At 43.1% G+C, this 71,632-nt stretch overlaps 2 protein-coding genes across 3 annotated transcripts in view; both read right to left on the bottom strand.

Moving 5' to 3' along the window:
* Positions 1-27,057, bottom strand: part of DGAT2L6 (diacylglycerol O-acyltransferase 2 like 6) — a 28,148-nt gene extending 1,091 nt beyond the window's left edge. Inside the window, exons 1-6 of the mRNA XM_003317506.5 lie at positions 26,859-27,057; positions 5,228-5,338; positions 4,727-4,797; positions 4,150-4,354; positions 2,544-2,718; positions 98-309 (exon numbers count right to left, since the gene is read on the bottom strand). Coding sequence (XP_003317554.2) covers positions 98-309; positions 2,544-2,718; positions 4,150-4,354; positions 4,727-4,797; positions 5,228-5,338; positions 26,859-26,943 — 859 coding nt within the window. The 5' untranslated portion in view covers positions 26,944-27,057. The remainder of the gene's footprint in view (positions 1-97; positions 310-2,543; positions 2,719-4,149; positions 4,355-4,726; positions 4,798-5,227; positions 5,339-26,858) is intronic.
* Positions 27,058-38,216: 11,159 nt separating this feature from the next.
* Positions 38,217-71,430, bottom strand: IGBP1 (immunoglobulin binding protein 1). 2 transcript variants are annotated; one of them, XR_001714076.4, is made up of 8 exons: positions 71,009-71,430; positions 70,414-70,826; positions 69,731-70,024; positions 57,725-57,920; positions 55,708-55,787; positions 54,222-54,334; positions 42,081-42,199; positions 38,217-38,708 (listed from the first exon to the last, which is right to left on the bottom strand). XR_001714076.4 is itself a non-coding variant. In XM_016943773.4 (7 exons), the coding sequence occupies exons 2-7, from the start codon at positions 70,599-70,601 to the stop codon at positions 38,560-38,562; spliced, it is 1,020 nt and encodes a 339-aa protein (XP_016799262.1). In that variant the 5' UTR covers positions 70,602-70,826; positions 71,009-71,430; the 3' UTR covers positions 38,217-38,559. The 2 variants fall into 2 exon arrangements, 1 of the variants encoding a protein (XP_016799262.1); XM_016943773.4 differs by lacking the exon at positions 42,081-42,199.
* Between the last annotated feature and the right edge of the window lie 202 nt (positions 71,431-71,632).

Here is a 71,632-nt window from a genome sequence, read left to right as displayed (position 1 = left end):
CAGATGTGAGTTGGGTCCCCCTGGACTTGATGGATGATTTAAAGTGGGTGGGAAGTGAATGAAGTAACAGGTCATCCGGAGATAAGGGAAAGCTCACCAACAGTGGTAATGGGCCGATTGAAAGGCAGGAAGCCCCAGGATCCGCGAGTGAAGCCCCGGCCATGGAAGGTACAGAAATTTAGTCCCAGGATTTTTTTGAATGTGTCCTGGAAGGTTTTTTGGAACAACCTTAACCACGTGCCCTCAGGGAAGGTCTCCTGATTGAAAACTTCGTTCTCACCAAAGGAATATGAAGGGACAAGGTATGCCCTGCAAAGAGAGGGGCAGGAGTGTGAGCTCTCTGAGGAAGATCCCCGGAAAAATCCTCTCCAAGTTGGGAAACCTCTCCAACCTCCCCATTATAGGACAAGAACCCAAGCACCCAAACATCTCCATCTTCATGTCCCATTCCTGCCATGCCTCACTCTCCCAACTGAACTCTCTGAAGGGAGCTGCTGCTCTGCCTTGTCCTGTTATAGGGAGAAACTAATCTCAAAAGCTCTGTCTTCATTGCATCCAGCATGCAGAGTGTTCTTCATAAACTGCATATCTGGACATGCCACTCCTCTCAAACTCTTCCAGAGCTCCTCAGTTTGCACCATGCTGCTTCCTTACGGCTTTTTGCTCTAGCCTTCCCTCCTTGGCTAGCTTTCCCTCTCCCCACTCTTTCCTTGCAATCTGCTTAGCCATATTAAGTGTGCCTCGTACTCTCTCATCTCTGTGTCTTTGTACATTCTGCTCCCTCTGTCGGAAGTGTCTTCCTTCTGTCTTTATGTGGCTCATTCAATTTTGCACTCAGTCCCAATCTCATCCCCTTAAAGCAACTTTGTTTGACCACTTCATTTCCCCCAATGCGGATTAGGTACCCCTCATCTAGTGCTTACCTCTCTTCTACACTAACGCTGCCCCAACCGTGTATTATAGTCATCTCCTTACTTGCCTGACTCCCCCAGTAGACAGCAAGCCAATCAAAGGCAAGAACTGGGTCATATTCATCTTTGAATCCCTAGGCCCTGGCATAGCACTTGACATGCCATAGGTCCTCACTGAATGCCTGAGTTCTTTCTCCCTTTTGGTCTGCCTGGCAACTCCTACCAATATTTCAATTCACAGTTCAGATGTTACCCACCTATGAAACCTCTATTCTGGGTCAAGATCTTTCCATAAATTGGTGCTCACGTGGCACTTTGTACACATTTCCATTGTAGTGTTCCATTTATTTAACAAATATTAAGCTCTTTCTATGTGCCAGCACTGTTTTAGGCCCTGGAGATGCACCAGTGAATACAATGGATTTTTAAAAATTCTGTGTTCATGGAGTTTACTTTTTCTGGGAGGAAGACAGACAATAAACATTGAAAATAGTTGGTAAACAAATAAATAAAATGGATGAGCTATAAGAAGACAAGTGTAACCGGCAAAAAATAGAGCAAGATGGTCAGATAACCGTATTGAGAAGAGACATTTGAGCAAAGACTTGAAGGAGATAAAGGAATGAGCCAAGCAGTCATTTGGAGGAATAGTGTTCCAAGGGAACAGCTAAAGCAAAGACCCTAAAGCAGGAGCGGGTGGCCTGCTTGAGGGACAGCAAAGAGGCCGGTATAGCTATGATGGAGTGAGAGAGTGGGAAGAGAAGTGAGTGATGAGGACAGAGAGGCAGCTATAGATCAGATTATTCCGTGTCTTGCAAGCCCCTATAAAGACTTTGGCTTTTACTCTGAGTGACATGGGAGCCATTGGATTATTTTGAGAAGTGACATGATCTGACTCATGTTTAACAGGATCATCCTGGCTGAAGCTGGGAATAGACTCTTGGGGTGGGGGAGGTGGGAATAGATACAGGAAGAGCAGTTAGAAGTGTTGTAATCAACCAAGGGGAGAGATGGTGGTAGTAAACCAAGGGGTGGTAGTCTAGGTAGTAAGTGGTTGGATTCTGCATGTATTTGGTAATTATATGTGCATGGGTCTGTCTTCTTCCGTATTGGACTGTGAGTTTGCAAGGACCAGGTCTTATTTACTTTTATATCCTAAATGCCTAGTACTATGCCTGATATACAGTGGGTGTTCCGTAACTGCTGAATGAATGAGGTCTATTTCTCAAACCAGATTGTATGCTCTTTGGGGTCATGTCTTATCTTTTTGATCCTCACGGTATCAAAGCTAGTGCCTCCCTTGCAGTTGGTAGATTCTTAGGGCCTCTCAGTTAACAGGTTGATATAGAGTGAAGCCCCACTTTCCCAGACCTCCAGCCTACCAGGCCAATGGGCAGAAAGTAAAAGGTTTTCTTCTGCTGTTCTTTCTCCAACTTCAAGTAAGAAAAGTGCCCACTGAAATGTATCTGGAGGCCCAAACATCCCTAAGGCACAATGTGAGGGGGTAGACAGAAGGAATTGGAGTGAAGATGGGGGCCCTCTAACAGGTGCCCAGGGAGGGCACCATTCTGGAGAGGGCTACAGAGGGCCTATGGCACCCTGACAACAGAGCACTAGAACCTTGGAACCCACCCTGTTTGCAGTGCCATCTTCACAAAACCTTTACGCTGCTTGAGGAAGAGAGTGGAGGCTCCTGGTCGGCACAAGAGAGCTTCAGCAGCTCCACCCACCACAATAACCACGGCATTGCCTGAGCCTTTCTGGGTCAGCAAGTACTTCAAGGCTGAGCTACTCACAGGGCACACACCTGTGAAACCAAAGAGTCAAGTGGTAGAAAAACTTCATTCCTGAGGATGGGGTAAGGGGTTTTCCCAGGCTCTTCCTTTTGGAGACAGTTCTTCTGTTTTCTGACTATTGCTGTTTCCACCTTTCTGTCTCTGACCTTCGTGTCCTGGGTTATGACTGCCCTAGCCTAAGATTGGTCCTTAGGGTCAGCTGTTTGCCTTGGGGGTCTGTGCTTCTGCAGTTGGGTCTATACTGAGCTCCTCTGCCTCCTACCATCCATAGCCTACTGCATTTCAAATCAATAGTATCTAAGCCCACCTCATCCCTCTCTACCCATGAAGCACAGCCATCTTCCACTCTGCCCAGGCTGACAACACTGGAGATCCTCCAGAGTTCTCTCCTCCAGGGGTAATCGAGACTAGCCACCACCAACCTGCTTCCTCCCTAAGAGTAACCTGCCAAAGGGAAGCCAATGGCTGGGGTTTCTGGAGAGTAGGCAGACCCTTGAGCCTGACCAAGCCAAACTGAAATGTAGATGAATAATGGAATGTGAATGACACCCTGTTGTTTAACAACAATCATCTAGCCTTTCTCACTTCTGTCTCCCATCTTTGCCCTGCGCTCACCTTCTATTGTCTACTGTGATGGCAGAAATTGCCTCCAGGCTCTAGCCATTGAGAAATATTCCTGCTCCAGGGCCATGCTAACCTCAGAGCAGAGTAGAAGCATCCTCTGGGACTCTAGTGGTCCCACCTGGCCCCTCCAGAGAAATGTATCTTACCTTTTGATGTTTGGCTTCAGTTGTTTTCTGGTGTCCAGAAGGATGACTATTTGTCCAGAGAGAGAGACATTTGTCACAGTGCCCTGACTTGAAGCTGAGCATGGGGAAGTTGTTCTGGATACTCTGATGAACTCCTATCCTTTATCCCTTAGTATTTTATGCAAGTGTGAAGGGGTTCCAGGGAGATAAAAGTCATGGACCAGGAGGGTTTTAGCTAGTATGATAGACTTCAAAATGTTTTTAAGACACCATGGTGTACAAATGACCGGCCCAAAGAGGCCAGCTGACATCCTAGAAGAGAGCCTGGTGAAGTTCGCCTGAGCTATCCCATTCACACCTGCTTTTCCCTGGATTTGTGTTTAATTCTTGGCTTTCATCCTCGATTTGCACTTTGGCATTGGTCCTGAATTCCAGCCTTCTGGTTCTCCCTCTGAAAAAAGTCCTGGTGACTCCTATGAATGCCTATAACTTCCCCTGCTGCCCAATCAAACCCTGCTCCCCAGATCTTGGACAGAAACTAATGCTTAGCCACATACTCCTGTTACGGGCCCAGGGTGTCCTGGACTTATTTTCTATCATGTACTCTTCAAGCAGGTAGTGATTGTCAGGACTTATTGGGGTTGCACCTTTGAAGTAGGTAAAAAAATAGAATTAATTATTTCTTATACTCACCCATTGACATCACATATTCTCGCACAATTGGGATCCAAAATATCCTTTCTAAGGTCCCTACAAAGGGAGTGATGGATGGGAAAATCCGAGCAATGCCAGTGGCCTCAGTGGCAAAGTTGATGAAGACACCAAAAGAGAGAATGCCATGGGGGTGATTGGCAATGATGTAGTTGTGTTTGGGAGAAAGATCATGAGTCTTCACCAGCTGTTAGAGGGAAATTGAGTCAGAGCATTGGCTACAAAGAAGGAAGAAACCACGTGTGGACTAAAATCCCAGCAGGTAGCCTATGTTTCCCTCTGGGAGCCCCAAATCCCTGTTCACTAGGTTGTCATCATTGTCATAGGATTGCCAGGGCTCACGATGGTCAGAGAGGCTGACCTGGGTTTGCCAGTGAAGGAAAGGCTGCCATCCACCTGTTTCCCCACGTGCCCATCCATCTTGGGCCCTTGCTTTGCATTATGACTCGGGGCCTTGACCTTCGCTGCTGACCACCAAAGCCTCTGAAAACATGGAGCTGAGTAGGGAGCAAGGGTCTGGGCAACAGGGACTGAGGGCACCCCGAGGAAGAGTGGTCACCTTTACTGGGAAGTAATTTCGGAAATACTTCCATAGGGTCCAGTTTCGTACCCAAGCTGAACGCCTGCCACCTGTGGGTACAGAAGGGAAGGGAAGAGTACACAGGGCATTGCAGTCCCTCTACCTCTCCCAGAGGAGGAGAGTTCTGCCTGCAGTCCTCAGGTCACATGAGGGGCCTCCTTCTGACACCTCAGAACTGTAAGTACTGTCCCTGAATCCAATCCCCAAGACATAGGAAGCCCCTGCTCCTCTAGAGCCGACCAGAAAGGTGACAGGAAAATAGTCTGAAGCTAGGGGCACCTGCCAAGAGACCTCAACCTCATAATTCTTCCTGAGCTACCTGGTAGAGACCTCTGTCCCTGCTGAGCTTTGCTCTCCCTTCTCCCTCCCCTTCCTTCCCCTCTCCCCTACCCTTGGTTCTCCCCCTCTCCCTCCACCTCCCTCTCCCTGTCCTTCCGTTCTTGGCCCAAACAGGACCACCATTGTGCCCCTGTCTCTTACCTTGACTGTGGGTGTTCCAATCATAGGCGAGCCAGGCTAAGGAGAGCACAGCCAAGGGCCAGAACTTACTGAATAACAGAAAGTAGGGTATAAGGAGAATGGGAATAGCTCCTGGGGAGACACAAAGGGTTCAAGCCTTTCAGTTCTCTTCAAGTTTTAGTATACTTCTCATAACCCCGGCCTCTGCTCTACACTACAGGAGCGGGGCTAGGCTGATGTGGGACTCTTCTCTCCTTCTCCCCTCTTCCCCAACCCCTCGCCCTCCATTTGTCTCTGCTGTGGTCTAGGCAGGCCTCTGAGCTCCTGGATCTGGGTCTCCTTGATGGCCAAACTCTCAATTGAAGAAAGAGCAGAACCATGAAGTTGGGGTCAAAGGACAGCACGGCTTGGTGAATGGGAAGAAGAGCACATTGGGCTGGTAGCTGAATCCCCATTCTGGGACCTCTGGAAATTCTTTCTAAAAGCTTGACCCTCTTTCCTGTGCTGAACTGATAAGTCTGCATATTCCAGCAGGGAGGTTACCCACAGTGTACAGGCTGTTTGATGCTGAAAAGTAAACACGGATTAAAAACCACTCCACTTTGGGAGGCCGAGGCAGGCAGATCACGAGGTCAGGAGATCGAGACCATCCTGGCTAACACGGTGAAACCCCATCTCTACTAAAGATACAAAAAATTAGCCGGGCATGGTGGCACATGATTGGAGTGCTACTCGGGAGGTGGAGGCAGGAGAATCGCTTGAACCCAGGAGGTGGAGGTTGCAGTGAGCTGAGATCGTGCCATTGCACTCCAGCTTGGGCAACAGAGCAAGACTCCGTCTTGAAAAAACAAAACAAAACAAAACAAACAACAACAACAACAAAACTGCCCTACTAGGCCAGGTGCGGTGGCTCACTCCTATAATCTTAGCAATTTGGGAGGCCAAAGCGAGAGGATAGCTTGAACCTAGGAGTTTGAGACCAGCCTGGGCAACAAAGCAAGACAGTATCTCTAAAAAACCAAAAAAACAAAAACCAAAACAACAACAACAAAAAACACTTTACTGTGTTCATTTTGTTCCATTCAAAAGTATCACAAAGGTTCAGAAGGAGAAGTCTGTGTTAGCAAATGGCCATAGCAGGCTGTAACTGCAAACACGATACATGTTACAGCAGTGCGAATGAATTCCATTAAAAAAATCTGCATTCATGCGAAAGAGGGGCTAAGTATACATATGGTGAATAAAAAAAGACTTAGCTAAGGGAATGACTTCTTTGACCAGGTACCATGTCATAGCAGATAAAAGTTTCAGGGAAGAAGAAACTCGGGAGTTACCTACCAGTTCTTTGTCTCTTGCATTTTGGACATAAATGAAAATAGCAGGAAAAAGGCTGAGTGGACAGTGCTTTAAAAAGACATGTTATGGAGTAGAAGAAACCTTTGTAATAGGCTGAATTGCCCTCATAAGCACTGGTCGAGATAGTTGTTGTAAGCATTCAAATTAGACAGGAAAGCGTGGTGGGAGGAGTTTTACGGGAAGCCTGCCATGGAGAAAAAGCCTTGCTATCTATGCCCTTCATCAAAGAGGAGAGTAAATTTGCCAGTTAAGCTTCAGAAGGAAATTCAGATAAAGTTAAATAAGAATAATCACTAATTAAAGTTAGCCTAAGTGTATCATTTCTTTTATATTTTGTTTCAAATACATTTTGTTTGTTTCCCCAGTATTTAGAAGAGAGCTTGGCACACAGTAGGTGTTCAACAAATATCTGTAGACCAATTGAAAACGAAATAAGAAAATGTTTTCTCTTTTCAGTAGTAAACTTGATAATTACTATTTAGTCAGCATGTATAGTGTTATTTAAATGTGATGTTATTTTAAAAGCATAGACGGATTAGTTGTGTGCCTTTTATCTGATTCATTCATCCACCAGTCCTAAAGGCGGTCTAAGAGCCCTTACCTGGGTAACACCATCCCCCTTGTGGAACCTATTGGAACTGCAGATATGACCCGGCAGGAGACCAGGAACGTTTTTTTCAGAGCAAGGCTTCCAGACCTAGCCCGAGTGTCATCAGTGTCGTGCACGGTAACAAAAGTGGAATTTAAAGATATAGGAGAAATAGAAGCCAAATGTGGAAGAGCTAAGTCTCATGTAAAAAGAGTTCCGTGACATAAAGCAAGGGTATCTGAAGAAGGAATGATGAAGAACAAGCATTTATGTATGTGTGACACTCCCTTAGGTATTATGGCCTTGACACCAGAAGATGGTTCCAATTTCTCTTGTCACGTTCAAGTGAGGCGTCTTGGAGAGGGTTATCAAAGAGGAAGTTCACATAGGTAGGCTCCTAATTTAGTTTGTAGTGAAGATGGCCAAGCCATTCTAATATATGTGCACTGGGGGAAAAGAAAAGAAAAAAAAAGAAGAAAAAAAAACTAATATATGCGCATTGGTAGCTCATCATAATTTTAACTTGCATTTCTCCAATAGCTAGTGATGCGTAACAGCTTTTCATGTGCTTGTCTGCTTTCTGTATATCCTCTTTGGTGAAGTGTCCATTCAAATCTTTTGCCCATTTTTCAATTGGGTTGTTTTCTTACTGTTGACTTTCGGTAGTTCTTTATGCATTTTGGATATAAGTTTTTTTGTCTGATATGTGATTTGCAAACATTTTCTCCTAATCTGTGTCTATCTTTTCATTCTTGTTAACAGGGTCCTTTTTACAGCAAAAGCTTTTAATATTGATGAAGCCCAACTTATTAATTTTTTTTCTTTTATAGATTGTGCTTTTGGTGTCAAACTGAAAGAACTCTTTGTCTAACCTCATGTCATGAAGATTTTTCCCCTATATTTTCTTTTCTTTTCTTTCTTTCTTTCTTTTTTCTTTCTTTTTTTTTTTTGAGACAGGATCTGGCTCTGTCACCCAGACTGGCGTTCCATGGCGTGATCTCGGCTCAACTCACTGCACCCTCCGTTTCCTGGGCTCAAGCGATCCCCCCACTTCAGCCTCCAGAGTGGCTGGGACTACAGGAGCATGCCACCACACCCAGCCAATTTATTTTGTATTTTTCTGTAGAGACAGGGTCTTGCTATGTTGCCCTGGCTAGTTTCAAACTCCAGGTCTCAAGTGGTCCTCCTGCCTTAGCCTCGCAAAGTGCTGGGATTACAGGTGTGAGCCACTGCCCCTGGCTTCCCCTGTGTTTTCTACTAAACATTTTACAGTTTTCTTTTTTTACATTTAGATCTACAATACACTTCAAGTTCATTTTTACCAGTTTTATGGAGGTATAATTTACAAATAAAAATGGTGTATATTCAATGTGCACAATGTGATGATTTGAGACAGGTATACATGGTGTGATGATTACAACAATCAAATTAATCAATACATTCACCACCATACATAGTTACCCTTTGTGTGTGTTTGTGGCTAGAGGTGAGGATACTTAAGATCCACTCAGCAAATTTCAAGCATATAATACAGTATTATTAATGCTGCTATACTTTAGATTCCCAGAAATTATTCTTTTTGTAACTGAAATTTTGTGCCCTTTGACAAATTTTTCCTTATTTTCCCTCTGCCCCAGCTCCTGGCAACCACCATTCTATTCTCTGCTTCTATGAATTTAATTTACATTTATTTACAAATATATATATTTAGAGACAGGTTCTCTCTGTGCTGCCCAAGCTGGTCTCAAATTCCTGAGCTGAAGTGTTGCTCCCACCTCAGCCTCCTGAGTAGCTAGGATTACAAACATGTGACACCACATCCAGCTCTAAGTGAGATCATATGGTATTTTTCTTTCTGTGTCTAGCTTATTTCACTTAGCATAGTATCCTCCTGGTTCATCCATGTTATTGCAAATGGCAGGATCTCCTTTTTATGGCTGAATAATATTCGTGTGTGTGTGTGTGTGTGTGACACTTTCTTTATTCATTCATCTGCCAGTGGACACTTAGGTCGATCCCACATCTTGGTTATTACGAATAATACTGCAGTGAACATGGGGGTGCAGATATTTCTTCAAGACACTAATTTCATTACTGTTGGAAACTCCCCACTATTTTCCATACTGGTTGTAACAATTTACATACCTACCAACAGTGTACAAAGATTCCCTTTTATCTATATCCTCACCAAAACTTATCATTTGTCTTTTTGATAATAGCTATCCTAACAGGTGTAAGGTGATATCTCACTGTGGTTTTGATTTGCAGCTCCCTGATGACTAATAATGTTGAGCCCCTTTTCATATACCCGTTGGCTATTTGTATGTTTTCTTTGGAAAAATGTCTATTCAAGTCCTTTGCCTATTAAAAAGTTTATGTTATTTTATTTTTTTCTATTGAGTGGTATGAGTTCTTTATATATTTTAGAGATTAACCCCTTATAAGATATATGGTTTGCAAATATTTTCTTCCATTCTGTGGGTTGCCTTTTCATTTTGTTGATTGTTTCCTTGGCTAGGCAGAAGATTTTTAGTTTGAGGTACTCCTGCTTGTTTATTTTTGCTTTTGTTGCCTGTGCTTTTGTTGTCATATCCAAAAAATCATTGTCAAGGCCAATGTCAAGGAGCTTTTTCCCTATATTTTCTTTTAGGAGTTTAATGATTTCAGGTCTTACATTTAAGTCTTTAATCCATTTCAAGTTAATGTTTGTGTATGTCATAAGGTAAGAGTCTAGTTTCATTATTTTGCATGAGGATGTCTAGTTCAACACCATTTATTGAAGAAACTATCCTTTTCCCATTGTGTATTCTTGGGACCCATTTCAAAGATTAGTTGACTATAAATGCATGGGATTATTTCTGGGCTATCTATCTTATTTCATTGGTTTCTGTGTCTGTTTTTATGTCAGTACCATAGTGTTTTGATTACTATGGCTTTGTAATATAGTTTGAAATCAGGAAGTGTGATGCCTCTAGCTTTGTTTTTCTTTCTCAAGAGTACTTTGGCTATTCAGGGTCTTTTGTTGTCTCATACAAATTTTAGGATTTTTTTATGTTTCTTTTAAAAATGTCATTGGAATTTTCATAGGGATTGTATTGGATCTATAGCTCACTTTGAGTAGTATAGACATGTTAATAATGTTAATTTTTCCAATCCATGAACACAGGATATCTTTCAACTTATTTGTGTCTTCTTCGATTTTTTTCAATGTCTTACAGTTTTTGGTATACAGATCTTTCACCTCCTAGGTTAAATTTATTCCTAAGTATTTTATTCCTTTTAGTGATATTGTAAATTGAGTTGTTTTCCTTCATTTCTTTTTTGGATAGTTTATTGTCAGTGTATAGAAATGCAACTGATTTTTGTATGTTCATTTTATATCCTGACACTTTACTGAATTCATCTATTAGTTCTAACAATTTTTTGGTGGAGTCTTTAGGGTTTTCTATATAAGATTATGTCATCTGCTAACAGAGACAATTTAACTTTTTTCTTTCCAATTTAGATGCCTTTTATTTCTTTTTCTTGTGTAATTGCTCTTGGTAGGACATCCAGTACTGTGTTGAATAGAAATGGCAGAATGAGCACCCTTGCCTTGTTTCTAATCTTAGAGGAAAAGCTTTCAGCTTTTCACCATTGTGTATGATGTTAGCTGTGGACTTTTCATATATGGCCTTTATTATGTTGAGATCCATTCCTTCTATGTCTAATTTGCTGAGAGTTTTTATCATGGAAAGATGTTAAATTTTGTCAAATGCTTTTTCTGCACCTATTGAGATGATCTTATGATTTTTATTCTTCTCTTAATGTGGTATATTACATTTATTGACATATGCATGTTGAACCACCCCTGCATCCCAGGGATAAATCCCACTTGATCGTGGTGTACGCTCCTTTTAATGTGCTGTTGAATTTGGTTTGCTAGTATTTTGTTGAGGATTTTTTGCATCTATGTTCATCAGGGATATGGGCCTGTAATGTTCTTTTCTGGGACTATCCTTGCCTAGCTTTGGTATCAGGGTAGTGCTTGCATTGTAAAAGGAGTTTGGAAGTGCTCCTGCCTTTTCAGTTTTCTGGAAGAGTTGGAGAAGGATTGACATTAATCCTTTTTTTTTTTTTTTCTTTTGACACACACTTTCACTCTGTTGCCCAGGCTGGAGTGCAATGGCGTGATCTCGGCTCACTGCTCCCTGGTTCAAGCAATTCTCGTGCCTCAGCCTCCCGAGTAGCTGGGACTACAGGAGCACGCCACCATGCCTGGCTAATTTTTGTATTTTCAGCATGTTGGCCAGGCTGGTCTCAAACTCACCATGTTGGCCGAGCTGGTCTTGAACTACTGACCACCTAGGAAGCTGTCTGGTCCTGGGCTTTTCTTTGTTAGGAGGTTTTTGATTATCGATTAAATTTCATTTGTCATTGATCTGTTTAGATTTTCTTCCTTCATAATTTATTCTTGGTAGGTTGTACGTGTCTAGAAACATATGCATTTCTTCTAGGTTATCCAATTTTTTGGCATATGATTGTTCATGGTAGTCTTTTATGACCTTTATATTTCTGTGTCATCAGGTGTAATGTCTCCTCTTTTATTTCTGATTTTATTTATTTGATATTGTGTCTCTTTTTTCCTTGGTTAGTTTAGCTAAGGGTTTGTTACTTTTGTTTATCTTAGGGTTATTTTATTCTTTTTTTTCTAGTTTCATGGGATGTAAAGTTAGGTTATTGATTTGTGACATTCCTTTTTTCTTTATGTAGGTATTTATCATGATAAACTTTCCCCTTAGAACTGTTTTTGCTGCATTCTATAAGTTTTGGTATGATGTGTTTCCATTTTCATTTGCCTCAAGATACTTTTTGATTTCCACTTTTAACTCTAACATAAGTGACAAAAGTACTAAAAATAACTACAGCTATAATAATTTGTTAATGGATACATGATATAAAAAGATATAAAGTTAAAAGTGATTTACACACTACCATTGCAGTATTCTGAGTATTTTGGATTTGATGATATATTTACCTTTACCAGTGAGTTTCATATTTTTATATGTTTTAATGTTGTTATTTAGTATCCTTTCATTTCAACTTAAACACCTTTCTTTAGCATTTCTTGTAAGGTAGGTCTAGTCGTGATGAAATCCTTTATCTTTTATTTGTCTGGAAATGTCTTTTTTTCTTGTTGTTAGAGATGGGGTCTCATTTTGTCACCTATGCTGAAGTGCAGTGGCATGCTCATAGCTCACTGAAGTTTGAACTCCTGGGCTCAAGCGATCTTCTTGCCTTAGCTTCCCAAGTAGCTGGAAGTCCAAGTAGCTGGACATCACCATGCCTGGGTAATTTTATTATTTTTATTTTTGTAGAGACAGAGTCTCACTATGTTGCCCCAGCTGTTCTCAAACTGGCCTCAAGCAATCCTCCCACCTCAGCCTCCCAACATGCTGGGATTACAGACATGAGCCACCATGCCTGGCTTTGAGAATGTCTTTATTGTTCCTTCATTTATGAATGACCACTTTGCTGGTTATAGTATTCTTCATGGGCAGTTTTTTCATCTTTTAGCACTTTGAATGTATCATCCCACTCCCTCCTGGCCTGCAAGATTTCTGCTGAGAAGTTTGCTGACGAGGTTCCCTTGTATGTGGTGAGACTCTTTTCTCTTAATGCTTTCAATATTCTCTTTTGTCTTTGACTTTTGACAATTTGATTATAATGTGCTTCAGGATATTCTTCTTTGAGTTGATCTTGCTTGGGATCCTCTGAGCTTCATGAATCTTGATGTCCATTTCTTTCCTAGGATTTGTGAAGTTTCCAACCATTATTTCTTGAAATAATCTTTCTGTTTCTTTCTCTCTCTCTCTTTTTCTTCTCCTAAATTATGGGACACCCATAATTAGTAGATTCATTTGCTTATTGTGTCCCATAGGTTCCTTATGCTTTCTTCACTCATTTTCATTTTTTTTTCTTTTTTTGTTTCTCTAATTGGCTAATTTCAAATTACCTATCTTTGTGTTACCCATTTCTTTCTTCTGCATGATCAAGTCTGCTATTGAAACTCTTTCTTTTAGTTTTCAGTTCTGTCATTGTATACATCAGCTCCAGGATTTCTGTTTGGGTCCTTTTTGTGGTTTTTATTTCTTTATTAAACTTCTCATCTCATTTATGTGTTGTTTTTCTGATTTTGTTCAGTTGTCTGTGTTCTCTTACAACTCACTGCACTTCAGGATGATTATCTTGAATTCTTCTTCAAGCCTTTAATAGATCTCCATTTATTTGGGCTGTTACTGGAATTATACTAGTTTTCTTCGATGACGTCATGTTTGCTGGATTATTTGTTATTTGTATAGCCTTTCATTGGTTTCTGTGCATTTGAAGGAGCAAATCAGTCTTTATAGAGTGATTTCAGCAGGTTTATGGGGGGGCTTCTGCTAGGTCACTGGGTGGGTCCCTGGGCAGGCAGGACAGGCCCGGGACTGTGGCTGAGAAGGGCTAGAACCAAGTCATAGAACTGCCTCAAGGTCTATAGCCAAGACTGAGGCCTGCAGGCCTGCCTCCATGGGCATGGACAGGTGTGCCTCCTGCCAGGTTCCTGGGTGGACAGGACTGCCCTGTACAGTTGAATGGAGCTGGACCCAAGTTACGGGGCTGTTTCAGGATCTGCTGTGATACCAAGGTTAGCAAGCTTGCTTCCTATGGCACAGACAGGCATGACTCCCAGCAAGCCCCTGGGAAGGCATAATTGCTCCCATACCACAGCAGAGTGTGACCAGAGCTGAGTTATAAGGCTGCTTCAGGGTATACTGCTGGGACCAAGATTGGCAGTCCTGTAACTTGAGGCACAGATGGTTGTGACTCCTTCTGGATGCCTTGGAAGATGATTTTGGTGGCAGAATCATGACCAAATGGCATTGTAGCTGAGTTTACAGGGGGATGAGGCTATTTCCAGGTCTGTAACCTTCACCACAGTCAACAAGCCTGGGTATGGGCCTGCCCTCTCAAAACAGCCTTCCTTGGTGTTGGACTCTACTAGAGTTTTGCAACATCCTACCTGGGTCCAAAATTCCCACAAAGGTACTTTGGTCCATGGATGGCTGCCAGATTCTTGTTGCTCTGGAGAGATGTGATGGACTTCCCATTCACCATCTTGTTGATGTCATACTTGAGTTAATTTTTATAGAGCCTGAAGTTTGGGTCAAGATTCATTTTGCCACATATGGACATCAAATTTTCCTACACCGTTCCTTGAAAAGACTTATTCATCCTCCATGGAATTGCTTTTTCATCTTTGTCAAAAATCAATTGACTATATTCATGTGTTTATTTCTTGACTCTTTTCTGTTCTGTGGATCAATATATCTATTCCTTCACAAATACATCACTGTCTTGATTGCTCTAGTCTTATGCTAAGTCTCAAAATCAGATGGTATAATTCCTTTAACTTTATTCGTTCTCAAAATTGTTTTAATTATTTGTAGTTTCTTTGTTTTTCTATATAAATTTTTGAATCAGCTTGTTTATTTCTACAAAAACTCTTGATGGAGGTTTTTTAATTAAACTTTTTATTTTGAAAAAACAAGATTATTTTAATAAAGTCTTGTTTAATCTTCATCTACATCTACCCATTGTCAACATTTTACATTTGATTTATCTTTAAATGTAAAAATGTAAGTATATACATATATGTTTGTATTTGAGAATACATCACAGAGATTACAACCTTTTGCTTCTAAATAGTTTTTAGCATGTATTTTGCAAGAAAAACTATATTCTCTTCCCTTATAGCACCCACAATGCTATTATCGAACTTGGGAAATTTAATATTTATTCAAAACTATTACCTAATATAGCCTGACTGTGATTTTTACTTGAATTGCATTATACTTATAGATCAATCTGGGGAGAATTGGCATCTTTACTGTGTTGAATCTTCCAATCTGTGAACATGGTATGTCTCTAATTATTTAGATCTTTTATTTTATTCATCAGCATTTTACAGTTTTTAGCCTATGAATCCTGTATGGTTTACTAGATTTATTCCCAAACATTTTATTTTTGAAGGTATTTAAATGTTTTTTTTTAAATTTCTATTTTCAATTCTTCTCTGCTAGTATATAGAAATGTGATTAATTTTTATGCATGATCTTGTATCCTGTGACTGGCTAATCTCATTTGTTAGTTCTTGGAGGTTTTTGTTTTATTTAAAGTAGAGTCCTTGGGATTTTCCATACATACTATCATGTCATCTACAAGTAAGGACAGTTTTATTTCTCTTTTTTTCCGATCTGTATGCATTTATTTCTTTTTTTCTTTTTGCCATATTGCATTTGCTAGGGCTTTTAGCATACCGTTGAATACAAGTGGTGAGAGTGGACATCCTTGCTTTGTTTCTAATCTTAGGGAGAAAGTATTTCATCTTTCATGATCAAGTGTGATGTTAACTGTAGGGTTTTTTTTTTTTTTTGTAGATGCCCTTTATCAGGTTGAGGAAGTTCCCTTCTATTCCTAGTTTGCTGAGAGATTTTATCATGATTACATGTTGAAGTTTGTCAATTGATATGATTACATGGGGTTTTTTCATGCTTAGATGGTTAGTATGGTAGTTTACATTGATTTATTTTCAAATATTTACACTTGCCTTCCTGGATAAAGGCCACTTGGTCATGGTGCATTACTCTTTGTAATGTATTGCTGGATTCAATTTGTTAATATTTTGTTGCTTTTTTCATTTATATATATGAGGGATCTTAGTCTGTAGTTTTCTTTTCCTTTTTTGTACTATCTTTGTCTGATTTTGGTATCAGGATGTGGCCTCGTAAATGAGTTGGGAAATGTTCCTTTCTCTTAAGCTTTCTTGCAGAGATTGCATAGAACTCGTGATATTTTTTCTGTAAAATGTTTGTAGAATTTGCTGTTGAAACCATCTGGGTCTGAAAATCTCTTTTTGGAAGGTTTCTAACCTTCCAAAATTAAGATTATAGTGATGGGTTATTTATTTCATGTTAGGTGAGTTTTGATTGATTGTAGTTGTCAAGGAGGTCTCCAAATATAATTGCTAATTTGTCTATTTTTCTTTTCAGCACCATCAGTTTTTGCATCATATATTTTGCAGTTCTATCATTTGATGCATGCACATTTAGGATAGTTGTTTTCTTGGTGAATCAGCCCATTTATCATTACATAATGTCACTCTTTATCCCTGATCCTGACTTTAAAAAAAGTTAAACCTGTACAGCCTCAAATTGCTAATGATTACTAGCTTAAGTTAAGAATGGTACCAATATGACCTAAGTGGGTCCTTTCTTCAAATCATCTCTGATTCCTCTCACTTGCTCACTTAGCCCATAGATTAATAGCCAATATCTATTGTACACTTATCATGTAAAACTGTTTCACATGGCATAGTTTATTTAATCTTCATAAAGACCCCATGAGAACAGTAATCATTATCATTTTGTGGATGAGGACCTGAGGTTCAGAGTGGTTACATTGTTCCAAGATTAGACAGCTAGCAGGTGAGTGGCCAGGGCTGAAAACCAAGATTGTCTTACTCCAGAGACTGTACCCTTAACCACTAAGCTCTAGCTGTTACTTCCCTTTAGTCATTTACCAATTCTTGCCAGTTCTGCCTTCCAGATATCTTTCAAATTATTCTATTTCCCACCTCCATGCTACCACTTGGTCAAAGCCACCATTATCTCTCACCTGGATGACTACCAGTGTCTTCTAAATAGGCTGCCTGCTTCCATTTGAGCCATGATGCAGCCAGTGCATTAAATGCAAGTCTGTCTCTATCAATCTATAGCATGTAGCCAAGGACATGGCTGGTTTATCAAAGAGGCATATCTGTGGCTTTATGATTACTTACTGTATCTAAGTTAACTATAAATATAAGAACCTGTGGGAGTATATGGTAATTTAACAATTCAACAATAAATATGGTTTCCTGTGGCCCTTAGGATCAAGTCCAGTCTCCTAACCCTGGCTTAGAAGGGTTAGGAGATCTTGGTGATCTAGTCTCTGGCCACCACCTTGTTCTTTGCATTCCACCATGCTATTTTTTTCAGCTCCTTCAAGTGCTCTCTAGCTTCAGGGCTTCTCTGCATGCCGTCCCCTTTGCCTGGAAAACTCTCTCTTCAGCTCTGTGTCTGGCTAGTTCCTATTCATCTTTCAGGCCTCAAGATAAATGTCATAGGTTCAATATTTTTAGGCCATCTTTGACTTCTTTCCCTTTCCAAACAAACAAACAAACAAACAAAAAACTTCTCCTATCCGTCTTCCTGCCTCTGTCCCCATTGCTACTGCTATGGTCCAGGACTTGATTTTTTTCTAGTCTGGACTGCAGCCTTTTGTCTGCCCTTCAGCTATGGGTTTCTTCCCCTCCAATCCATTTCCCACACCTCTGCCAGAAATTTTTAAAAAGCACAATCACATAATGTTGTTTGCTTCCTCCAAAACCATCAATATTTTCCAACTGCTGACAGAATAAAGTCTGAACACATTGGCTTGGCATTCAAGGCCCTCACTGGCCTAGCCCCATGTATCTTCCTAGCCTCATCTCTCAGTACCCGTACTCACATTCCTTATGCTGCAGCCTAGTATTTCTCAAAGTGTTTCGTAGCCTAGTGTTCCCATGCCCTGTAGGGACATTAGATGATCCAAGGTGGTGTATGGATAAAAAGTTATTTTAATGCATAGAGAATAAAAGCAAATTCATGGTAGCGATATAAAATTTCCTGTTAAAATACATTAATTTAGGCTACAGAGATGACTTAATTTGAAGGAAAAGTATGTTAAGTAATAATAGCATAGGTGGTACACAGCTGTGGAAAGAGCCAGAAGATGGGACACAAATGGCTAAAGTATGGGAAACGGGCCCGACCACCTTTGTCTACTTCCCATTCCCTCAACTCACCATGTAATTCACATTTCTGTGCCTTTGATGATACTGTTCCCTTATTTTTATTACTCTCTTTCCAACTTTCTGCTTATCAAAATTCTCTCAGGCTTTAAGGTTTAGCTCAAATGACACTTCCTTGTGATATCTTTGCTCATCTCCTGGTCAGAATTAAGGACTCCCTCTTCTGCACACTCCCAAGACATTACTCGTGCTTCTTTCTGGTTCTGGTTCATTTTGTTTGATGGTGTAATTAGTACCTCATATGTCTGTCTCTCTCCCTCTCAGACAGTAAGTTTGGCCTTTAGCACAGTGCCAAACACAGAGAGATAGCTTATGATAAATATTCATTACATTGAATTATAGTGAAGGAAGAAGTTCAATTTCACAATTCTCCAAGTTGCAGGTGAAAGTTAATAGGAAGAGAAACCTTATTCCAAACAAGGAAAGGCTATCTGAAGTTATAAGGTGTGCATGTGAGTGTAAGGATATAGGCAACGAGTTATTTCCAGTGTAAGGTGAAAACCTATAATTCTTATGGGTGAAAACATTATGTTTCATGTTTCGGGGCAATGACCTAAATCTGAATGTTGGCAATGCTTGCCTAATCTAGTCAGTTGGCTCAATGCCTTCAGAAATTAAAAAAAAACAAAAAAACAACAACAACAAAAAACAAAAGTAGTTTGTCAAAGAGGAATTTCTGTGGCTTTGTGATTAGTTGTTGGATCCAAATAAACTATAAATATAAGAACTTGTAGGAGTGACAGGTAATTTAATAATTCGGTAAACATTGATGAGCCTACCTCATATGAAATCTCTATGTTAAAAGCCATGGGGACAGGGTTTGGAACTGGAAAGGGGAGGGTGAAAGGAGTAAATATGGAAATGATGAAAATAATGCAAGCATGGTCCTTGATACCATGTATTGACCATTTGTTGTGAAACAGCACTCTGTTCAGCACTTAATGTATATTATCTCATTTAATGTTCTTGCAATCCTCATAGGTGGATAATTTTATTATCTTGTTTTACAGATGAAGAAACTAAGAATCAGAGAGATCATGTATCTTTACTCCAAGCTGTAGGAAAAAAAGTAGATAGCATTCATTATGTGCCAATAACTATTTTAAGTACCTCATGTGTATTAACTCACATTAATACACGTGGAAAACAAAATTCCTGTCTTGGAGAAGCTCTGGGTTTCTTGTGAAAGATAAGGTTCAAAGTTGAATTTTGGAGGAAAGGTAGGATTTTTGTCAGATGGATTGGTAGAGGAAGGGTCCTCCATGCACAAAGAAGAGCCTGAACAAAGGCCAGGAGATGGGAGAGTCCAAGGCCTGGGAGTAACATCATTACCTGCAAAAACACAGGCAGCCTAAGGAAGCCGTGGTACAGGAGATGAAGCTGGGAAGGAAACTGGAGAGATTAGGCCTGATGCTGAAGGAAATGAATAGCCAGTAAAGGTTAGTAAGCAGAGAGCAGAAGAGTAGCATGATTGTGTCTGTTTCAGGAAGATAATCTGGAATAACTGTGAGAGCAAGAGAAACTATAGGCAAAGAGATCAGCTAAGAGTTTTGGCATTCAGATGAAAGCCAATGGGAACCTGAAATAGGCTACTATTTCACATACCAATTTGAAAGTCACCAAGGAGGTAGAATTTTTCAGCCCAACGCAGCTGAGTTGATGCTGGGGTGATGGAAGGGGATTAATGAAAGATGCCGTGATGGGGTATGTGGGAATGCTGGGAATGCATCAAAGTCTAGGCCAGGCATGGTGGCTCACTCCTGTAATGCCAGCATTTTGGGAGGCCAGGGCAGGAGGATCCCTGGAGTCTAGGAGTTCGAGACCAACCCAGGCAACATAGTGAGACCTCGTCTCTACAAAAAAATTTAAAAATTAACCAAGCATGGTGGTGCACACTTGTAGTCCCAGATACTCGGGAAGCTGAGGCAAGAGGATCGCTTGAACCCAGGAGTTTGAGGCTGCAGTGAGTTATGATCATACCACTGCACTCCAGCCTCAGCCTGGGAGACAGAGCAAGACTCTGTCTCCAAAAAAAAAGAAAGAAAATAAGAAAAAGAAAAAGCCTGTATCTGCTTTAGTTATCATTATTCTTCCTGAAGATGCAATAAAGTCAGTGTCTAAGGTGTCTGCCTCAGAGGAGTGGTTGTCACTCCTCTCTTGATCAAGTGGCAAGATTGACAAGGTTGGTAGTATCTTACCAGGTGTGGTGGTTGGGCTCCAAGTAGTCAATTTCGGTAGTTAAAAGGAAGAAAATTAACATGTATTGAGGATTTTCTCACCTCAAAGATCTCTGGAACAGTCTTGAGAGGCAGGTACTATGCTGTTTCTGTTATGGTACAGGGTGAATGACTTACTTGCTCAAGGTCACATAGAAAATAACAGAGACTCACTTGCATAAGGTCTCATAGCAAGTAAGTGACAGAACTGGTCTGAAGACTATGTTCTATTTTTATTTATTTATTTTGAGACAGGATCTCACTCTGTCACCCAGGCTAGAGTGCAATAGCGTGATCACAACTCACTCTAACCTTTACCTCTTAGGCTCAAATGAGCCCCCCATTTCAGCCTGCACAATAGCTAGGACCACAGGCATGCACCACCATGCCTGGCTAATTTTTTGATTTTTTTTTTTTTCTGTAGAGATGGAGTCTCACTGTGTTGCCCAAGCTGGTCTCAAACTCCCAGGCTCGAGCGATCCTCCCACCTTGGCCTCCCAAAATATTTGGATTACAGGCATGAGCCACTGCACCCAACCTGTTCTATTTTTTACAGTACCAGAAACCAGAGAAAGAGGGCAGGCCCACACACTCAAAAAGGATGTCCAAGGGAGAGAAAAAAGAATAAGAGTGAATTTAAAGATTTCTGCTGAGGAAGAAGAAATCTGGAAGACCTTCAAGTTAGTGTCAAGCTTGGTCTTGCATGAAATATAATAATGATAAGAAAGGGCTCCTGTTCTCATGGAGCTTACTGGGTAGAGGGCACAAAAGATATAATGGCTGCTACCCAGCCATTCTTACAAAATGCTCTAGACTTTCAGAGGCGATATAGTCTTGGGTTGTCTGGAAAATGTTACAGAGAAGATATGACTTGAGTAGTATCTAAAAGGAGGCGCTGTCCCTGGATAGTCCAGGAAGAGCTATCATGCCATCTTTCCACTGGCAGGAGTAGTGGGAGTAGTGGGAGCAGAGGTGAAGGAGTGGGAGAGTACATTTCCTGTTTGTTTAGTGAATAGATTGCCTGGAACGCAAGGCAATCACGTAGGGAAGAGTAGGAGGACGAGCTGGCAAGGGGTTAGCACCAGAGAGTGGAGGAGGGCTTTGAATGCCCAGTCTGATACCTTTATACATCATCACTTAGGCAATGGGAAACCACTGACTATTTTTGAGCAGGAGAGGGATGTAATCAAATATGCTTTTGAGGCAGTGGCTCACGCCTGTAATCCCAGCACTTTGGGAGGCTGAGGAGGGCAGATCACCTGAGGTCAGGAGTTCGAGACCAGCCTGGCCAACGTGGCAAAACCCTGTCTCTACTAAAAATACAAAAAAAATGGTCAGGCGCGGTGGCTCACGCCTGTAATCCCAGCACTTTGGGAGGCCGAGGCAGGCGGATCACAAGGTCAGGAGATCGAGACCATCCTGGCTAACACGGTGAAACCCCATCTGTACTAAAAAATACAAAATACTTAGCCGGGCATTGTGGCGGGCACCTGTAGTCCCAGCTACTCGGGAGGCTGAGGCAGGAGAATGGCGTGAGCCCGGGAGGCGGAGCTTGCAGTGAGCCGAGATCGCGCCACTGCACTCCAGCCTGGGCGACAGAGCGAGACTCTGCCTCAAAAAAAAAAAAAAAAAAAAAAAAATTAGCTGGGTGTGGTGGCACACACCTGTAATCCCAGCTACTCAGGAGGCTGAGGCAGGTGAATTGCTTGAACCCGGGAGGCAGAGGTTGCAGTGAGCCGAGATTGCCCCACTGCACTCCAGCCTGGGCAACAGAGTAAGACTCCGTCTCAAAAAAAAAAAAAAAAAAAAAAAAAAGATGCTTTTGAAAGACCTCCAGAAGTAAGCACTGGAATAGATTGGAGAGGGTGGAGATCAGAGGTTAGACGATCAGGAAAAAGGATATTGAGATAGTTTAGGGGGATGGTGATACAAGCCCGGAAGAGATGAGGGAAAGCCATCCTCTGAATGAAAGCTGGCCCTCAGAGGGGCTGTCAGAGCCACAGCCTAATTTTAAGGACATGAATATTTGTGTTCCAAATCTCCTCCAAGCCATTTTCTCATTCCTCTCTTCTTGCTTCCTCCTTCCTTCTTGTCCCTCTGCCTTTCCTCCATTTTCTCTATTTCCTCCCCATTACTTCCAGTAATGCTCAGTAATCAGCTATGATTCTGAACATCATTTGGGAAGGAGGGGAAGCACTGAGGGAGGCTCTGAGCAAGATAGAAGGAAGGAAGGAAAGAAGGCGAGAAAGAAAAGGAGGAAGGAAAGATAGGCGAGAAAGAAGAGGAGGAAGGAAGGGAGGAAGGCAGACATTTCTGTAGGAGCATTTCCCATGGACCAGACTGAGAGGATGGGGATACTGAGACTTAGAGGGATTGCAGTACTTGTTTGGAGTCACATAGCTAATTGCCATCTAAGTCTGATGAACTCCAGAACTCATGTCCTGTTTGCCATTCCACGGTGATTCCCTTTCCTGTCTCCCCTGATCTGTTCAACTTATGTAATAATTTCTTATTCTGATACCCTAATATCACTTTGTCATGGCTCTTTCACTCACCACAGTCTGTCTTACATTATAGTGATCTGTGTATATGTCCAGCACTGGCACATAAAATGCGGACAATGATTGAATGAATGATTGGTTTATCTCTGTTACTAGATAGTAAGGAGGCTGCAAGGATCTCACAGCAAGGACAGCCCAAGCTCATATCATTAGTATTTAATCTATAACTATTGGATTGAACATATTTGAATATCTTAGGCACCTCTGTGGGCATCACGCCCTGTTGGACACTGAAGCTACCTTGGTAACCTTCAAGACCCAGGATTTGTGTTTGTAATTTCTAGCATAATCACTAAAAGAACAGAAACAAGATGTATAGCACCTAAACTAGAAGAGAAAGACAAATGGAATGGTAAAGCTAATCAGTCTAAAAGAAGTCAAATCAAATGGCCAACGAGCACATGAAAAGATGCTCAACATTACTGATCATCAGGGAAATGTAAAGCAAAACCACAATGAGATCATCTCACACCCATTGGGATGGCTATTATTTAAAAAACAGAAAATAAGAAGTATAGGTGAGGATGTGGAGAAATTGAAACTCTTGTGCACTGTTGGTGGGAATGTGAAATTGTGCAGCCATTGAGGAAAACAGGATGGCAATTCCAAAAAATAAAAATAAAAACAGAATTACTGTGTGATCCAGGAATTCCATTTCTGGGTATATATCAAAAGCATTGAAAGCAGAGTCTCAAAGAGATGTTTGTACATCTATATTCATAGCAACATTACTCACAATAGCCAAAATGTCCATCAATAGATGAATGGAAAACAATATGTGGCATATCCACACAAGGCACCGTATAACTCAGCCTTTCAAAGGAAATAAATTCTGACCCATGATACCACATGGTGAGCCTTAAAGCCATTATACTAAGTAAAATAAGCCAATCATGAAAGGACAAACACTGGAATAATAATTCCAATTATATGAGGTACCTAGAATAGGTAAATTCATAGAGACAGAAAGCAGAATGGTGGTTGCCAGGGGCTGGAGGGAGGGGGAATTAGGGAGTTATTGTATAATGGATACAGAGTTTCAGTTTGGGAAGATAAAATTCTGGAGATGGATGGTGGCCATGCATTGTGAATGTACTTAATGACACGTACTTAGAGCACACTTAGAAATGGTTAAAATGGTAAATTTTATGTTCTAGGTATTGTACCACAATAAAAATAGCTTTTAAAAATGAAGGTGAAAAAAAATCCCGTTTATTCTTTATTTTTATTTTTATTTTTTATTTTTTACTTTTTTTGTTTGAGACAGAGTCTTGCTCTGTCACCAGGCTGGAGTGCAGTGGCGCAATCTTGGCTCACTGCAACCTCTGCCTCTCGGGCTCAAGTGATTCTCCTTCCTCAGCCTCCCGAGTAGCTAGGACTACAGGCACGCGCCACCACACACAGCTAATTTTTCTATTTTTAGTAGAGATGGGGTTTCACCATGTTGGCCAAGATGGTCTCGATCTCTTGATCTTGTGATCCACCCGCCTCGGCCTCCCAAAGTGCTGGGATTACAGGCGTGAGCCACCGCACCTGGCCCCATTTATTCTTATGTGTTTCCACTGAAGACCCATAGGTATCATCCCCACTCCACTCCTCCAGCTCTTCTGGGACAACTAGAAACCGTTGAGATTTGGGGGTAAAAGGGCATTACTTGGAGGCTAATCCTCACCTTCTTGGTCCCTCACATATCCAGTTGTCTGATACACTCTCTACCCTATACCCAGCAGGACACAGTGTCCTTTGAGAGGGGAAATGAAATAGAGAAAAATATATATGAGAAAGTATCATTTTCTGGCAGAAAAATGAGTACATTTTAATTAGAAACACTGCCTCGGCCCGGCGCGGTGGCTCATGCCGGTAATCCCAGCCAGCACTTTGGGAGGCCTAGGTCGGCGGATCACCTGAGGTCAGCAGTTTGAGAACAGCTTGGCTAACATGGCGATACCCCGTCTCTACTAAAAATACAAAAATTAGCTGTGCGTGGTGGCTACTCGGGAAGCTGAAGCAGGAGAATCGCTTGAACTCGGGAGGCGGAGGTAGCAGTGAGCCAAGATCCTGCCATTGCACTCCAGCCTGGGCGACAAGAGCGAAACTCCATCTCAAAAAAAAAAAAAAAAAAAAGCTGCCTCAGAAGAGCATTCTTGGGTGGGACAGGCCCTACACCTAAAAGGACCCGCTCACATAGCTCATCCTCTCTTGACCTCTTTCCCCTGCTCTCTCTGCCCCATCTCTGCCCACTCTTTCTGGGACCCGGATTTGACACGGTTGCTGCCACCCCAATAGCAAGTCTCTTAGGACATTCCTGTGCTCCTCACTTTCCTGGCTGAGGGTCAGAACTTATCAAAGGGGTCTTTTTGAGGAAGTTAGGGGAAATGCAAAGGAAAACAAAAGGAAACTATGAAAGTCTAGAAACAACTAAGTTTACTAACAAAATGACTTTCTTCTCTCGATATAGCTAAAGTCAAGCCATCAATGGGCTTAGCATGTTTTGATTTTAATAAGGCTTAATAAGTCTGCATTTTGAGAAGGCTGTGGACCCCTCTGGCAGTCTGGTGAAGCCATGGACCCTTTCTCTGAATAATATGTTTAAATGCACAAAATAAAATACGCAGATTTACAAAGGAAACCCATTATATTAAAATTCAGTTATCAAAATATCACCCACAATATAATATAGTAACATATGTGCTTCTTGATGTATGCATTAAATAACCAGATCTAACAGCAGTGCCAATAACTACTGGAATTTTGAAGTAGTCGTGAACATAAATGAAATTTCGAGATGCCTGCAACAACTATAATATGAAATGCAAATCTCTGTGATGTCTGTTACTGACACTCACAGGTAATCCTAACACTTCGTGGTTTATTGCCTACATTCATCATTGAAGGAAATACTACATTTCAGTTAGAGGTTAGTGGAAAGAAAGAGGCAGTTTTATTCATCCCAATTCAAAGTAACCCCCATCCACCCTGAATTTTTGGTCTATAGGACCCTGGTTGAGAGCCTCTGCTCTAAGGGTCATATAGCCTCCCATGGGTTGGAACCAGCTGTCTCCTACCTGTCTCATCCTTCAGGATGACATTATTTCTCCTCATCCAGTTTTCAAGCTTGCACCTGTAATTGACCACCCCCAAATCCCTGGTTTCTGGCAGGGAAAATCTTGGAGCTGTCAGCCCGTTTGCCGTTTGCACTCCAGCCTGGGCGACAAGAGTGAAACTTCATCTCAACAACAAAAAAAAAGCTGCCTCAGAAGAGCCTTCTTGGGTGGGAGAGGCCCAACATTGTTGACTTCTGTGCTGTGAGTCCACAGAACAACTGGCTCTTTCTCAAAATTCTGTCTGAGATGTCACTCAGGCAGCCCTCAGATTTTCCAGAATTGTCTCACCATAACCATAGACTAGAAAATCACCCTACACCTACCTAGTAACACCAACTCTGTAAGCCACCACCACTTCTGCCCTGTCCCTGAATATGACTCTTTTCAGCTAGTTCATAGGGGACAGCTCCTGAGAAGACTGGAGTGATTTTTTTTTTTTTTTCATCTTGAGACGGAGTCTTGCTCTGTCACCCAGGCTGGAGTGCAGTGGCACGATCTTGGCTCACTGCAAGCTCCACCTCCCGGGTTCAAGTGATTCTCCTGTCTCAGCCTCCCAAGTAGCTGGGATTACCAGTGCATGCCACCATGCCTGGCTAATTTTTGTATTTTTTTTTTTCAGTAGAGACGAGATTTCACAATGTTGGCCAGGCTGGTCTCAAACTCCTGACCTCAGGTGATCCACCTGCCTCGGCCTCCCAAAGTGCTGAGATTATAGGCCTGAGCCACCGTGCCTGGCCTGGAGTAATCTTTAAACCAGAACAGCCGCAGCCTCACTCCTGGCCTTTGTGCCAGCCAGATCCTTCCCAGAGGGTGGAGATCACCCAGATGATCTCTTTGGAACCCTCCTCATCTGGAGATTGGCCACTCTTTTGGTTTGTTCCCCATGTGCTCTCCAGCCCTTGGGGTTCACTCACCTAAAAATATATAGACTGGGATCCATTGCAAAACAAAGAAGGTTTGGAGGCCCTCCTGGAGATCCAGTTGGGAGAAGAAAGCCATGGTTATGGTGCTGTTCTGTTGTGGCAAGAAGCCTAACCAGAAGGTCAAAACTTCTTAAGCTGAGTTGATTATAGATGCTTTGCTATAATCTCTTACTGTGGAGTAAGATTAGCTGCTGGGGTTTTGTCAGGCTTGACCAAACTTTTCCTCCACTGCCCCGCCCCAACTTCCTACCCACACATCAGGTTGCAGATCAGGCAATATAATTGATCTCCCCAGTAGTATCCTTTCTCCACGTGTGCCCAATTGTAATGAAGCAGAAATGGCCCTGGGGTGGCTCTAGCTGTGGGGGAGGGGCGCTCTTGATAAATCAGCACAGGAAGAGAGTATCTTGGGCCTCAAATAGGACCTCCGAAAAGCACCCCACTACCTTTCCCTGCTTAAGAAAAGGGACTTGGCAGCCACACTTGTTTCTGCCCTAGTGGTTACCCTTTGTCTCCTCTTGTCTTCTGCTGAGTCACCTAGCCCACTGGGGCTGTTTTTCTGCACCGGATATCTGTTAATAGACTCTTCAGATCCCTCTTTGTGCCTCTAGTCCCAAGGGACCTGCCTCAGTGGCCAGATACCTTATCATAGAGCGGGAGAAACATTGCACAGAAGGAAGACCTGGCTCCCAGTCCCAGCTCTGCCATGCTCTTCCTGTGACACCTTTGGAAAATGTTACATCTCTCTAGAGCTCAGTTTGAGCATTCATTGCTAGAATGTAATATAGGTTAGGGGCATAGACTTTAGAGCCAGATAGCTGGGGTTCACATCTCAGCTCTGTCACTTACAAGGTGGTGAACCTCTATGCCCCAGTTTCTCCATCTGTAAAAGTGGGACTATAATAGTACCTACTTCTTAGGGTAGTTCTGAGGATTAGATAAGTGAATGAATATAAAGTGCTTAGCACACAGCCTGGCACCGTTTCCTGTCATTACTACTCACTGAGTTCAAGTAACACATATTGAACAAGTAACATATGTTTCAGGCTGAGGCTTGCTTCTGTGTAATAGCCTTTGGAAAACTGAAGACTGTTCCCAGGTCTCAGACCGTTTTTTTTCTGTTTGTTTGTTTTGTTTGTTTTTTTTTCCAGACAGAGTCTCACTGTGTCGCCCAGGCTGGAGTGCAGTGGCGTGATCTCGGATCACTGCAACCTCTGCCTTCTGGGTTCAAGTGATTCTCCTGCCTCATCCTCCTGAGTAGCTGGGACTACTGGCGTGTGCCACCACGTCCAGCTAGTTTTTGTATTTTTAGTAGTGACAGAGTTTCACCATGTTGGATATATTTTTTCTGTCACTATCTATTGAGTGACTGCTGTTTGCCAGGCACTGTGTTTAGGTGCTGAGGATTCAGTAGGGAAGAAGACAGACATGATTCTTGCCTTCTTTGAGTCTACAGTCTAGTGGAGGAGACAGACATTAAAACAAAAAAAAATCACAAAAATGTTAGGCTGGGTGCCGTGGCTCATGCCTGTAATCCTGGCACTTTGGGAGGTTGAAGCGGGAGGGTTACTTGAGCCCAGAAGCTCAAGACCGGCCTGGGTAACATAACGAGATGCCATCTCTACAAAATAAGTAAATAAATAAATAATAAAATAAAATTAAGATAAAATGTCTGTACACTTGAAGTTGCAATGTGTCCTACAGGAAAAGCCCAGTACTCCCAGCAGAAGGCCTTGAATATAGAAGGTAGTCAAAAACATCTGTTAAACATAACTGAAGGGGTTGCTGGGAAAATCAGATACAAAAATGGTATCAAGGGTTCTATAAGTGCAAGGGGGCATTGGTCCCTTTTCCAGGGAGATTATTGGAACTCTATCATCTCCCCACCCCCACTCTGCTTTGGGCTTCCCTCATTAGACTGACCAATGTGACTCTTCAGAGCTGAGCTTGGGGAACTTTTTTGGTATGTCAGGGTGTGCTTTCACTCCCCCATGTGCACTAGATGGTCATCTGACATGCGACACCTTCCTCTTCCTCCTCTTTCTTTTCTTCCCTTTGGGCTAGCTGGGGTTCTCCAGCTGCTTCTTGGGGCTGCTTGACCACATAGAAGGTGAGATGTATCAGAGCGTATCTGCTCAGAATTTGCACGGGAGGAGGGAGGGAGGTAAGAGAGGCAGGCTTGGCTCTGCTCAGGGAAAGCAGAGATATGGAGGGGCTTAGAGTACCCAGGCCAGACGAGATCCACAGTATCAAGAGCTCCAACGCCCCTTACAGATCAGGTCTCCGCTCCCCTCCACTTTCAGATGGGTAAATGGAGGAGATCTGGAAAGGGCTCAAGGTGATGCAGGAACCAGAGGCAGACAGGGCCAGACAGTTTTCTACCTCTGTCTCCCTAACATCTGGGTCAGGGTCTGGTGCAGAGCAGGCACTCAAGTAAATGTCTGTTGAACCTGTGAGGGAGACCAGGTCTCTTGATGTCTCAGGCAAGATAGACTGACCCAGATTGGCCACCCTTTGCTCCCAAAGACAGAGCACGCTGGCCCAGCTGGAGCTCTCTTGAGCCAAATGGACAAGTATAACATAAACATCAGTGAACAAAGAAAGAGCAAGAAGAAGATAATTAGGCTAGCAGATAAACCCTGAACATCCAGCACTCGTGATTTCCCAGTTACAATTCATCAACCAACAAGCAGAAGCTTGGCAGCCTCAGAGTAAGCAATAAAGAAGGAAAGGTTGCCAAGGAGCACAAGGCCTGCCAATTTCATTTGTAGACATTGAAGGTTGACGTGATTCCCACCCTCAAGAAACTCACAGTCCAGTGTTGGAAGTAGGTGTAAAAGCAGACACCTGCATGGGGTGCTGTGGGTTGCACAGACGAGAGAAGCACATGCCTGCCCCGGGAGGTGAGGGAGGGGTCTGTGGAAGAGGGCCTGCTGCAGTGAGGAGAAATGGATCAGGCGAGAGAGGCCTGGACGGGCAGTCCAAGAGACGGCCGTGAGCTCATCAAACGGGGCTGTGATAAGCTGGACCCCAAAGAAACTTCAAAGGAGCAACAGAAAAACAAAGAAAGGAGAAAAGTGGAAGGAAACAGATCAAGGGGACCGGGACCAGAGAGCTCAGAAAGGGTGGTGGAAGTGAAGGGGTAGCTCTGATTCAAAGCTCTGATTCAGAAAGGGTAGCTCTGATTCAAAGGTTCACCCTCAGCCTTTGGAATGACTCATTTCCAGAAAGCTTTGGATAGCTGAGGTTTTGCCATAATTTGTTTTCTTCTGATCTTCTCCCTCTGTCATACCCTTATATGGTTAGGTATTACAATTTCAGCTCAATTGAAAACATTAGGCCCAGGCACGGTGGCTCACGCCTGTAATCCCAGCACTTTGGGAGGCTGAGGTGGGCGCATCACTTGAGTCCAGGAGTTTGAGACCAGCCTGGCCAACATGGTGAAACCCTGTGTCTACTAAAAATACAAAAATTAGCTGAGCATGGTGGTGCAGACCTGTAGTCCCAGCTACTCACTTTGGAGGCTGAGGTGGAAGAATCTCTAGAGCCCAGAAGGTCGAGACTGCAGTGAGCCAAGAATGTACCACTACACTCCAGCCTGGATGACAGAGCAAGACCCTGTCTTAAACAACAACAATGGAGAACCTATTTAATGCCAAGCACCAGGCTAGGTATTCTAGAAGGAGTGTACCTAATCCCTTCATTCACCAAATTTTTCTTGAGGCCCTACTTACTCTAAGTCTGGTATTGTTCTAGGTTTACAATTGCATGTGTGTTGGGTTATGGGGCAGGGGGCACGGACAGGGAATGAAAGAAGTGCATATGTCATCAATACAAGGATTGGGGCCATCAGAGAATTCCAAAGGAGACAGAGACGAACACTAGCAGCTGTGTGACCTTGGACCAGACACTTCCTCTCTTTGAGTCTCGGTTTCTTCATCTGGTAAAAAGGATGCATCCTATTTCTTTGCTGTGAGATGTAGCGGCAGTGTTTGAAAAGCTTCTCGTGCAGTGTCTGCCATCCAGGAGCTGTTCACTAGCGCTCCTATTCAGCTGTGGGGAGGGAGTATTTGCAATGTGCTCTAACAGGTTGAGAAGTGGGGAGGATGACATTTCCTACAGTGGCCCAGCATACACAAAAGACCAGAGGTTTGCTTTGGCACAGGGGGTGGTTTAGTTTGATAGGAGTCTCAGGTTGGTGGAGGGGAGTAGAAGAAGAGAAGGCTGGAAAGCGATAAGTGGAGCTGATTTCCTCACAAATCTCTTTACGTGTCTGGAGGCCTAGATACGTAAAGAGATTTATGTTTCACTGGATTCTAGGTCTAGAATCCAGTGAAAGTAGACCCAGGAGTGGTGGTGGGACGAGGGGCCTGTGGAGATGGAGGGTAGGGCAGAACAGGGGACGTTTAAAATCCCCTGGAAGCAGTAGTGACTGGATCACTTCTCATGGCAGGCAAGGCCCCAGGGAACAGCGGCCTCCAGGGTCCTGGTTCAGGGTCTTGGGGGAGGGGTGGCCAACCCTCCCAGTTTGCCTGGGATGAGGAGTTTCCCAGGATGCTGGACTTCCAGGGCTAAAACTGGTATAATCTTGGGCAAACTGGAACAGTCGGTCCCCCTAGTTTGGGCCCTTGTCACTGTCTCCTGGACTACAGCAGGTTGTTGCCTGCTTGCCTCCCTTCCTTTGGTCTCCATTCTGCAGTTAGAGGGGCTGCTGTCAAACACAGCTCTTACTGTCTCTCTGCCTTGTTTCAAACACTCCAAAGGCTCCATTGCCTCTGGGATCCAATTCAGACCCCAGGACCTGGACCCAGAACCCTAGAAAGGGAAACACTGGTTTCCATCCTCCTTGAAAGTCTCATTTCCCATCACTTTCACACCACACCAGATACAGCCTAGTTCCCCAAACCGGAAGTGTCCTTTCCTATTCTGAGCCTTTGCCCATAGCAGCATCCTATCAACCTGACTGGTTCCTACCCACCCTTCAAGATTCAGTGAAAATGTCATTCCCTGCTCTCTCCTCTGGGTTTCCAAGGCACATTATACATACTTTTGGGAGAGCACATATCAAGGTGTTGGGTTGAGAGTATAAACCCCAACTCTACAGCCAGCTTCTGGCGCAATGCTTGGTGTACAGTAAGCTTTTGGCATGTACATTTTGAATAGCTGGTATATTGACATGACTCAGAATTCAGAAGGAACTATGCGTGCTCAGTGAAAAGTGTCCTTCCCACTCCTGGCCTCTAACAACCCAATACTCCTCCCCCTCTAGGGACCTCTTTTTGCATACACAAGCAAATAAGGTAATTTGCTTTGTTAATGAATAAAGAAACTAACAGTAAAAACCTGGAATCATTCCAAATGTTCAAAATCTGGGGCTGGCTAAGTAAGCGATTATATAGCAACATTATAGACTAATCTGCAGTCATTAAACATTATTAAAATTATTATAAGGCAGACTGTAGTATTACATGCTAAGCTTTAAAAGCAGAATATAAAGCAGACCTCCACATTGAATGCATTTGATAAAAAAAAAAACAAAAAAAAAACACCAAAAAAAACTGGTCTCTTCAGTGATAGATGGAACTGATCCATCAGCCTGAGACAGAAATGATTGCTGCTTTAAGGTGAAGGCATTCAAAGTTTTCTTTTATGTAAAGTTGTTTGAATATGAAAAGAAAGAGGCTGGATTCTTGTGAATCTGCCTGATGAAGTGTGATTCATGATGGGACTCATTCATTCAGTAATTCATTCAGCAGACATTTGAATGCTTGCTTTGTCAGGAGGAAAAGCCAGAAACAATGGTGAGCTTCTGAGGATGAGCACTAAGTAGGTGATGGGGACATTAAGAAGCTCTGATGGAGAGAGAGGGGTGGGGAATGTGATGAGTTCATTGTAAGACTGGGGAGTTTGAGTTCAGTTTGTTCATCAAGGGGAGCTGTATAGCAGATGGCAGGATACAGGTCTGGGAGCTCAGTGAAACAGCCAGGGCTAGTGATAGCCGCCAGTATATTTGTGGACAGGGAAGCCGGAGGTGGAATGGAGAAGTTAGACAAGGAAAGGGGAAGACAGATGAAATAAAGCTGGTGAGGAAGTCGTTCTGCAAATCTCTTAACACCTCTGAGCCAGGGCCAAGGGCACCAGGGTAGCAGAGGCTGTATCTGTTCCTGAGTGTTGAAGCGCCTCAGAGTTCAGGCAGAAACCCTTCCTCCCAGCCCCTGTCTCCCAAACCCCATGCACGCATGGCCTGGATCTGGTCTTAGTTGTCCTGAAAGGCCTGGTAGATGAAGAGATGCTGTGACTGGCTTAGAAAACATGTAGGAACCCCTGAATGAGCGTCTGGGAGAAAATATTTAAAAGATTTACCTGAAGCCTAGGCAACATAGCAAGACCCCATCTCTACAAAGTAAAACATAGAAAAAATAGCTGGGTGTGGACATGTATCTATTATCCTAGCTACCAGTAGGCTGAAGCAGGAGGATCGCTTGAGCCCAGGAGTTCAAGGCTGCAGTGTGCAAAGATTGTGCCTGTGAATAGCCACTGCACTCCAGCCTGGGCAACATAGTAAGGCTGTCTCTATTTTTAAAAATGAGGTGATGGCATTCAGGTTAAAGAGAGCAGAGTTCGCGGTTACAGTGAGCTATGATTGCACCATTGCACTCCAGCCTAAGAGAGAGAGTAAGATTCTGTCTCTAAAAAAAAATAAAAATAAAAATAAAAGATTTACTTGAACAAAGACCAGCTAAGTAAGACTGGACAGGGAAAGGGAAAGTAGGTGGGCTTGGCATTGGGGGCAGAAATGTTCCACTGCGGGTTGAGTGATGCAAGGGCCCCAGGAGGGGTAGATTTCTGAGTGGGGTTTGCCCCTAGTGAGCAGGTCTCAGACTGTCCCTGAAGGGGCCAGCAGGCAAAGCTGATGGAATTTTTGCTCAAAACTTGGACAGAGAAAGGGAAGGGGTTATCCCCAGAGCAGTGTACCACCAGGATGTATTTCCTACCTTCATATGTCCTCAGGCCAACCTGGAATCCAGGCCCAGCTCAACCACTTAGAGCTTAGTGATCTTTGGGAAATCTCTTCTCTAAACCTCAATTTCCTCATCGACAGACTGAGACTATAATAGTATCTCCCTTGGGTGTTGTGAGGATTAGAAATACTGTATGTAAAGCTCCTAGTACATAGTAGGTGCTTAATACACAGTAGCCATAATTTTTATTCCTGCTACCACACTGGACTAGGCCAGCCTAAGACATTGCTCACTTCTACTCTCTTTGAGGGATTTGTTGCCAGTTGGAACAAGACACTGAAATCTAAGACTTTGCCCATCATCTTTTCACATACATTTGTCAAAGGTGGCCTGGCAGGCAGATATGTAAAAACTGGTTCTCAGTTTTCACTGTGCATAGTTCTCTTTTTTTGCTGGTCATTTCAGCACATGAAGAAAAGCATGTCACAAACCTCTTGGCTGGTGGTGACATCTAGAAGACTGATTGAGAAAGCATCGGAGGAGCAAGGGTTTAAGTCGTGAACTGCTGAATTTAAAAAAAAAAAAAAAAAGGCCGGGCACGGTGGCTCATGCTTGTAATCCCAGCACTTTGGGAGGCCAAGCAGGAGGATCACTTGAGCCCAAGAGTTCGAGACCAGCCTGGGCAACATGGTGAAACCCCATCTCTACAAAAAATACAAAAATCAGCAGGGTATGGTGGTTCACACCTGTAATCTCAGCTACTTGAGAGACTGAGGCCGGAGGATCGCTTGAACCCAGGAGTTTGAGACCAGCCTGGGCAACACAGGGAGACCCCTTCTCTATTACCAAAATTAAAAAAAAAAAAAAAGCATCCCCTCCTCCGTCCCTCCAGCTTACCAACAGCCTGCTGCTCTTACTCGTCACTCTTGTGTCGTGTCTTATAACTGTTCAAAGTGCTTTTGCCTATATGATTTCATTTGCTCCCCACCCTGGCCTGTGAGGTAGGTAGGGCAGATATTGGCTGCCATCTCAGAGGGGCTAAGACAGTGACAGAGCTGGGACTAGAACCCACGCCTCCTTGTGATGGACAGAAACGAACCGTGCCCTGTTGACTTGCACCTTTGATGAGTGGGTTAAAAGGAATCTGTGAGGAAATGATGCACAGGTTTTGGGGACAGCTGTTTTGCAAGGAGACAGTGACAACAATACCCTATTGCTGTAGCGTGCCCAACAGAGACAGGTGGCTATGCTCCTGTTGTGCTAATGAGCAAACTGCAGGCCCAGGGTCAGCGGAGGAGGACTTTCTGGGGTTTGGGTGACACACAGAGGCGGTTTTACAGAAGAATTTGCCTGGGGCCACCCAGCTTGGGAGTGGCAGAGCCCCCAGAATTGAGACTTTGACTCAGGACTCTAACTCCAACTTCTTGGGTTTGAAGTCAGCTCATTTCTCCCCTTGCCCTTTCTCACAGGGGTGTTGAGAGGAACAAGAGTGGAAAGGACAAATCAGTGTGTAACGGCATTAAAGGAAATAGTGCCTAGCATTCTCCTCTTCCAAATCTAATTGGCCTCCACGTGAGGGCCGCAGAGAGCAAATACTTTGGCTAAGCTGATCTGTTTGCGTGCTCTACTTCTTAGCTGTGTGAAGATATCAGATCTTGCTTGACAGGTTGTGAGAATGAAATAAGCAGCATATGTGAAAGTGTTTTGCAAACTATGAAGCAGTACTATCATTGAGAGCTTTAAGAGTCTTTGCTTCCGGGAATCCAGCAAACCCAGCTCACTCTAGGACCCTGAAAGAACTCGCCTCTGGTGGGAGTAGAGAAGGTGGTGCTTTTTTGGTTTCTCCGGCATTCAGGCAGACAGAACTGGGGAGGAAAATGGAGGAAGATGAGCTTGCTCACCACCTCCGTCTTCTTATCCCCCAGCTGAGGGGGCAGTGGCGGGGGAGCTGGCATAACCTTTGCTTTGGTGAGTCAGCTAAGAAGGAATTTCTAGAGCTCCACTGATGTAGACATGGTTGTTTTAGTTTGGATTTCTAAAGCTGCTCCTCTTTGAAGCAGCTTTAAGACACAGCTAAAAGCACAAGCAATTGGGAAGCACATGGAAAATGACAGCAGCATAACATCCTACTAGTGTGAACTTGAAGAAATCAAGTTTCGCAGGGTCATTGTATTAATAGTGTGGGAAAGTGCCTGGCACATACCAGGGGCCCAATATCTGTCCATTTCCTTTCCCTTCTCAGTGGACAGACTGCAGTCACTAAGCTAACAGAAAGCACTTACTCTTCAGTTGCCTGAGTTTACAGATAATAGGTGCCATTATTCATTTAATCCTCACAGCCCCAGGAGACAGCTTATCTACATACACCGAAGAAAAGGCAGCTCAGAGTCTTATTGCCCAAGGTCACGTCACACAGCCTGCAATTTTTGATTTTCTTATTTTTTAGTTTTGGGGGTGCATAGGTGTATATATTTATGGGGTACCTGAGATGTTTTGATATAGGCATGCAATGCATAACAATCACATCATGAAAAATGGGGTATCTATCCCCTTAAGCATTTCTCCTTTGTTACAAATTATACTTTTATTTTTAAATGTACGATTAAATTATTATTGACTATAGTCGCCCTGTTGTGCTGTCAAATAGTGGGTCTTATTCATTGTATTTTTTTGTATCCATTAACCATCCCCATCCCCACCCCAGTACCCTTCCCAGTCTCTGGTAAATCTTCTACTCTATCTCCATGAGTTCAATTGTTTTGTTAGTTCCCACAAATAAGCGAGAACATGCGAAGTTTGTCTTTCTGTCAGCCTGCAATTTTTAAAGCCAGAATTCATACCCACCTTGTCTGGTTTGCCTGTTAGATATCAGGATGTGTGAAGCTGTTTAACTGAGCTGGGCCTCCCGGAAGGCCCAATCTTCAACGGACTTGGACCATGGAGGTAATTCCAACCTGGCCCATTTGGGAATAAACTCAGGGTGGAGTTTCAAAAACAGGAAATAGGCCATTGCTAGAGGCAGGCTGGCAGCCACTGGAAGAGAGCGGAAAATGTTGCTTTCCAAATCCTTGGGGGATTTAATCTGTGCTCTCCCAGTTTCAGGAGCTTATGTTGTGAGGGTGAGATGACTCCTCATTAAGCAGTATACAAATAGATTATTGGTAGTCTTCTGTCATCTCCCACGAAACACAACCTCCCCCCATCACCTGACAGCCCTCCACTAACCACCCTATAAACAAGAGGGAACTGAGTCTCCTTTTCAAACACCTCTCCTAAGCTAGACTGCAGAAGCTGGGAGGGCTGAGTCATCTTCCTCTTAAAAGAAAACCCGTGTAACAAAGCCACAGAAGTATGCTTTCTGTGCATATCATTTGTTTCAACACATGGCTGCTTTTATAGGATGCCAACGCAAGAGCTGAGGACACTGTCTTCTCTGTTCCCCAGAAAGTAGGTACCCTGCAGTGTCATCTGTACTGTCCCCCCTCCTCCACACCCATTATCTGCGTGACTGCAGGCACCTCACTAAGCAGCCAAACGACCACCACAGCACATTTACCCAGGCCATTAGTTTGGATTGTGCCAGGTATCTCACAGCACAGGCAAGAAGGGCCAATTGAAGAGTTAGGATGGCTGGGCGCGGTGACTCACGCCTGTAATCCCAGCACTTTCAAGGCCGAGGTGGGTGGCTCACGAGGTCAGGAGTTCGAGACCAGCCTGACCAACATGGTAAAACCCCGTCTCTACTAAAAATACAAAAATTAGCTGGGTGTGGTGACGGGCGCCTGTAATCCCAGCTACTTGTGAGGCTGAGGCAGGAGAATTGCTTGAACCAGGGAGGTGGAAGTTGTAGTAAGCTGAGATCATGCCATTGCACTCCAGCAACAGAATGACACTCGTCTCAAAAAAAAAAAAAAAAAAAAAAAAAGGCTATGGCCTGAGGCTACTCCTCACCCTAAGGGATATATGGTAAACGCATGAGAGTAAAGGCTCTGGCCTCAGATACATACACAAGGATGACTTTTAAGAGTGCCTCCTCTTATCTCTCATTTCTTCTGGCCAAGCTAGGATGAGGTAGATAGGACTGGGAAGTAGACTACATCCCCTTGCGGTCCATTCACCTTACAGCTATAGTTTCTGAGAATAGTGCTGTGTACCAGGGAAAGCTCTGGCTTTTATGATCTCCCCTTGTAGAGTGCTGGATTGCTTCATGGTGCAGGGTGCTACTTATATGGCTCCATATCATATGCCCAGTAGGAAGGAGAATGCCTGGGCAGATCTGATGCTGGACCAATTCACTGCCCACATCAAAGGGCACCTCCCCATAAGCCCAGAGACCCACAGCTAAATGTCCCCACTCCCCCGGCAAAAAAAGCAGCTGATAGCCATATTTCTGTACAGGCTCATATAATAGAGGGGACTTTTATTATTTTTTCAGAGAATTCGGATAGCCATAGATTATACAGAGCCATTTCTCAGCACTCTTTTCCTTCCACTTAAGAAACTGGAATACAACATGATGAGGATGATGCCAAAACAAGACTGCTGGTTCATATCATCTAGGGTACAAATACACACTTAATCACTTGACACTTTATTGAATGCAAAGCAAGATTTAGCATCTTTGCCCTCGTTGTACAGAGCTGAAGCAGGAGACCAGGGAGGGGAGGACTGCATGGTTTTCCTTGGCAGGGGAGTTGTGCACCCTGCAGTCCTGTGGTGTTGTGGGAAGATCAGCCCATGTTCTGTCGGTTGCCATAGCCCCTAGGATGGGTGTCCTTCCAGTCATCCCACTCCCGGGCTCTGTGGAGTGTTTGTTCATCATCCTCTTCCTCCTTTTCTTCTTGTTCTTCCTGTTGCTGAGCTGCTTTTCTGAATTCCTCTAAAGTGGAAAAATTAGAAAGGGAGGTGAGAAATTGAGGGAATGTTAATAAGTAACGTCAGGGGCCTCAGTTCCACTCTGAGCACAACCACATGCAATGAGAACAGGAATACAGCCAGCTGCCTACCCTGAGCCCGGCGGAAGCGGGGAGAGAACTTACATTACCTAATATATCGCATGTTAAAAAATAGTACGAAAGGATGCTCTGAGTGGTTTCCACAAGAAGGCAAAAATCATAAAAGGTGCCCCTCAGAATGAATTCTATTTTGAAAGAGAATTCTTGCAAAAATGGCCAACACCCACCCCCCCCAAGCCCCTAAACAAAAACATTACCACCACCACCAAACAACCCCTGCAATCCAAAAACAGGAAAGAAAAAATATTTATGAATTTGTGATTTGTGAGTTGCCAGGGGGGTGGGATTGCAGTTGACGTTTCCTCCTCCATCCATTTCCTTTACTATAGTCATACATAAGTTTTTGTGCATAAAATTGAAAATCACAGGGCAGTTGGACCTACCAGAAAAGAATGCCTACGTATTATTTTGCAGTGCTTGAAATAGGCTCTGAGGTCCAAATGGCACTTATCATGCAGTGTACACCCAAAAGAAATTAAACCAACTGCTGCATCTCTTTTGCATTTTTTTTCCTTTGTGAGGTAAAGCAGCATTTTCCTGGCTACTCTGACTTTGCTCATGAGAAAGAGTCTCATTACTATGAATGAAATGTGTGGGGATCTGATCTCTTCTAACAGCTCAGGAGTCTTTTTTTCTGAGATAGGGTTTCTCTCTGTTGCCTAGGCTGGAGTACAGTGGTGTGATCATGGCTAACTGTAGCCTCGAACTCCTGGGCTCAAGTCATCCTCCTGCCTCAGCCTCCCGAGTAGCTGGAACCACAGGCATGAACCACCACACTTGGCTAATTTTTACATTTTTTGTGGAGACAAGGTCTTCCCCTATGTTGCCCAGGCTGGTCTCGGCCCTCCCAAAGTGCTGGGGTTACAGGCGTGAGCCACCTTGCCTCATTCTTTTCTTTTAAACCCTTTACTATAAAATAAAACATGGTGGAAACCACACAAGTACATATAAAACAAATTTTTGTAAGGAGGCCTTATAGCCTCCACTCAGGTCAAGAAACAGATCTCCTGTATCCACCCTAAAAGCCTCTCTGTGTACATTATACAAATCAACTCTCCTCCCCTGCAAAAGTAACCTCTATACTGCTTTTTATAGTAATAACTTCCTAGAGTTCATCACAGCTTTATCACCCAAGTGCATACCACTAGACACTGTAATTGTCCATTTGTACATTCATTTTTTTACTCAATGTATTTTTTAGTACAGAGTTGTGCAACTATCACCACAATCCAATTTAAAAAATTCTATAACCCCAAAAGATCCCTTGTGCCCATTTACAGTTAATTCCCATTCCTTCCCTCCCTGCCCCCAGCTCCTAGAACCATGAATCAACTTTCTGTCTCCATAGATGTGCCTATTCTGAACATTTCATACACATGAAATCAAAATCATGTAATCTGTGATCTTTTGCGGCTGACTTCTTTCACTTAGCATCATCACCTTTTTTTGTTGTTGTTGTTGAGACAGTCTTGCTCTGTCTCCCAGGCTGGAGAGCAGTGGTGCAATCTTGGCTCACTGCAACCTCCACCTCCCGGGTTCAAGTAATTCTCCTGCCTCAGTCTCCCGAGTAGCTGGGATTAAAGGTGCCTGCCACCACACTCAGCTAATTTTTGTATTTTTAGTAGACATGGGGTTTCACCACGTTGGCCACGCTGGTCTCGAACTCCTGACCTCAAGTGATCTGCCTGCCTCGGCCTCCCAAAGTGCTGGGATTACAGGTGTGAGCCACTGCGCCTGGCCTAGCATCGTATTTTTGAGGTTAGCCTTGCCTATTTAAAAATGTTTTGATATCTTTTTAAATCTATGGGTTCCCCCTCCATCCCTTTCTTTCAAGTTATCTGTTGAAGAAGTTGGGGCATATGACCTGTAGAGTTTGTTTCCCAAAGACTGGATTTTGCTGATTGCATACTCATGATGCAGTCTAACATGTCCTCCTGTATTTTCTGCAGATTGGCAGCTGAATACAGAGGCTTGATTTGACTCAAGTTTGATCCCTTCAGGATGAATTATAATTATAGGTGGTGCTGCATTCCTTCATCAGGAGACATGTAAATATCTCTGTCTCGTTGTAATGTTAGGAGCTGTTGATGCTCAATGCCGAGACCCATTCATTTATTGGGGGGTTTCAAAAAGGTGATACCCTTAATTTTAACTTTTTAAAATTAACTGGAATACTTTTACAAAGAGAGCCTTCCCCTCATCAACTACTATTTGGTTACCTAGTAGAAAAGATAAAATACTTGACTCTTTCCCTTTATTTACCATTTCTCAAGATATTGGGTTCCCTTATTAGGCTCTGAGGTTGAATAATTTGGTCTTGTTTTATAATATAATTATGGGCTGGGCACGATGGCTCACACCTGTAATCACAGCACTTTGAGAGGCTGAGGTGGGAGGACTGCTTGAACCCAGGAGTTCGAGATCATCCTGGGCAAGATGGCGAGACCCTGTCTCTACAAAAAAAAAAATTTACGACACTTATATTGGCTCAAAAAATTATAAAAAAGAAAAAAACTTTTAAAATCTGCCAGGCATGGTAGTGCATGGCTGTAGTCCTACTCACTCGAGAGGCTGAGGCAGGAGGATTGCTTGAGCCCGGCCTGGGCTCAGAGTGTGAGACCCACCTCTAAAAAAATAAAAAAAATATATATATATAATTATGAACTTAGAGATTTAAACATATCTGATGAGTTTCAACCAGTTGCAACTATTATTATTATTTTTGAGACAAAGGAGTCTTGCTCTGTCACCCAGGCTGGAGTGCAGTGGTGTGATCTTGGCTCACTGCAACCTCCGCCTCCTGGGCTCAAGCGATTCTCCTGTCTCATCCTCCCGAGTGGCTGGCATTACAGGCATGTGCCACCACGCCTGGCTACTTTTTGCATTTTTAGTAGAGATGGGGTTTTATCACGTTGGCCAGGCTGGTCTTGAACTTCTGACCTCAAGTGATCCACCCACCTAAGCCTCCCAAAGTGCTGGAATTACAGACGCGAGCCACCGCGCCCGGCCCACAATTATTGTTTTAAAAAACTATTTAAATCCACTTCTTAATTTTAGAAGTTTTCAATTTACAGAAAAATTGAGAAAACAGTACTGAGTTCCTACATAACCACACCCAGTTTCTTATTATCAACCTCTTACATTAATACAGTTTCTGTGATACAACTAATGAACCAATACTAATATATTATTAACAACTAAAGTGCATACATTACTCAAATGTCCTTAGGTTTTACCTAATGTCCCTTTTCCGTTCCAGGATCCTATCCAGGTCACCACAGTACATTTTGTTGTCTGTTTCTTTAGTCTCCTCTAGGATGTAACTCTTTCTCAGACTTTCCTTCATTCTGATGACCTGGACAGTTTTGAAGAGTACTTGTCAGGTATTTTGTAGAATGTCCCTCAGTTTGGGTTGCCTATTTTTTACAGAATTAGACTAGGGTAATGGGTTTTGGAGGACAATACTATATATGCTATCAACCTGACTTCACACTGATAATAACCTCGATGACCTGACCAAAGTGGTATTTGTAGGTTTCCAACTAAAGTTACTTCTCCTCTCTCCTTCCACATTGCAGTCTCTGGAAGCAAGTCACTAAGCACAGCCCACACTTTCGGGGTACACAGTCATGCTACACCTCCTTGAAGCAGGAGTATCTACATAAAATTAATTGAAATTTTTCTGTAGGGGAGATTTATCTCTTCTCCCTCATTTATTTACTTATTCAACCACTTATTTCTATCACAATGGACTTGTGTGTATTCATTTTATTCCTAGTGTGATAATCCAATACTGTTAAATTTACTTTCCTGCCCAAGTTCTCCCAGTTTTGGGCTGTAAGGGTGCAGCTGGCTCTTGTGTTCCTTTAACACCCCAACAGTTTTTTGAGCTCTTGTTTTCTAGTACAGAGAGCCCTGAGTTAAGATTTTTCAACTTTATGATGGTGTGAAAGTGATATGCATACAGTAAAAGCCATACCTCATATTTTGAGATATTCAATATTTTAGTATAAAATAGGCTTTGTGTTAGATGATTTTGCCCAACTGTGGGCTAACGTAAGTGTTCTGAGCAGGTCGAAGGTAGGTTAGGCTAAGCTATGATGTTGGGTAGGTTGGGTATAGCAAATGCATTATCAACTTAACAATATTTTCAACTTAGAATGGCTTCACCAGGATATAACCCCATCATACGTTGACTATCATCTGACTACGAGATGCTCCAGGTTCATCTTGTATATTCCCTGCCTCAGCCCTAGAATCAGCTATTTCTCCAAGGAGCCCTGGTTCATTTATTAGAGGATGGTATTAGAAACCAAGATTTGGGTGTTGGATGGACTTGTTGCTACTGTCAATTATCCTCTGTGAAACCGAATTGGCCAGTGGAAACATCTTTAAATTGGCTCGATATGACCCCAGTAGTCTTTGAAAGCTCCTTCCCTATCTTTTATGACAAGATGTTCCAAGCTTATTTGTGTATTTCCTGCCCCAGAATTGTAGTCAGTTATTTCTCTAAGACACCCTGATTTCTTAAAAGAAAAAATATTGGGAAGAATATTTCTGTATCACAATTGGAGTTACTAGGTATACTCATTGCTACTGGGCTGGTCCTTGTTTCTAAGCCTTTTCAGTGAATAGAGCAAAAGCAGGGGTGGGTGTGTGTGTGTGTTTAGTTTTAAATAAAATTTCTCATGAGTTCATATGGAGTACTACAGGGTTTAAAAAAAATCTAAATTCTTTGGAATTACATCTGTATTCTTTCCCATTAAAAGTCCTAGTTCTCAAAGACAGAGGATGATAGAATTAGATTATCTAATAATTGCTCATTTATATTATCTCACATTATACAGTCTTGGAATAATAACACTAACTTTGACATTCCACCAATATAATTACTGAGAACTGTTAAAATTTTGCATGATTTCCCCATTTCTCCATTTTTAAAAAGTTATCTACATTATCTGGGCACATAGGCATTACATACTCTATCTCCCTTTTAATCCTCATTTCATCTTAATTCTACAAGTAACTGTACATTTAACGCTTGCTACCTGTCCTTATTTCAATGTCTCTCAACACTTTGGCTGTCTGAAGCTCATTCTCTAGCAAATTCATGGGATGGTGGAACAATATTTCTTGAATTCCTGCATGTTGATAAATATCTGTACTCTTTATACTTGAAAGTCAGTTTTAGCAGGTATAATGTTCCTTGGCTCACATTTTTTCCCTCTGAGTTTCTTAGATATCTGCTATTCCATTTTCTTCTTTCTTCTGGCATAAAGTATAGATCTCAAAAAATCTGAGGGTAACCTAAGTTGCTTTCCTTTATAAATCACTTACTATTTTTACTGAGATGTCTGTGGCTTTTTTTTTCTTTAAAGTTCAGAAATTTTATTAGACTATGTCTTGTTGGTCATTCTGGGTTATTTCCCAGGAACATGGTGTGATTTTTCTTATCAAGTGACCGTGGCGCTCGAGCCCTCCAGGACCAGGAGCTTAGGCCCCGTGGAGAAGCTGGGCCTGGTTCAGGGGAGCAGTTGTGCCTCTTTGGTGCAGTGTCTCAGCCCCAGGGAACTGGAGCTTTGGCCCAGGGGGGCAGCTGGGACCCTGGTGCCTTAGCCTGCATGGCACCGGGTCCCTGGACCCCCCAGGGAAACACAGCCTTGGCTAATCTGTACACACTGCTCTCTGGGCCAAACAGCAATAGCACCCCCACCTCCCTAGATCTGGACCAGCCCTCCGGGGTCTGAGCCACTGAGGTGTCCCACCTTCCTGGGGAGCAAAGCCAACATTGCACTGCATCCCACCCCCTGGAGCCCAAGCCACAGCTATGCCCTACCATTCCTGGGGCTGTGTTGCCACTGCACCCGGCCTCATAGAGCTTCCAGGGTCCAGAGTCACCACTATACAGCATCTTCTTTCCTGGTGCCTGAATTGCCACTGTGCCCTGCTCCCTGGGGTCTGAGCGTCTGGAACACCCCTCCCTCCCCAGAGCCATGCCAGTACTATGCCCTGACCCCCAGGTTAGGAATCACAGCTACATCCCTGCCCCTGGGCCCAAGCTACTGAGAAGTGCCTCAGAGTCATAGTCCTTGGCTTGGTGGGAGAGCAGCATCCACCTGTGCCTGAGACTGAACCTGCACCCATGTCACAGGTCCCGCAGCAGTTCAAGAAGACACTGGACCCAGGACCAAGCTCCACAGCCACCCTGAGCACCTGTGCCTTGGAACACAGCACTGCTGTGGCTGCCTGTGGGTCGCGTCACACCCAACACCAAGAGATTCCCCCCGCGCAACTTTTTTAATCCCAAGAAACTTTCCTTAATATTAACTTTTAGCATTTATTCTTTTTCCTTGCTTTGGCTTTCTTCTTCAGATAATCCTATTATCTATATGCCAGGTCTTCTTTACTATCTTTAGTATATGTCACTTTTCCTCAAACCCTGTTTATCTTTTTTCGTTTTAAAATTTTCCTTCCTTTTACCATAGTAAGGCATTTTCTGTTGTGTTCACTCATTCTTGTTTCCTTCTACTTTAGCCTATATTTCTGAAATGATTCATGTTCCCCAAGCTGTCATATTTCTGAGTTTTTCTAATCCTGTTTTATATTGTCCTTCCATGTCCTATGTTATTTTCTGAATATCTTCCAACTCTTTTTTGGATACCATGTTTCAGATTTGTTCTGTTTTTTTGAGCGTGTCTTTCTGTAGTGTTTTTCTCTTCTAATAATTTTGTGTAGGGTTTGACTTTGATAATTTTCTGTTCGCTTTTTCTCAGCTTTGTGCTGTATTTCACAATCCATAAAATCTACCCACTTAAAAGTATACATTTCAGTGTTTTTTGTTGTTTTTTTATTTTTGAGACAAAGTCTCACTCTGTTGCCAGGCTGGAGTGCAGTGGCACGATCTCGACTCACTGCAACCTCTGCCTCCCGGGTTCAAGCCAATTCTCCTGCCTCAGCCTCCCAAGTAGCTGGGACTACAGGCACGTACCACCATGCCCGGCTAATTTTTCTTTTTTTTTTGTATTTTTAGTAGAGACGGGGTTTCACCATCTTGGCCAGGCTGGTCTCAAACTCCTGACCTCGTGATCCGCCTCCCAAAGTGCTGGGATTACAGGTGTGAGCCAACCCGCCCAGCCCAGTTCAGTGTTTTATATTCAGAGTTGTGCAACCATCACCACAATCTGTTGTTCATTTTTACGTGAAATGTTTTCCTAAACTTGTAGAAAGAAGCATGGTTCAGAGCAGCTTTTCTAACTTCATAAGGGCTCCCTTTCTGCTGTTTTTATGTGAATTAAAGAAATATGATTACTTGCTTGATTGGAGTTCCTGGTTCTGGTCCTCTCTCCTAATTTCATCTGGACCTTTTCTTTCTTTTTCTATTCCTGTCCTGCTTAATTTCAATTCTACTCTCAGCAATTTCTCCTCAGTGTGAGTCCCTGTCCTGGAAGGGAGACCGGTGGATCAACTTCAAGAGTTCATTAAGGACTAGACTACTCTATCGCTTTCAGACCTTCTGACTATTGGACCCTCATACTCATCCCTCCCAGTTTCAACTGCGGTTCTTAAATTGGACTGCCATTCTTTCTAGGGAATACACTGTTTTGGAATTCGGTTTGTCAAGTTTTTCAGATGGCCTGTCAACTCTGGTTTTCTCCTGCACAGATGCCAATAACTGCTGGATCTTGTGGCTATGGGTAATTTGCCCTTACCTGTTTTTATTGTGAGGTTCATGGGGATACACTGCCACCTATTTTCATTATAAATATTGTCCATGGGTTTTTTCACATTCACTGAAGTGTAACATACATGTAGAAAAGTATACTAACATTTGTATAGCTCAGTGAACTCTCACATATTGAACACATCCATGTAATCAGTACCCAGATGAAGATACAAAATATTTCTAACTCCTCAGAAGACCCTGTAGGTCCAGTTCCATTCATGATCCCCAACTAAGGGTGAACACTTACTAGCTTTCAACCAGCACACACAAGTATTACCTGTTTGTTGAAGTTTGTATGAATGGAATCATACAGTATATACTCTTTTGCGTCTGGCTTTTTTCACACGATTCAGCTATATTTGTCACTTATAGCGAACAAACTATAGTTTAACCTTATTGCTACATAGTTTTCCATTGTGTGAATATACCAAAATTTATTCTTAATTCTATTATTTATGGGCATTTGAGTGGTGTGTATTCAGTGTGGACTATTACAAATAATGCTGCTATGTTCAATCTTGTACAGGTCTTTTGTGGACATATGGTCTCACTCCTCTTAGGTATATACCGAGTAGTGAAACTGCCAGGTCATGGGAGTATACACGTGTCCAATTTTTGTGCATTACTACCAGAACCATGACCACCCCTAGTTTCCCTGCCTTTATTTCCTTTCATCTATTTACTTTGGGCTTTCTTTGTTCCCTATGTCCCCACCCCCACCCTTGTTAAGGTAAAACCTTAGGTAATTGATTTTATCTTCCTTTTTTCTAACATAAGTGTTGAAAGTTACACATATTTCCATCTCAGCATTGCTCGAGTTGTATCCCATAAATTCTGATGCTGTACTTTCACTGTAATTCTGTTCAAAGTATTCTCTTTTATTTATTTTTAAATGGGCAAACATATATTTATTGTGTACAGTATGTTTTGAAGTATATATTATGGGATAGTTAAATCTAGCTAATTAAAAGATGCAGTACCTTACACATTGTTATTTTTGCAGTAAGAACACTTAACATCTACTCTGTATTTTATTTTTATTTTTATTTTTTTTGAGATGGAGTTTTGCTCTGTTGCCCAGGCTGGAGTGCAATGGCGTGATCTTGACTCACTGCAACCTCTGCCTCCCAGACTCAACCGATTCTCCTGCCTCGGCCTCCCGAATAGCTGGGATTACAGGCGCCCGCCACCACGCCCGGCTAATTTTTCTATTTTTAGTAGAGACGAGGTTTCACCATGTTGGCCAGGTTAGTCTTGAACTCCCAACCTCAGGTGATCCACCCGCCTCGGCCTCCCAAAGTGCTAGGATTACAGGCGTGAGCCACCGCACCCAGCCATTAACGATAGTCACCATGCTGTATAACAGATCTCTTGAACTTATTCCCAGTTAGAAGTATTTTCTAATTTTCTTTCTAATTTCTTCTTGGACCTATAGGTTATTTAGAAGTGTACTGTTTAATTTTCAAATATTTGAGAATTTTCTAGGTACATTATTGATTTCTAATTTAATTCCATTGTGGTCTGAGGACATATTCAGTGTGATTTCAATTTTTGAAAATGTATTGAGACTTATTTCATGGACCAGTATATGATCTACCTTGGTGAATGTTCCATGGGTATCTGAAAAGAAGGTGAAGGCATACCTCGTTTTATTGTGCTTCACTCTACTGTGCTTTGCAGAGACTTTTTTTTTTTTTTTTTTAACAAATTGAAGGTTTGTGGCAACCCTGCAGCGAGCAAGTCTATTGGTGCCCTTTTTCTAAGAGCATTTGCTCACTTTGTGTCACCGTGCCACATTTTGGTAATTCTCAGTTTCTCAAACTTTTTCATTATTTCATTTGTTATGGTGATCTGTGGTCTTTGGTATTACCAGTGTAATTGTTCTGGGGCACCACAAACCATGCCCACAGAAGACGGAGAACTTAATGGGTAAATGTGTTATGTTCTGACTGCTCCACTGACTGGCTGTCCCAACCCTGCTCCAGGCCTCTCTGTTCCTTGAGACACAACAATATTGAAATTGGGCCAATGAATAACCCTACAGTAGCCTGTAAGTATTCAAGTAAATAATTTGAAAATTATTAGGCACAAACGCATTTATGACTGCTATGTCTCCCTGATAAATTGCCACTTTATCAGTAGGAAATGCCCTTTTAAAATCTCTGATAATACCTTTTTGTCTTGAAATCTACTTTATCTGATATTACTATAGCTACTGCAGCTTTCTTATGCTTACTGTTAGCATGGTAGAGGTTGAGTATCCCTTATCTGAAATGCATGGGACCAGAAGTATTTCAGATTTGTTTTTTATTTTGGAATATCTGCATCATATCTGGTTGAGCATCCCCAATCTGAAAATCCAAAAAGCTTCAGTGAGCATTTCCTTTAAGCATCACATTAGCCTTAAGAAGTTTCGGATTTTGGAGCATTTCAGGTTTTTCATTTTCAGATTTAGGATGCTCAACCTATATATCTTTTTTTTGAGACAGAGTCTCACTCTGTCACCCAGGCTGGAGTGCAGTGGTGTGGTCTCGGCTCACTGCAACCTCAGCCTCCTGGGTTCAAGCGATTCTCCTGCCTCAGCCTCCTGAGTAGCTGGGATTACAGGCGTGTGCCACCACACCCGGCTAATTTTTCTATTTTTAGTATAGATGGGGTTTCACCATGTTGGTCATGCTGGTCTTGAACTCCTGACCTCATGATCCGCCTGCCTTGGCCTCCCAAAGTGTTGGGATTACAGGCGTGAGCCACCTATATATCTTTTTTCTTCTTTTTATTTGTAACCAATCTGTGTCTTCGTATTTAAAATGTATCTTTTATAGACAGCATGCAGCTAGACCTGATAATCGATCCCTGACTTCTAATTCGAAGGTTTATTCTATTTACATTTGAGGTGCTCTGGATTTGGCCATTCTATCAGGTGTATAGTGGTATCTCAGTGTTGTTTAATTTGCATTGCCCTAATGACATGATGTAGAGTATCTTGTCACATGCTTATCTGTCATCTGTATACTTTCTTTGGTGAGGTTATCTGTTAAGGTTTTTGGCCCACTTCTTAATCAGGCTGCTCCCTTTTTTTTTTTGAGACACGGTCTTGCTCTATCACCCAGGCTGGAGTGCAGGGGCACGATAATAGCTCACTGCAGCCTCGACCTCACAGGCTCAAGCAATCCTCCCACCTCAGCCTCCTGAGTATCTGGGACTACAGGCACGAACCATCACACTTGGCTAGCTTTTTAAAACTTTTTTTTTTTTTTTTTTTTTTTTTGTGGAGAGGGGTCTTACCATGTTGCTCAAGCTGATCTTGAACTCCTGGGCTCAAGGGATCCTCCCACTTTGGCCTCCCAAAGTATTGGGATTACCGGTGTGAGCCACCACACCTGGCCTAAAACTGCTCCTTTTCTTATTGTTGGGTTTTAAGAGTTCTTTGTATATTTTGGGTAAAATATACAAAGTCCTTCATCAGATAAGTCTTTTGCAAGTATCTTCTCCCAGGTTGTGGCTTGTTTTCTCGTTCTCTTGATAAATTATTTTTTAAGTGGCTGCTCTTGGAAATACAATGTTCATCTTTAACTTCCCAGCCTACTTAAGAGTTAAAATTATGTGATGGGGGCCAGGCGCAGTGGCTCACGCCTGTAATCCCAGCACTTTGGGAGGCCGAGGCGGGCGGATCACAAGGTCAGGAGATCGAGACTATCCTGGCTAACACAATGAAACCTCGTCTCTACTAAAAATCCAAAAATAAATTAGCCGGGTGTGATGGCGGGCACCTGTAGTCCCAGCTACTCGGGAAGCTGGGGCAGGAGAATGGCGTGAATGGCGTGAACCCGGGAGGCGGAGCTTGCAGTGAGCCGAGATCGCGCCACTGCCCTCCAGCCTGGGCGACAGAGCAAGACTCCGTCTCAAAAAAAAAAAAAAAAAATTATGTGATGGGGGGCCTCAAGGATGGTGCACAACAATCCCAGCCTCTTGGTATTCATGCTTTTATGGAGTCTCCTCTCATACTGTATCAGGGTTGGTCTATATGACTAATAGAATAGGGCAGAAGTCATATTCCAACATTACGTTATAAAAGATATTGAGCCTTTTGATTTTGGTCATTCTCAGATCATTCACTTTGGGGAACGGAAGCTGTTGTGAACAACCCTATGTGAGCCTCCTGTCCTCAGCTACATCGATGAGCTTGGCAGTGAATTATCTAGTCCCATCCAAGCTTCCAGAAGACTGCAGCCCCAGCTGACAGCTTGACTGCAACCTCATGAATGTTTCTGAGCTAGGACCACCCAGTTGCTTCTGAATTCCTCACCCTCAGAAACTATGATACAATAAATGCTGATTATTTTAAATTGCTAAGTTTTAGAGTAATTTGTTATACAGCAATAGACATGTATCGGTTCACATAAAACAGGAGAATCTCACAAACAAAATAGTTCCATTTACCCTGTCCTTTTTGCGATGGCTGTCACATATATTACACCTAATACATTATAAACCTCACAAGTCAATATTGTAATTTTTGCTTTGAGAAGCTACGTATAGTTTTTAAAAACTGGGTTGAGGAAGACAGTCCTTTGTATTTACCCACATAATTACCATTTCTGCTGCTCTTCACTACTTGAGTATTTACATTTCTATCTGATACCATTCCCCTCAGCCTGAGGAATTTCCTTCAGCATTTGTCTAATGCCAATTTTCTGGTGAAGAATTCTTTTAGCTCTCATTTATCTGAAAATGTCTTAATTTCATCTTCATTTTATGGATATTTTTCACTGGGTATAAAATTATACGTTGACAGGTTCCTCCCCCCACCACTTTGAAGCTGTTCCACCATCTCTGGCGCCCACAGTTTTTAATGGAAATTCAGCAATAATGTATATCCTTGTTCTCCTATTTGTAATGTGTACTTTATCTTTGGATGATTTCAAAATTTCCTCTTTCTCTCTGGTGTTCTGCAGTTTGAGTATAATGTGCCTATGTGTGATTTTGTTTGTATTTAAACTGTTGGGGTTTGCTGACATTTCTGAATCTTGGGAAATCTTTAGTCATCATTTCTTCAAGTTTTTCTGTTCCCTTCTTTCTCCTCTGGTACTGGCATTCCAATTGCGCATACATGAGACCTTTGTACATAATTCCGCAGGCCACTGAGATACTGCTTACTTTTATCCAATCTTTTTTTTCAAATTGGATAATTTCTATTGATCTTCAAGTTAACCGACAGGCTCTTCTGTCAGCAACAATCTGGTATTAAGCTCATCCAGTGACTTTACATTTTCAGTTACTGTATTTTTCCAATCCAGAATTTGTGTGTATAGTTTCTATTTCTCTGCTGAGATTTCTTATCTTTTCATTAATTACAAACATATTTTGCTCTCTGCCCTTGAGGATAAAAATAATAGCTGCTTTAAAGTCCCTGTCTGCTAATTCCAACATCTGAGTTATCTTGGGGTTGGTATCCATTGATTGCCTTTTCTTTTGAGTTATGAGTCACATTTTCCTGTTTGTTTTTTTCATGTCTAATAGCTTAGGATTGAATTCTAAACGTGATAAATGATATATTGTAGAGATTCTGAATTCTGTTTCATTCCTCTAAGGAGTACTGATTTTTCATTTTAGCAGGCAATTAACTCGTCTAAAACCAAAATACCAAATTCTATCTCCCTTGCAATGGGCAACAGCTGAATTCTCCATTCAGTTATTTTAGCCTTAGTTGAGGTGCTTAAGAGTCCATTCTGTGCATGCATAGTCAGCCAGAGATTTCAGTAGGGTTTATATACAGAATCAGGGCATCTTCTCTGTGGTTCTCTCTTTTCTGGGATAACCTCCTTCATTTTTCAGTTGCTATTCACCCTGATCTCAGTTCTCTCATTCCTCAAACAGTAAGACTGCAAGTTCCTATCCAAGTTACATGCAGTTACATCATAGTAACTGCAGTCTGCCCACAGGTGAAAAGCTAATCCTTTCAAATTACCACTCTTCTCTTTTTGGTGCTATAGTAGAAACAGAACTGAACCTGGGAATTTGAAGGTCTGATTTTAAATCCTAGCCAGGCCACTTTAAGTCAGTTCCCAGTGACTACTTCCTCATTTTATTTATTTATTTGAGACAGGGTCTCACTCTGTCACCCAGGCTGGAGTGCAGTGGCGTGATCTTGGCTCACTACAACTTCTGCCTCCCAGGCTCACATGATCCTACCACCTCAGCCTCCCGAGAAGATGGGACTACAGGTGCATACCACTACGCTCGGCTGGTTTTTGTATTTTTGGTAGAGACGGGGTTTCGCCATATTGCTCAGGCTGGTCTCGAATTCCTGAGCTCAAGCAATCCGCCTGCCTCGGCCTCCCAAAGTGCTGGGACTACAGGTCTGAGCCACTGTGCCTGGCGCATCTTATTTATTTTTATTTTTTTTCTTTTTGTTTTCACCTATTTGTCCCAGAGCACTTTCTCATCTTGAAATGAGAATAAGAATGTCTGCTTCATGAAGTTGTTAAGAGGATCAAATGAAGCTGAGCGCGGTGGCTGATGCCTGTAATCCCAATGCTTTGGGAGGCTGAGGCAGAAGGATTGCTTGAGCCCAGGAGTTTGAGACCAGCTTGGAAAACACAGTGAGACCCTGTCTCTATTTTTCCTTTTTGAAAAGGATCAAATGGGATAATATATGAGATAAGGAAACTGAAGCTCAGAGGGACTAAGATATTCCATCTATTAAGTGATAGGAGGGCCAGGCGCGGTGGTTCACGCCTGTAATCCCAGCACTTTGGGAGGCCGAGGTGGGCCGATCACCTGAGGTCAGGAGTTCGAGACCAGCCTGGCCAACATGGTGAAACCCCATCTCTACTAAAAATACAAAAATTAGCCAGGCGTGGTGGCAGGCGCCTGTATTCCCAGCTACTCGGGAGGCTGAGGCAGGAGAATTGCTTGAACTCGGGAGGCGTAGGTTGCAGTGAGCCAAGATCGCGCCATTGCACTCCAGCCTGGGGGGCAAGAGCGAGACTTCGTCTCAAAAAAAAAAAAAAAAAGTGACAGGAGTTGCACTGTTCACCCAGGTCTGTCCATACTTTTTCGGTTATACCCTATTGCTTCCACCTTTTTGGTGGCCACCCTCTTCATCTTCCCCTTCCAAAGACAATTCCAAGTACCCACTATGATCCAATTACCAAGTTGGGCACTAAAGGTACAGTAAGTCAAAGTCCCTGCCCTCAATGAATTCCAAGTATCATTTCCTCCTTCTAAGTGTTGACTGCCCTTCAGCTTACACCTGCTTTTGGTGACTTTCCAGTACCTTCAGGTAGTTGGTTTTTAAAATATTTTGTTCAGTTTGTAATTGTTATCCTGTATGAGGGGCTGGCCTGATACAACCTACTCTGCCATTACCAGATGCGGAACTGCTATCCATAGATTGAGTTTTCTACACAGCTGCTCTGTTTTTATGTCATGACATTTGGAGAGATTTACAAACTATGCTATCACTGTCCCCATCCTCCCATAACCATTTGCTATTTAATAATAAACATAATACTGTCTAGAATCTTTCTATTACTCAGAATCTTTGTCCCCACTATTTCTGTTCCTAAAGGGCAACTATACTTGGTAAGAACTTAATTGCCAGGGAGTAAAAGACCAGTGGTACAACTATTTCCCTCCTACCCCGTCATACCTGGTGCTGCCTTGGCTATTCCCTGATCCGGTAATGCTCCATATTTCCGATGTTGCTCATACCAGTCACTCACCGTCATAGTTGCCAGACTTGGATAACCAGCTCCAAATACTCTGCAAAAATTACACTGCATTTAGAAAACAAAGAAACAAAAAAACAAAAATAACAAAAAAAACCCAGTACTACAAAAAGTCTCTCTAACAACAAAGTCTGTGTCCGTTTCAGCCTTGTTCCCTACCCAGTCAACTTCTGAGGAGTTGTACAAACTCATGGGAGGATATGTAAAAAGAGGCATCCAGAAAGGGGCATTAAAGTCAAGAGCTTTCATGAGAAGATAAATAGCCCAGGATCATCTCCCATTAAGCAATCCCAGAGGGCAATGCTCCACAAAGCAGTGAAGACACCGTGGAATGGGTATTTATAGTTGGTGACTCTGAAAGGTACAGAAAACAAGGAGACTCCTGCCACCCTAGGGAAACATATCTCAAGAACTCAGAATTAAATCATAGGGAGGCAAATATGTCCTTTTGAGAATCGTAGCTGAAGGCAGGAAGAGTGCCAATAATGTAATAATAAAAAAAAACTTTAAAGTATACAATTCTCCATTCAATTATTTTCCTTTTTTGTTTTATTTGCTTGTTTACATGTGTGCTTTTTTTTTTTTTTTTTTGAGATGGAGTCTTGCTCTGTCGACCAGGCTGGAGGGTAGTGGGGTGATCTCAGCTCATTGTAACCTCCACCTCCTGGGTTCATGCAATTCTCCTGCCTCAGCCTCCCGAGTAGCTGGGATTACAGGTGCCTGCCAATACGCCTGGCTTATTTTCCTACTTTTAGTAGAGACGGGGTTTTGCCATGTTGGTCAGGCTGGTCTCGAACTCCTGACCTCAGGTGATCCACCTGCCTCGACCTCCCAAAGGGCTGGGATTACAGGCGTGAGCCACCACGCCTGGCCCATGTGTGCCTATTTTTAAGCTTGAGTTTGTGAAGGAAGTGTCTGAGGAACACAGACATGGAGAAAGTTTCAGGAAAGATAATATCCCTTAGATAAAAGAACAACTTCCGTAAGTGAGATCATGACTTTTTTTTTTTTTTTTTTTTGAGACGGAGTCTCGCTCTTGTTGCCCAGGCTGGAGTGCAATGGCACGATCTCGGCTCACCACAACCTCCCCCTCCCAGGTTCAAGTGATTCTCCTGCCTCAGCCTCCCCAGTAGCCGGGATTACAGGCATGTGCCATCACGTCCGGCTAATTTTGTATTTTTAGTAGAGACAGGGTTTCTCCATGTTGGTCAGGCTGGTCTCGAACTCCCAACCTCAGGTGATCCGCCCGCCTCAGCCTCCCAAAGTGCTGGGATTACAGGCACGAGCCACCTCGCCCACCCAAGATCATGACTTTTCAACACCACTCGGTCTGTGGGTCACTAATGAATTGCCACATTGAACCATAAAAGCAGAGGGCTGCAAAGCAAACTTTCTAGTACCACCTACTTGGCTTGGGCCGTGTTCCGAGTGAGAATGAAGGGTTTCACTGGAGGCCTCTCCTGGCGAGATGAGTTAGAAGTTGATGCCTAAGAAGGAAATTAATTATGAGAGGTGAATTTGCCATTTTACCCAACGTACCATACGGGCTCTTAAGTCTTCAGGTGCTTGAAAAGCTCTGGATTCAAAATTCACTCACTTTCTATTTATCAGTCTCTAAGATATAGCAGCAGAACACTAATGGTAGAGATTCCTTAGCTCTCCTGAGGGGGCCTGAGTACCTTGCAAAAAAGAAAGAAAGAGAAAGTTCTCCCAGGAATCATGTCACTAGAAGTAAAAAATTACTCGGCTTTAAAATACCCTGTCCAAAGAAGGAGAGTCCAAAGCCCTCTTCCATGTTCCATCTAAATCCCTTGAGCTGAACTTGAAGCCCCTTTCTTCAGCCTGGCCTTCAGTTAAAAAGTTGAATCACTACGACCCTTCTAAAACCTCTTCCAATGTACTTATGCACTTAATTGTCAAGAACTTCTACGGTGCTTTAGAAGTCAACGTTCCCAAATGAAAGGGAGAAGGATTGGTTAGTAGTTTCCATATAGACATATATAGAAAAGTTTCAAGGAACCTTGGCTTTCTAGGGGCATGCTGAAACAAAGGATGGTTAAAGAAAAGGTGCTCACTTAGTTCTAGCTCGATCACTTTCAGAACCAATTCCAATACCACATGAAAGCACATTAAAACAACAACAACACAACGATTACAACAAACAAACAAATGAACAAGAAAAAACAAAAAACCCACACACAAAGAAAGGGACAGGGCAGGACCCAGAAAAGTCCAGCCTCAAAATGCTTGAAAAGCACTCATCTAGACATGCTCAAGGGGCCTTATAACCTTAGAATATTAATTGTTCATTCTTTGATCTCTTAACATGAAGAACTAGGTTGATGTTATCCTGAGGCAAGAGCTCCTGGGCTAATTAGTACAAATCAAATTAGGAAGAGTTTTCTCTGAGGACTTAAATAAACGCCTGTGACTTGCTGATAAATTCAACCCAATTCATGTTGTGTCCTGAACCAAAGAACAAGTGGCAGCAGAGCCTATTCTTTTGAAGCAGCAGCTCCAAAACAGGGTTATGATGTTCAAAGATAGCCAAAGCTGTTACACCAGGTTTCTTTACCAGTTTACTGGACATTCTGTGCATGGAAATGCCCTTGCTGTGTCTCCTACGTGGGTAATCTAAAGGTGTGACAGTGCATCATTGTGGCAAGGTTAAATTCTAATTCCTCCTCCAACCTAAGCATATCCCCCTGGTCTTTTATTTCAGACTCTTCCTACTCTTTTCTCCCTCTCCTCCAGTTCTACCTTTCTTCTCCATTCCCATCCTCTTCCTCTCTTCCCCTTCATTACAGTCAGCACAATTTTTTTTTTTTTTGAGATGGAGTCTCATTCTGTCACCCAGGCTGGAGTGCAGTGGCATGATCTCAGCTCACTGCAACCTCTGCCTCCCAGGTTCAAGCAATTCTCCTGCCTCAGCCTCCCGAGTAGCTGGGATCACAGACGCGCACCACCACACCCGGCTATTTTTAGTAGAGGGGGTTTCGCCATGTTGGCCAGGCTGGTCTCAAACTCCGGGCCTCAAGTGATCTACCCGCCTCGGCATTCCAAAGTGCTGGGATTACAGGCATGAGCCACCGTGGTGGCCAGTTAGCACAGATTTTAAAGGTTTAACTCCCTATGCCTACCCTCAGCAGCCACAGCTTTCCACAACCAAAACCAATGTTTATTTCAGAGACATTTCTGTCCCCCATGGTATACCACAAAATTACAAATGACTACAAGTGTGTTACAGATTAAAAAGCACTGGGAAACACATTAAATTAAAGAGAAAGCTACCTTAGTGACCCTTCGGCCTTTCTATACTCATCTTGATAAAAACAGTGATTTTATGGAGACTTAAAAGGATCTTAATTTGATCTCCTGTAGAATACTCAAATCTCTGGCAGTAGATTTCTCTGGCCAGGCTTACCTCTCTTGAAGAGTCTCTTTCTCTCAGGATCTTTATTTCCTGGTCAATGCTCTCAATCTCTTCTAAGCTGATATCAATCCACCTCTGAAGGTGAAGAAGATAATATTCACGAACACGCTCATCATCTGCTTGACCACTTTCCACAGCAGATTTCATTGCAGACAACCTATGCTCCAACTCCTTCTTCTGCTTGTATCTGTTCCACAGAAAAGCATTACCCATGAACTTACAAATGAAGAGGTATTCCTTCAAAAGAAGGCCTCAATAAGATTTTACCTTTGCAAATGATAGGGTAGTAAGCATACCAATTTCCACCTTGGCAGGGATATAGATTCTATACCCCAGAATTAGCCACCAGGCAGTTCCCTCAGATGACAAGTTAGGGCCCAGCAGGGGCTGAGGAGTACCTTCTGAAGCCAGAAAAATACAGAAGTAACCGGATCTCAGCAAGTCCTTTAGGGAAGATGAGTACCTTAGTCATTTGATTATACTGGCCTTTACTAGGGTGGGTGCTTAGTATCGCAACACAGTGCTTCCTGTGATGCTTCCATTTTGGGAACTACACCTTCAAAAAAATCATAGAATCTTAGGGGTCATTTACCTGCCACTGATGCAGGAATGCCTTGTGAAACAGCCTAAAAAATGATCAACTCTTTTTTTCTTCTGGGCAAAACTTTCCCAGCTCTTCTGGCTCATCCTTTTATCATCTGAAGACTCATAACCACCCTGGCTGCCTTTCTTTTTCAGGATGCATTCTAGTATGTCATCTGACAAATGTCTACTGAGTACCTATTGTGTGACAGGCACCATTCTCAGTGCTGGAGACACAGCAGCATATAAAAGTCCTTGGTCTCATGAAGCATTCATTCCAGTGGGAGTAGACAAAAAGAAATAGATGAGTTAGGTCGTGATCAGTGCTATGAAAGAGCAAAAAGTAAGGTCAAATGCATACAGTGATGGTGGAAAAGTAGCGGTGCTATTATATACAAGGTAGTCAGAAGAGACCTCTCTGAAGAGATGACAGTGAACAAAGACTTCAGGAAAATAACTATGCCAATATCTAGAAGAGTATGCTAAGGAATAAAAGCAAATACGAGGGCTGTGAGGTGGGAGCGTGCCTGGCCTGACATGGCTGAGAAATAACAAGGTGGCCAGTATGGCTGAGATAAAAAAGAGTGATAGAAAATGAGGTCAGATATAGCCAGGGCCATAATGTGTAGAACCTGGTAGGTCACAATAACCAAATATCAAATATCATGGTATTTTGAATGGGAAAGCCACTGGAGGCTTTTGAATACATGACATGAATAGAGTGACATAAAAAGACTTTTAAAAATATGGGCCACTCTGGCTGTTGTGTGGAGTATGGGCTGTGGGGGCTATGAGGCAAGGATATAAGCAGGGAAAGCAATTAAGAGGATACTGCCACAATCCAAGTGAGAGATGGTGACCTGAAATAGGAAGGTAGTGATGGAGATAGTGGGATGTGGGTATATTTAAAATATAAAATAGATAGGATTTGTTGATTTATTGGATGTAAGAGCCTGAAGGAAAGAGAGAAGTCAAGGAAAAACATCAAGATTTCCAAGAGACGTATCTTGAAATATCTCTGCTTGAAATCCCACTTTAGACTCTCCAGAATCAGATGTTCCTCTGTAGGTCTTCACCCAAATCAGGGGGTCTTAAGCTGAAGTCCACAGAGAGTTCAGTGTGGTGGGGGTGGTCCTTGAACTCCCACAAATTTTATACAGAACTCTACCTGTATGCTTTCTTTTTCTTTCTTCTTTTTTTTTTGGCTGAGAAATTTTTATAGATTTTATCAAATTATCAAAGGGGCAAGGGGTCCATGACCCATGAAAAGTCAAGAACCGGCCGGGCACAGTGGCTCAGCCCTGTAATCCCAGGACTTTGGGAGGCTGAAGTGGGTGCATCATGAGGTCAGGAGATCAAGACCACCCTGGCCAACATGGTGAAACCCCATCTCTACTAAAAATACAAAAATTAGCTGGATGTGGTGGCAGGTGCCTGTAATTCCAGCTACTCAGGAGGCTGAGGCAGGAAAATCGCTTGAACCAGGGAGTGAGAGGTTGCAGTGAGCCGAGATCGTGCCACTGCATTCCAGCCTGGCAACAGAGTGAGACTCCATCTCAAAAAAAAAAAAAAAAAAAAAAAAAGTCAAGAACCACTGTTCTGAAAAGGCTATTATAAAAATGTTTAGGCTCTTCTGTTCCTTTTACCTAACAAGTGGACATTTACTATAATGTTACAAATAACTGACACATCATCATCCTAAGAAGCTTTTTGAGTAAAACACTACAAAGAACTACAATTCCTAGTTCATGAATGCTATCAGAGATATTACTTGAGAATGTTTAACTCCAATCTCACTCCTATCCCCAACCCTCTTTCCTGGATGTACCTAAGTCACGGGAAAAAAATAACATACGAGGACCTTAGGGTGATATAATTCAGGGTAAATTCAGGGTTAGTCTAGTAGTCCTCTGAATAAGGTTCTTTTGTTTCTTTTCCCATTCTCTGCATGCTTAAGGCCTAACTACTGCACTCTGCTCCTTCCTTTTCTTCTACTTCCTAGCTTCTATGACTTTGCTCATCATCTTTGTTTGTTTGTTTGTTTTTGAGATAGAGTCTTGTTCTGTCACCCAGGCTGGAGTGCAGCCGCACAATTTCAGCTCACTGCAACCTCCACCTCCTGGGTTCAAGTGATTCTCCTGCCTCAGCCTCCCAAGTAGCTGGGATTATAGGTGTGCACCACCACACCCAGCTAATTTTTGTATTTTTAGTAGAGATGGGGTTTTGCCATGTTGGCCAGGCTGGTCTTGAACTCCTGACGTCAGATGATCTGCCTGCCTTAGCCTCTCAAAGCGCGTTCCAGGCGTGAGTCACCGTGCCCAGCCTGCTCATCATCTTTTAAACTTCTAACTCAACACTTGTTCATTTGGGCCAGTGTTTTTAAAACTGTTTTGTCTTAGTAAAAGAACCTTTTCTTCTAATGAGAGATGCCACGGAACTCCCATAATTAATAAACAAGTAAAATTTACCTTGGTTAAATCAGGAGGGCTGTCAACACCCGCCCCCCCAACCCCCAGGCATTGCAGTGAAATTTTAGGGCTCCAAGGAACATATGGAAAACTACTGTCTTAGACCTTCATCACTGTTATGGATTCTCCATGGTGGGCCATTACATGGAAATACTCCCTGTTACCCTAGAGTCCCCTATCCTTGTAACCCTTCTGACCCTGGGCAACTTCCATTCCCTTTCTCTGTTCCCAAGCTGTTGAAGAGAGTTAAGGAATTAGAAACTTGTATCAAATGGGTCAACTACAAATCACTATTGTCAAACTTTGGCTGAGTGGTCACCCTTGCTCAGCCAACCTTTTGCTCATCTTTTGTGAAGACTATTATCACCATCACACTCACCAGATGGCCAGCCAATGTAGAATTCAATTTCCCTCTTCACCATAAAATCTCTGTAACTGGCCGGGAATGGTGGCTCATGCCTGTAATCCCAGCACTTTGGGAGGCCGAGGCAGACGGATCGCCTGAGGTCGGGAGTTCAAGACCGGCCTAACAAGGAAAAACCCCATCTCGGCCGGGTGCAGTGGCTCACGCCTGTAATCCCAGCACTTTGGGAGGCTGAGGTGGGTGGATCACAAGGTCAGGAGATCGAGACCATCCTGGCTAACACAGAGAAACCCCACCACTACTAAAAGTACAAAAAATCAGCCGGGTTTGGTCGTGGGCGCCTGTAGTCCCAGCTACTCGGAGGCTGAGGCAGGAGAATGGCTTGAACCCGGGAGGCGGAGCTTGCAGTGAGCCGAGGTCGCGCCACTGCACTCCAGCCTGGGCAACAAGAGTGAAACTCTGTCTCACAAAAAAAAAAACAACAACAAAAAAAACAACTCTATAACTTCACTCTTCCTTTTACTGTTGTCTTTAAGGAGCTGAATCTGTCTCTACCAAGCCATTTCCAACGTAATATCTTTGTGTTTTTTTTTGTTTTGGTCTCACTTCGTTGCGCAGGCTGGAGTGCAGTGGTGTGATGACAGCTCACTTTGGCCTCCAGCTCCTGGGCTCAAGTGATCCTCTCACCTCAGCCTCCCGAGTAGCTAAGACTACAGGCACACATCACCATGCCCAGCTAATTTTTAATTTTTTTGTAGAGACGGGGGTCTCACTACGTTGCCCAGGCTGATCTTGAACTCCTGCCTCAAATGACCCTCCTGCCTCAGCCTCCCAAAGTGCTGTGATTAAAGGCACAAGCCACTGTGCCCAACCAAAGGTAATGTCTTTACCACTCCACTTTTGTTATCAATCTAGTACCCCCCACACATTCTTCCGGACCTCACTCTATTTATTGATCATCCTCCTGGTCATTAGCAGCTAGTTTTTCACTCTACTGGTGCCTTTCCCCTGTCTTAGAAACACTTTCCCTCAACTCATTTTTCTACCCTTTCAAATGATCACTCTTCTCTTTATTTTTGAGACAGGGTCTCTACTCTGTCACCCAGGCTTGAGTACAGTGGTGTGATCACAGCTCACTGCAGCCTCAACCTCTCAGACTCAAGCCATCCTCCAACCTCAGCCTCCTGAGTGGCTGGGACTACAGGTGTGCACCATCATCCAGCTAATTTTTGTATTTCTTGTAGAGACAGGGTTTCACCATATTGCCCAGGCTGGTCTCGAACTTCTAGACTCAAACAATCTGCCCGCCTTGTCCTCCCAAAGTGCTGGGATTGCAGGAATGAGCCACCACACCTGGCCTACTCTTCTCTTTTCTGTGCTACAGTGGGAATGATACTAGAACTGGGAATTTGAAGACCTGGGTTTAAATCCTAACCTAGCCACTTACTAGCTATGTAACTTTGGGCAATTCAGTTCTCAGAGCCCCCCCCTTTTTTTAAATCTCTAAAATGGGGATAAGAATGTCTATTTCATGGGGTTGTTAAAAGGATCAAATGGAAAAACACACATCAGAGTGCTTTGTAAGCAGCAATACACTGTTAGCTGATAAAGAAATTGAGGCTGGTGGGGGGTTGCTAAATGATGCCACATCTATTAAGTGGTAGAAATTGGATTAGTTACCCCAGGTCTGAATCCTAAGTCTAGGCTTTTTCCGCTACAGCATTTTGCTTCCATCTTTTTTATGACCACTCTGTCTCTCCCAAAGACACCTCCAAGTACCCACTATGATCCAATTACTGGGTTAAGCACCAAGGGATGCAATTATATACAATGACATAATTAGTATACTGAGATACAATCAGTCAAGGTCTCTGACCTTGAGGAGTTTCAAGTCTAGAGACTGACAGATAGTTATACTGTGATAAGTAACATGAACTAAATGCCATGGTATCTGGGAGGGAAGATAATTAGGGAAAGGCTTCAAGGAGGACATAACATTTGTTTTCTCTTTTCCAGGCTCCTTTAAGTACCTGTACCTTACTGAGTTTCTTTTTTTTTTTTTTTCTGCAACAGGGTCTTGCTCTGTCGCCCAGGCTAGAGTGCAGTGGCGCAATCTTGGCTCATTGCAACCTCCACCTCCCGGGTTCAAGCGATTCTCCTGCCACAGCCTCCCGAGTAGCTGGGATTACAGGTGCCTACCACCAGGCCCAGCTAAATTTTTTTGTATTTTTAGTACAGACGGGGTTTCCGCACCTTGGCCAGGCTGGTCTTGAACTCCTGACCTTGTCATCTACCCACCTCAGTCTCCCAAAGTGCTGGGATTACAGGTGTGAGAGACCGCGCCCAGCCACCTTACTGAGTTTCTGATTGCTCTTTCCTTCCTCTTCCTTCTCCCTTAACTTGCCCCAAAGTTTTATCCTTGACTTTTTTTCTGTCTACATGTTTTTCCTTGGCAAACTCATCTACACCAACGAAAGCACAGGCCTCCTAAATTTTTCACATCAGTCACAAAACAGTCTCATAAATTTTACTTGCACATTTCAAGTAAATGTGTCTATGGAAATGACTATCCAGTTGTCACTTTAGGACCTAAATTCAGTAAATCCAAAACTAGACTCATTACTTACCCAGCGTCCACTTCTCTGTTTCTCTCAAAAGGATGGAGGTGCTGTTACTGAAGCAGACTCATACTCCTCAAATATGGGAAATAGAGGACATACATGAAGAAACAGGTTTTGAGACAGAGGACATACCATTCAGCTGTTTTATGTAAGATGGCCTCAGTATCTAAAGGCATGGGTTGGGGGACTTCTGGAAAGTAAATAAGGATCTGAGTAATTTGTTTTCTAACCATGTAAACTATTCTTGCAAAAGTAGTATCTCTGATAGCTATAACTTCATTTTTTATCACTTCTTCCTATTTAAAGTACTATTATAACATGCTAACTTGTATTTCTCCCTCTGCCTCTCTTCTTTTTCAGTATTTTATATACACATCACTTCTTCATGCAGAGCTGCAACCATACTCCTCTTAGCTTCTGCCAAACCAGACTATTATGTAGTCTTTGAACATACCTAAATATACCCTGGCTTTGGGCTTTTGTTCATCTTGTTTCTCCTGCTTGTCAACAATAAGCATTGCTTGAGGAACTTCTATATGCCAAGCTCTATGGCAGGCATAACATAGTGAACAAGAAATGGCTTGTGCCCTCATAGAGTATATACTGTAGTAGGGGAGAGAGACAAAACTCAGAAAGACACATGAAATGACTGCACACAAGTGCCAAGAAGGAAACAAACATGAAGCAAAGAGAGAATAATAGTTGTTAACTACTTAAAGAGACTGATCTGGAAAGGCCTGAGGAGTGACATTTAAGCTGAGACCTAGAGGATGAAGAATTAGCCATACGACGAGCATTCCATGCAAAGAGAACTGCACACACAGACATTCTATAGAGGGACAGAGCTGGGTCTATTCAAAGAACTGAAAGACGGTCATTGTGGCTGAAGTCTAGTGAACGAGGGGAGAATGATACATGGTGAGACTGAAAAGAGGCAGGCAGCAGATCACACAAGGCCTTGGAGCTGATTTGTCTATCTCAGGTGAGAAATGCTGGTAGCCTAGACTGAGGTATGATAGTGGAGATGGAGAGAAATAGAAGGATAGAAGATACCTTTTGTAGCTGGAATGGACAGGCCTTTGCTGATGGACTGGATGTGAAAATTCAGAAAAAGTGAGGAATTGAAGCTAAATCCTAGGTTTCTGGTTTAAAAACCTAAGTCAATGGTGGTACACTTACTGAGATGGGTGAGGAGGCACATTTGGGGGTTAAAAAGCCAAGGGTTCAAGGTATGACATGTCTGTGAAACACCCATGAAGGAAGGGTGTTGCAAGTATGGGTCTGAAGGTCAGGAGGGGTCTGGGCTAGTAATACGAATGTGGGAGACATTAGTATAAAGTTAAGTGTTGATATCTGTCAGGCATTTAAGAAAAACGTTCAAAGCGGCAGGCCAAAGAAATGCAAATCAAAACAATAGATACTTTCTGTTTGCCCAATTGGATTTTCTTTTTTCTTTTCTTTTTTTTTTTTTTTTTGAGACAGAGTCTCGCTGTTGCCAGCCCAGGCTGGAGTGCAATGGTGCGATCTCGGCTCACTGCAACCTCCACCTCCTGGGTTCCAGCAATTCTCCTGCCTCAGCCGCCCAAGTACCTGAGATTACAGGCACCCGCCACCATGCCTGGCTAATTTTTGTATTTTTAGTAGAGATGGGGTTTTGCCATGTTGGCCAGGCTGGTCTCGAACTCCTGACCTCAGGTGATCCACCCGCCTCAGGCTCCCAAAGTGAGCCACCGCGCCCGGCCACCCAATTGGATTTTCTAAGTATTAACACCCAAGACAAATGCAGTGGAACATATTCTGAAACTCTGTTATTGTAGAAAGCAACACTTTTACCACATATCAAGAGCCTCAAAATATTCAAACACTTTGACCCAGTCACCGGCTCTAGAAATCTACCCTAAGGAAACAGTGACAGATACATTTAAAGATGTTTGTTTATGGCATTACTCAGAATAGCAAAAAACCAGTGTCTAAATATTTGACAATAACAGATTAAATAATTATGGTACAACTAGAGCATGGAACATTCAATATCATGGTTTCAAAAGACACGAGGAAATGCTCATGGTATAATGTTAGGTTAAAAAAACAGGATAAAAAGCTATAGTTACAGCATTCCAAATTTATCAGCTTAAATAACTATGTAACTGAAAGGAAACACATCAGAAAGTTAACAATGATCATCTATGAGTGCTAGGATTGAGGCTTATTTTTTATTTAAAAAATATTCTTCTGTTTTGCAAACTTTCTACAATGAGCACTATTACTTTTACATTCAGAAAAATCTTTTTTTTTTTTTTTTTTTTTTTTTGAGACAGGGTCTCGCTCTGTCACCTAGGCTGGAATACAATGGTGCGATCACAGCTCACTGCAGCCTCAACCTCCAGGGGCTCAAGTGATCCTCCCAGCTCAGCTCAGCCTCTGGAGTAGCTGGGACTACAGGCCTGTGCCACCATACCTGGCTAGTTTTTTATTTTTATTTTTTGGTACAGACAGAGTCTTACTTTGTTGCCTAGGCTGGTCTTGAACTCCTGGGCTCAAGTAATCCTCCCGCCTTGGCCTCCCAAAGAGTTGGGATTACAGGCATGAGCCACCGCACTCAGCCTAATTTCTATTTTTAACCATCCTTTAAGACTCATCTCAAATACCATTTATGTTCTTTTTTTTTGAGACACAGTCTCATTCCATTACTGAGGCTGGAGTGCAATGGCGCAGTCTCGGCTCACTGCAGCCTCCGACTCCCGGGCTCAGGCGATTCTGCTGCCTCAGCCTCCCGAGTACCTGGGATTACAGGAGTGCATCACCACCCCCGGATAATTTTTTTTTTTTTTTTTTGCAGAGATGGCGTTTTGCCATGTTGACCAGGCTGGTCTTGAACTCCTGACCTCAAGGGATCCACCTGCCTCAGCCTCCCAAAGTGTTGGGATTACAGGCATAAGCCACCGCACCTGGTATCAAATGCCATTATGTTCTGAAACCTTTTCTTCATCCCTCCAACCAGATGTGACCACTCCCTCATCTTTCTCTTGCAGTTTTTTTTTTTTTTTTTTGTATAATTATTTGGATACCAAACTCACTGTTTAAACTACCTATTATCTGCTGACAGGCCGCCCCCAACTTCTTACAAAGGACAGGATGTTAAATTCCATTTCATATCAGTCTAGCCCATATCCTCAGTCACTCACTATCCCCTAACTTTATTATTCCTCATGGTCCTTACCAGCGGAAATTACATTATTTACTAGCTTACTGTTTGTCTCTACCACCAGAATAAAAGCTCCATAGCAGCACTGACTTCATCTGGTTCTCTAACACCTAGAACAGCCCCACAGGAAGCAATTAATAAATATTTCTGAATAAATGAATCATCTTCAGCTCTCTAGACCAAGCCTCTCCTCTGAGCTTCAGACTAACAGACACCTCTACTTATCTCCTAGGCACCTTAACCTCAACATGTTTCAATACTAAATTCATACTCTCCCCTTCCCCGATCTTCTCTTCTTCCTCTTTCCCCTTCTCAATAAATTTCACAGCCATCCACCTAAATCAGAAACATGGACATCTTTCCTTGCTGCTTCCTTCTATCTCACCTCCCACAACCAATTGATCACCAGGTTTCCTGTAGATTCAACCCTCCTAAATGTACTCCCCCATCCCTCTACCATTGCAATAGTAAACCCTAGTCACCTTTGTGACTTAACTGGGTCTAATCTTTTCCCTCACTGTTTCCTAACTGCTGGTACAGTGTACTAGCTAAAATGCAAATGTGATCATGCTACTATTTGAAAAGAAACAGCCGGGGCACAGCGGCTCACACCTGTAATCCCAGCACTTTGGGAGCCCGAGGTGGGTAGATCACCTGAGATCAGGAGTTCGAGACCAGCCTGGCCAGCACGGCAAAACCCCATCTCTACTAAAAATACAAAAACTAGCCGGGCGTGGTGGCAGGTGCCTGTAATCCCAGCTACTTGAGAGGCTGAGGCAGAATTGCTTGAACCCAGGAGGTGGAGGTTGCAGTGAGCCAAGATCGCACCATTGCACTCCAGCCTGGGTGACAAGAGCGAAACTCTGTATAAAAATAATAATAATAATAATAATAATAATAATAAAGAAAAAAGAAACAGAACTCTTCAGTGGATCTCAGTCACCAACCAGAGTAAGCTCTTTGGCGTGTCCTACCTAATAGCAGCTGACATTTACAGAATACTCACCACGTGCCAGATATTGTGCTGTTTTATGTGATTTTTCCCATTTGTGCTTATTAACCCTGAGATAGGTACACATGCATCTCAACTTACAATAGGGCTGCATCTCAATAAATCCATCATAAATGGAAAATATGGTAAGTTGAAAACGCATTTAATACACCTTATTGAACATCATAGCTTAGCCTAGTTTACCTTCAACATGCTCAGAACACTTATATTAGCCTACAGTTGGGCAAAATCATCTAACACAAGGCCTATTTTATAATAAAGTGTTGAATAACTCATGTAATTTATTGATGTTCCCCTGACTGTGTATTGCTTCTGCACCAATATAAAGTTAAAAAATTCTAAGACAAGCCATCGCAAATCGGGGACCATCTGTACCATTATTACTTAGATTTCACATATGAGGAAAGCTGAGGCTCAGTTAGGTTAAATAACTTCCCCAAGGTCCAACAGATTATAAGTAAAGCTGGATCTCAAACCCAGGCCTCTGACTCTATGACCCATACTCTTAGCCACAAATAATAATAGTTGACTTTGAGTGTTTACTGTGTCAAACATTGTGCTAACTGCTTTATATATATTTCTCTTTTAATCCTCATAAACTACTTTATGAGGAAGAACCTATTATTATCTGAATTTTGCAGCTGGGGAAATTAAGGTACTGAAAGATTAAATAACTTACCAAAAATCACAGTGATTAATCACAGTCGTCGAGCTGGGATTCAAACACCTTACCAAGTTCTCAGCAACAAGTTTCTCTTCACGTTCCTCACATCGCAGGCTCTCCTTGATGTGGACCCTACAACATTCTTCAGTATCATTCCTTCCCCCTTACCACCACCATCACCTAATTGCTCATAGCTGCTGTTTTCGGTCTACACATCTCCACCCACCACTGTTTCTTTAATGCCTCTGTGGCTTTACTAAGGCTTTACATACTCTGCCGGCTAATGCTCTCCTCTCCTCTTCCCCTGGATATTCCTATTTACCCTTAAAGAACTCAGCACAGGAGTCACCTCTTCTCCTCTCTCCTGCTCCCTTTGGTTAGGTGCCCTTCCTGTCTGCTCTCATAGTACCTTGTGCATCCCTCCATAACATCAGTTTATATTGATATTCTGTTTCTATGCCCGTTTTCCTCACCAGATTGTATGCTCCTCCAAGGCAGGGACCACTCATACTCACACAAATACCTATACAGTTTGTATCCCCAGTGCCTAGCATAGTTCCTAGACATCATGACCACCCATTAAATGTTGTTTAAAAAACAAACAACAACAACAAAAAAACCTAAGAAAGTAAGCAACTTTTCCAAGGTCACACAATGAAGCTGTACCAGGACTAAGATCAGTTCAGGATGTTACACATCTACTCCAGTAGTCTGAACAGAGCTCCTCAATCAGTGGACCATAAAATGGCCTAGCTTTGCCTTTCAGAGACATCTACCCCACTGTACCATATGAACATTGCTATGATGTGATGTGGAAAAGGTTGGGAGACACTCTGCTAAACTACATTGCTGCTGTTGCCAACCATAAGGTAGTAAGGGTCTGATAAGTAGGTATAATCATCTCAACAAAAGCAGAGGCTTCTTGGAAAAACTCAGGAAAGTTTGCTCTCCCTAGGGCCTATGCTCAATAAGAACCAAGAAAGTGACACATACCATTCTGGCCCCCCACCACCCGCCAAGAAAGCATGCCCCTGAAAAGCACTGCCATTGGGCAGGCCTCATATTATAGCTATTGACCCACCTCTGTATTTTAGCCTGTCTTTGAGATGCCATAGCAACGAGACTAGGATAAGCCATGGAGGAATTGGCAGTGTGATTTTCAGCAGAGTTGTTCATGGTTTTGGGCAGCTCAAACTCTGCCACATGATAGCAATGGCACTGAGTTAAGTAGTTTATAAAGTGTTCTCGAGCCCGCTGCAAATGATCTAGACGCTTGCTGGGGTTGACTTGTTTCATGGTGAGGGCTCCTTGAAACGCTGGCACCAAAAGGTACTTCAGGTCGGTGGAAGCAATCTCTTCCAAATCTTCATTTCGGCTGGAAGAGCAAAAAGGAGGCAGTGAAGCCTGACTAGGCATTCAAATTGTGGCCCTTGCTTTCAATGGGGGACGGAGTGGGAGGCTGGGCTGGGAGTGGACCAGAGGGAGGAGGCACGGGGAACAGCGGCCAGTTTCACTCAATGAAAGTGGCTGAGGGCTCACACCCAATGCCTATGCAATCAGCAGACGCTAGGAAGCAGAGTCGTAAGATATCAACCATCTGGGAAGAGAGGGGGGGAATGTAAACAATGTACACAAGATCGCAGTGGTAAGTAGGAACGAAACGTTCTCACTACTAAAGGTCCCCTCCACTCAGGCGCAATGGCTCCACCCTTGGTAACCATTATTACCTTCGTTCTCAGCCATTATTACTATCTTCCCCCATACCTGAACAAGTCGAGCTGCGATAACATTTCGGCAGCCTTCTCAAGGAGGTCCAAGCCCTTGAACACCTTCTCCTGGACTATCCGGGAACCGGCGGGTTCAGTCGCTACTTCTACTTCGTCCAGTAACTGTTTACCAGTTTCGAACAGCTCGGGGAGCCGCGGCAGCTGTAACTCGTCCTCAGCAGCCATCTTGGGGAGAGAGGAACCCAGAAGATCTCTTTTCCGGGGTCAAAGGCAACCTTGATAAAGAAGAATTAGGCGAGCGCGGACAAAACCGGAAGAAGCACCTCATTGGTCCAGTAGCTTCACTGTTAACAAAGCATCAAAGGACTTCCGGGAGCCGCTGTTAGCCGGCCCTGGCAACCGTTTCCATAGACTCATTTTACCAGGCAGCCCGTTACAAGTCGTAGGCATCTGTTAAAAGCAAACAAACAAGCAAAACCCTAGGCGCTGTTTTACCATGAGCTCCTCGTCGCCGACACGGGGCTGAGAAGTTCTGTGGGCTCTGAAGCCCGGGTGAGGCGAGGCTGAATTCGGAGCGCGAGGAGTGCGGACGAGCGAGTGCGTTTTAGGAGCCAGTCAGGCGCGCCCCTTACCTCGCGAGTAGCTCCCTAGGTTGAGGAGTCCAGGGACTCTAGCCGCCGCACCACTCCCATGGTTTGAAGATCCGGTCGCTTGAGCGCGAAGTGCAAGTAGCGCCCCCCTGCGGTTTCCGTCCACCCACCAGATGGAGCTCCGGGTTCCTCCCAGCCAACCCTCTCCCGTCCTCTTCCCCCTTCACGCCACACACGCCTACGACCCGTAGGCCGGCGTCCGGTGGAGCCCCCCTCAGCAAGATTGGTAACCTGCAACTCCGGTCACCGCACAGCCGGCTTCCCTTCGTGCGCTTAGTTCCTACGTCAAATGTTATTTCTGTGCAACCTTCCTTGTCTCTCTACCGCCTTCCACCCTGTGCCCTTCAGCCGCCAAGTCTGGGTTTCTTCTATGCATCTCTAGCATGGCACCTACCACGCTGTATAATTGCTAGTGACTTACAAATCTCTCTTATCAGAATGAATTTGACTCATCTTTGCACCACTCTGGCTAGCCTGAGTACTCAGTATCAGTCATTATCTGAATAAAAAAAAAAGTGATCAGTTTGGAAAGCAGCCAACTTAATGCAGAACAGCATTGTTCAGTAGGTAGTTACTAGCTACATGTGGTTACTAAGCACTTGAAAG

Source organism: Pan troglodytes, chromosome X (assembly GCF_028858775.2).
Source record: "Pan troglodytes isolate AG18354 chromosome X, NHGRI_mPanTro3-v2.0_pri, whole genome shotgun sequence".
Taxonomy (NCBI): domain Eukaryota; kingdom Metazoa; phylum Chordata; class Mammalia; order Primates; family Hominidae; genus Pan; species Pan troglodytes.
The sequence above is the reverse complement of the archived record's forward strand: the minus strand, read 5'-3'. Positions and strand labels throughout refer to the sequence as shown.

What these genes read in the sequence shown, in the direction of transcription:
- IGBP1 (XM_016943773.4), bottom strand. Translation starts at nt 70,601, where the DNA reads ATGGCTGCTGAGGACGAGTTACAGCTGCCGCGGCTCCCCGAGCTGTTC. An exon ending in AAAGAGACTCTTCAAGAGAG is followed by an intron (nt 55,788 to 57,724) that starts GTAAGCCTGGCC and finishes TTTCCTTCTTAG; the next exon opens with GCATCAACTTCTAACTCATC. An exon ending in CGGAACACGGCCCAAGCCAA is followed by an intron (nt 54,335 to 55,707) that starts GTAGGTGGTACT and finishes TAATTTTTGCAG; the next exon opens with AGTATTTGGAGCTGGTTATC.